This window comes from Solanum verrucosum, unplaced genomic scaffold (assembly GCF_900185275.1).
Source record: "Solanum verrucosum unplaced genomic scaffold, falcon-dt-bn FXZP01000203.1, whole genome shotgun sequence".
In the NCBI taxonomy this organism is placed as follows: domain Eukaryota; kingdom Viridiplantae; phylum Streptophyta; class Magnoliopsida; order Solanales; family Solanaceae; genus Solanum; species Solanum verrucosum.
Window position 1 is genome coordinate 998,513 of NW_026020815.1, and position 72,089 is coordinate 1,070,601.

Below are 72,089 nucleotides of genomic sequence, written 5' to 3' on the forward strand. Positions count from 1 at the left end.
GATCTGTATCGCTCTAACTTTGATGCTGATCCCTGTTACGTGCTAGGATCGATAGATCATTTCCAATACAATATCCCAAAATATTATTGGAAATCAGAAGAAAGTCTAGTTCCTGTTACTACGCCTCTGACCCACGTACATATGCTGGCATACATAGACAATGTTGTACAGCGTTTCAAGGACCTGCTGATTGTTCGCCTTGTCGAGTTGCCTGATGTACAGTCTCAAGTGGAATTGTTCGTAAAGGAGTTGAGAGCACTGAAGAAGTTTATCTTCTTTCTGGGAGAAATATGCATTTCAACAGAACAAATTAACTGCTGGCAAACTTTCTGGCTTCATGTTAGATCTGTGACTACCCGTGCAGCAATTTTCTTATACTTGCCTTGTTACGACAGATTTTCTCATGTGATGAAGGAAAACTCGATGTGTAGCCAGATAGTCCGCGATGACGAGATCCTGAAATATACTTTAAAGTTATCGTCATTCAGTAGCACTCATGTCAACTTGTACCTCAATAAAGCCGCGGATGAATTCATGGATTTTCTTCTGCACGTACACATGCAGTTAGGAGCGGATTCATGGACTACAGATCAAAAGTATACTTTTCCTGAACAGATCAACTGTTTGAGAGTTTTGCTCAAAGAGTTACCATTGATTAACGACATTCAGGATGAGATGAGGATCCATTTCTTCAAGAGACTAGTGACGCTGGTCATTCATGCTGGACTTACTGTCTACTCGTGGGGTAATTGGAATGAAAAATTGCTTCTTCTCTGTGGCATGATTGAGTCAGTCAAAACAGAGGTTAACCACAAGATCCGAGAGTGGGTAACGTCTCATTTGCCTAAGAATGATAAGTTGGGCTTCTCCAATTGCCTTCTTGCTAGCTTGAATGAGTTCCTGTCTGGTCATTCTGCTTCACTTGCTTCTGTGAAGGATCAAATCGAAGTAGTCCATGAGGAGCTTAACTTTTTCAAGCCTTTCATCATGCGTGTAGCTGAACAAGGCAATAACAAGCATCACGAACTCCAAAATCTTGTTGGAAGAGTCATTGATAAGGCTTATGAGGTCGAGTACATACTTGATTCTTTTGCAATTAGTGATGTACCTCTTACTTTTCTTAGGACGTGGCTCTTGGAAATCATAAGGGAGATTGAGCTCATTAAGACTGAGTTGACCAAACCCCAGGAAAAAAATATGACAAGTGCCTCCCAAGCTACCGACGGAGAACTGGTTGGTTTTACAGATGTCTGTAAAACTATAAGATATCAACTAGTTGGAGGATCACGAGAACTGGATGTTGTTTCCATTGTGGGTATGGCTGGATCAGGCAAAACAACCCTTGCTCGAAGTTTCATCAATGATGACATAATTGTTTCTCATTTTGATTTCTGTGCAGAGTGTCGTGTTTCACAAGAATACACACGTGAAGACTTGCTGTTTTCCATTTTGAGTTCTGCTAATTCTGGTCTCACTGATATTAGTAAAAGAGGTGCTGATATATTAGCTGATAGACTAAGAAAAACTCTATTGCCAAAGCGGTACCTCTTAATCATTGATGATGTGTGGGCAGTACAAGCATGGGACGATTTGAGATTATGCTTTCCTGATGCCAAAAAAGGTAGCAGAATAATTCTGACGACCAGACTTAAAGAAGTTGCTACGTATGCTAAATGTGTCACTGAACCCATACACTTGCGTAGTATGAAAGATTCAGAAAGTTGGTTGTTATTACAAAAAAAGGTATTTGGGGAAGAAATGTGCCCCGAAGAGCTAAACCACGTTGGGCAAAACATTGCATTCAAGTGTAATGGGCTGCCACTTTCCATTGTTTTAGTGGCTGGTCTTCTCGCAAAGATTGACAAGACAGAAAGATGCTGGACGCAGATGAAATTAAGTTTTGGGGAAAGAGTGCAGGATGGCGCAAAGGATTTAGTAAAATTAAGTTATGAAGATTTACCTAACAAACTGAAATCATGCTTTTTATATTTCGGTACATTTCTAGAGGACAGGGAAATTTTAGTGTCAAAATTAACAAGCTTATGGATTGCTGAGGCATTCATAAAAAACAATGAGGACAAGTGTTTGGAGGATACGGCAGAAGATTACTTGAAGGATCTTATCGGAAGAAACCTCATTATGGTAACTAAGAGGAGATCAACCGGGAAGATCAAAGCACTTCGTGTGCATGATCTAATGCTCGATTTCTGCAAGGAGAAAGCTAAGGAAGATAATTTCCTTTTGTGGCTGAAAAGGTATTACCTCTTTATATGTTTCTATAAGTTTTGATTAATTTGGATCTTTTCTCTTATTCCTTATCCTACTTATATTCTTGATTCCAGGGATTGTGATTCCCATCCTCTGCGTTTTTATTCTGAAAGGCCTATGCACCGCCGTTTATCCTTCTGTTCTAATCGGGATGATCTTTCTGAGTGGAGGCCATCATGCTCACATGCTCGTTCTATCTTATTCAGGGAGCTTAGTGATAATACATGTTCATCAATGAGACATGCTTCTTCCATCTTTGGCAACTTCAAATTTCTCAGGGTGTTAGACTTAGAGGTCGTTGTTGTAGATTCTTTTCCCACTGAACTTAATCAGCTAAGGTACCTTGCTGTTCAAACTACTAAGAGTTCTATTCCATCATCGATAGAAAATCTTTGGAATCTTCAAACGTTGATAGTCAAAAGAAATGGAGGACAAGTATGGTTGCCAGATACTTTTTGGAAGCTGAGTAAGTTGAGATATGTTAGCATTAGTGATGGCGCTTTGATTGCTTCGCGTGATGCACAGGAATCCTGTGATGGAAATTCCTTAAAGCTGGACAATTTGAAAACGTTTTCCTCAATATATGTCTCCAGGGTGAACAATACGGACAGGATGTTAAGAAGAACACCCAATCTTCGGAAGTTAAGATGTGTATTTGCTGATTTAGGGCGTTGGGGAAAGAATGAAAATCGGTTTCCTGTATTAGACTCATTATCTCAACTTGAAACGCTAAAAGTGGTCTTTGTTGGTATCTCGGAGGTAGGTCCTTCAAGATTAAACTTTCCAGAGAATCTCAAGAAACTGACATTATGCAAATTTCCTTTGCTACCTGAGGAAATTTCAACCATTGCCAAACTTGTCAACCTTGAGGTACTTAAACTGCGACAAGTTGCCTTTGAAATGGGTGAATGGGAAGTGAGAGATCAGGAGTTTTCTCAGCTCAAACTCTTGGAACTAGAAAATCTCAAACTCTCAAAATGGGAAGTGTCTGAGAATGCCTTCGATCGCCTTGAGAAATTGGTTTTGCATGGATGTTTACATCTCGAAGTTATCCCTGATAGTTTTCAGGACCTAAATTGTTTGCGATACATTGAGGTAAAATCATGCAGTGAAGATGTTGCTGACTCAGCTAGGATTATCAAAGAAACAAGAGAGGATAACGGCCAAAAATGTGACGTTAAAATCTTTTCTTAGCACTGAAAGATTAAGGCTGCAACCTTTAGTTCATTTCCAATCTGATTGCAGGTACAATCTTAAGCAAGTACTGATGGTGTTTTATCACTCATTTATGTTCCCTTGAATATATTTTCTTGTTGACATGCTCATACATATTCTGTTTAAAACTGTGTTGTACTTTTTTTGTTATTGCAGCTATTGTTTGTTGTTGCTGGTTAACGGTAGAGGTAAGGTTTGTCGTACATTCTACCCTCTCCAAACCTCACTTGTGGGATTATATCGGGTTTGTTGTTTGTTTGTTGCTGGTTGTAGCAGAGAGCTGTTTCATGTTATTTGGTTACTTGTTGCACCTAGTAGTCTTATGAACTTTTCTGAATAAGTTATTATGACTATTTCCTTTTTATGTCTATGGATTGGTATATGGATTTTGTTAGTTGAGTTTTTATAAATGATATAATACGTAAATGTTCCTTTTAACTTGGTTTCAGCCGACATCTATATTCTTCAATTTTGAGTGTGCACAAGTAGATATTCAAATTTAAACAAAGTTGAACAAGAAGATACACACGTCCAACATGTCATGATACACGCATGATGTAAGACGCGTGTGTCTACTTGTTTAATTGTATATAAGGTTAAGTATCTATTTCTGCATATCCTGCTTTGCCCCGCGCCATTTACACCTGTTTAATGAAGTTGGTTTGCATCATCCAACTATTCTAGCACTAAATCTTGGTCCTTTATCGTACATGCTATCATACATAATTGCAGATAGGTACTATAAGATATTATATCAAGAAATTATGGGATTATTATTAAGCAATTAATATTTTGAAACACAAAATCTAATAAGTTTAAATTCTTGAGAGAATGTTGGTAATCAAGTCCAAGAGCTGCTTAATTATGTCTCAGATTTGGGGACACATTAACACCAATTTTGCCGACAGATCACATACAATTACTGAAAAATAATAATTCACTTCTTTGATTTAACCAAGATTTGTTACTTGGAAATTTGTGTTGTGACAAAAATTAGGTAAATATTTATCGGTATTTATGTCAATTCAATAAATATGAAAAAAGCGAGAGCAATATTTTTACTTAACTATAGTTAATTAGTAATTCATCTGTTCATTTTTACTTGATCAATATTACTTTGACACACTTTTTATGAAGAAATAAATAAAATAAGTATTTTACTCTTCAATATAATATATTTAATGCTTTTGAAATGAATTGAAAAATAACTACAGTTAATAGTAATAGAGGCAAACTAGAATTAAGTAATAAATTATCTCTTGATTTTATAAATTATCGTCAACCAACTACGATTACCTTGGTTACAATCCAAGTTTCTATACGCACCTAAGTAATGATTCTCGAATGTTCAAACAAATCTTTTTTTCCTTTTTACTGGTGTTGATTAGTTCAATAGTTGATTATGATCTTTTTCTATATTTATCACATATTCAATTAAATAATCTTCACTTTTGACATATTTTTATCAATACAATTTTTTTATTTCTGTTTACGTGACACATTTTTCTTTTCAATTTCTAAGTTTAAACATAAGTCACTCTAAGTCTCTAACAAAACTATAGTGTAGTACTTAACCAGCTGTAAATAAACATAATTGTCTGTATTTGTGGGAAAAAGGCTATATATACTCAACTCTATGATGGTGCAAGTTGCCTTATTGGCTGCTCTATCAAAATTTATTGTCCATCGTCGTTAATGGACGTAGTGCACTGGATGAGCTGTTCTTCCTTTAATTATATATCTCGAATCTAAACTTTAAGTATGAAAATATATTTGATAGGTAGCATTTTTCTTTGAATAGAATAACGTGAATCCTAAATAATCAAACTTTAATGCAATTACCAAAATTACTGTCCATCACTGGACTACTTCAAGTAAGTACTGCTGCACCTCTACCCAAAACATACGAGAATTTACAGCAATGTCCCGTCATTACACCTTGGAGCCGCAACATTTAATAGTTGTCATTATAACTAATCGACTCCGTTTATTTTTACTTATTTATATTTAACTTGGTATATTAATTAATAGTATAAGATATAAAAATCTCATATAATTGAGTGTTAATTACATTATATTTTGAAAAAAAATTCAATTATAAAATTTTAAATTTTTCATTGCTTTCGGATATATTCCTTGAATATCCAATACATGGTAAAATGCAAACAATACATTACTTAATAGGAGGGATGTATTCGAGAGGGAATAGGAATGTATCCGAGAGGAAATTTTGTAATTCTTTTAAATAGTAAGAAATTATGATATTTTAAATTATATATTTATGTAATTTTTCCTAATTAAAAAGCAATAAATAAAAGAGTAAAATGCATCGAGGAAATGACTATTATAATTTAATAAGAGTAAATTATGACCTAAGTGACTTGATTTTTTAAACTGGACTAATAAAAGTGAACATTTATTTATATGACGGTGAAAATCGTTTTCATCCCCCCAAACATTACTTTTAAAATCAAACTCCCCTATCAACTTTATACAATAATTAAATTCCCTCCATTATCCTTAATTAAATCCTTAAAATGCCTATTACCCTTCCATTGTCTAACTTTTTCTTCTTCTTTTTTTAACTTTTTTAAAAGTCATGATATTTTTGTTTTAAACCTTATTTTATTTACACTTAATACATGTCTTAATTTTAATCATTCAAATTTCAATCATTAAATACATTTATTTTTAAATATGAATGTCATTTATACAGATGTTATCATTAAAGTGTTTTTTTAAAAAAAATATTACAATCACTTATTATATTTCATTAAATTTTAATAATTAAAATATATAACAAAGTTTTAAATTATTAAAATATATATAAATAAATCTATAGCTAAATTAGGCCGAATTAAATTATGATCGCTAAATATACCTTTTTATTTTTCAGATCCTTTTTCATTAGTTGCAAATTGATAGCCCAACATTGATTTTTAAGTTACTTTGACATGACCAAAAACAATCAATTACGTAGTAAAGTTATTGTGAAAATTACTTTTGTCTCCACTTTTAATTCTAAACAAATATCCACACTTTTGCCATTCTAAATTAAGATAAAGTGATCCTTATATTAAAAATAAATGTTTTTTTAATTGTTATTTTAACAATTAAAGATATTTAGTATTATTTTTCTAATATTACATTTATTATAAGTAATTATATATAACAATAATAGACAACCTTAATTTTTGAAAATATAAATAATTTATAAAACAAACTCCTAATTTCTTGCGAGTTGTTTGGCGTGAGGAATAAAATATAATAATCTCAGAAATAAAATACAGTAGTATTTTATCCTAAGTTTAGTTGGAGATATTCTGAGTTGTCCCATATAAATGATGAAATCACTTATCCCAAAATAGCTTATCTCGGAATAATTGATCTCTAGATAATAGTATTTGTCAACAAGGGCCAACAAGAGTACATTTTTTTCATGATAAACATTTAATCATTTACCTTTGATTAAATTTCATAATTGACCATCAAAAAAGTAGTTTGATGCATAAAATATTCATGTGTATATAGAGTTCAGAAAAAATCACCCCACTAATAAATTACCTATCACGATATAAACACAAAAAATTATTTTCACGATTCAAATTCGTAACATTGTACATCACACGATGAACTTACACTATTGAAAAGTAGAGAACAAAAAAATAATTGATAGCTAAAACTGCTATCAATGGTTTCCCATTATATAAGGAAAAAAGTGAAAAAAGGAAACAGTAACATATCCAATCGTTTCTACTTTTCTGCAAAAAGCAAATCAATCATTCAACCAAAAATAATAAAGTCCTATCCAACTCAAATTAGTTGAACTATAATACAGATATAAAATGTTAGATGAAAATAATAAAGTTCTATACTACACAAATCTAAATTAATTAAATTCTAATACAGATATCAAACACCAGATGAAAAATATAAAAACTCATTCAAACAATAGATAGGAAATAAAACATTTTTTTTTATTATTATTATTATCTTTAACAAATGAAAATTGAAAAGTGTAAGTGATGCATGCCTGGCAGCATTTAATAAACCTTACAAATTAATATAAGATTAATTAGCAAAAAACTAAGATTAATTCCCCAATTTCTAGCTTAGCTGCCTCGTATGCATCTCTTACATCTTCTCATGTTACATTATACTATACTATATAAGATTAATTAGCAAAAATAAAAAAAAAACATAACAATACAACGAAATCAAACGATTCGTTACAACATGTTATATGGTCTCAACGTTCTTACAAGACAGTAATAGTAGATGGAGAGTCAAAAAAAAAATAAAGACCTAAAACTAGGTTAAATTAAATAAAACTTAGGTAAACTCGGACCGTTACCCTCAATTCCCCACAATGCATAGTGTCGATCTCTCAATTCTGCTAAAAAAAATATTTAGCTAGAAACTTAAGAGATCGAAATTGCATTGTTTTGTTTTTTTTGTTTCGTTAACATTCTTCGAGTTATTTACATAACTTTTTCCTCCTCCTCCTCCGTCTCCGCGTATATAACCAACTTGTTCCTCCATAGACACCAAAAATCCATAAGCATTCATCAAGAAGTAACTCCATAAAAGGTGAAAAAATGAACAAAGAAAAGAAAGAATATGTGGACAGTATTATTTTAAGTTAAGGTAAGAAGAAAGTGAGAGTAATGAAGAGGAAGAGGGACATAATGGGTAGTATATAAAGGCAAAAGATTATAGCTTTTCATTGAAATTGATTACAATTTTATTTCCATGACTTTAAGTTTTATATACTAAAAAAATATTAAACAAATCAATTGGTATGTTAACTAAAGTAGTAATATAGTTGCTCTGTCCCTTATTTATGTGATGCATTTTTCTTTCTGGTTAATTTAAGGAAATGACGTATTTTTATATTTTATAACAATTTAATTTTAAAAGACTCATTTTATTCCGAGATAATTTATAGCCGCAAAAATATCTATGACTTGTTTTAAATCACAAGTATCAAATGTCTTTCTTGTTTTCTCAAACTTTATATCAAGTCAAATAATATCATATAAATTGAGACAGATGAAGTAACTTGATAGTTCAAAAAATCTTTACACTATTGGAGATATATCTTAAGTCAAATTAGTAGGATTATATTACTATATATCTGTCTCAACTTATGTGATTTTTTTATTTTATTTTTGCTTTTCAATATTCAAATTATGTGAATTTCAATTAACATTCTGAAGTATATTTTTTCTTCATATTGACATGAAAAGAAATATATTTTAGCAGTACTTTTAACTTAATTTTAAAAATTAATCAAATTAATTCTAAAATTTAAATATGTCACATAAATTAAGACGGAGAAAGTACTGATTACTAGAAGTTTACTATTTGAGAAAAGTAGTGCAAACTACTAGTGGTCATGGTCTAAGAAGGAGGTTAGGGCATGTTTGTGGGGAAGGTAAAAGAAAAAACTCCACTATCTCGATTTCCAAAGCTCTTGGGAGAATTAATTAATTAATTTTTGTGTTTTGTTTTGTTTTCAAATATAAGAGAAAATAACTGCAAAAAATAAAGTTGGCCACATTGGTGGGGTTAGGGTCTGTCTTCCTTCAACTTTTGAGTCTATACACGTTGTTGGCTTTTGATACTAACATATTACACTCAACTCAAGACCAAAGTCCTCATGACCAACTTTTTAGTTTAATTACCTTATTATTGAAACATGGTGTGAATTACTTTTGTGTATTGTAGCTCACACCATTCTATGATAGGAATTAGATCAAGAAGTGTGACTCTTTTTCCTCCCTTCTACTATTTTTTATGTGTGAAAGGGATCACCATATGTTAGGGAAATTGGTTTTTACTATCGCGAGTAGATGTGTTATGTTTGCGATGAAGGTCATATTGAACTATTATTTGCGTTCATAAAGTGTCTTTTTGAGTTTACAATGAAGAGTTGCTTGACAATGTTTAAATGACAGTTCTAGAATTTCGAGTTAGTTGTCACACCCTGAGCCTACATCCTGGCGTGACTGACACTCGAGAACCATTGCTGGCCCCAAACGAACCCTTGGCCTGGCTTACTTACTCAGCGGAAGACTTTAAGCATTAAGAAAAGAACTCAAATGCAAGATAACTCAACTGTCTCAAACTAAACTCATAATGTTTTAGAAATAAACATTTAACTTAGCCAAAGTGGCAACTCAAAACTAAACATAAGTCAATAACAAGATAAAGACAAATGAACTAACTGACTGTCTATCTATGAAGCCTCTAATAACTGAAATGGATGTCGGGACAACACCCACGGTATCCTAATGAACTAAATACTGAAAAGCAATAAAAAGGGATCTCCGGAAGCACGGAGGCTCACCAACAAACTCTGAAGCTCAACTAGAATCAACGATGCACTGAATGTTGATCCTGGTTACTTGTATCTGCATCATAATAAGATGCAGGCCAAATGACATCAGTACATTGAATATACAAGTATGCGAGGGAAATTCTAAAACAAGACAGAAATGAGCTGAAGAACTTACCTGGCTCAACTCAACTGAACTCTTTTCAATATAAAGCAATAACATAAATGCAATATAAAGAAAAGCTTTTAAAACATGGATATCAACTCTGTGTATTTAAAAATACAATAGTAACTCTGATGTGTATGCAAGGATACGATATAACTCTGAAATATATATAAAAATACAAAATAATACTTATGTGGGAGTTTCTCTAACCGACAACCACTACTATGCCGTCATATATAATGCCTTAACTAAGTGGATCCACTAGTCTATGCTCAAAAGCACTTAAGGAAGGAATCATCTAAAAAGTATGATTATTTACTTTTACTACCCATGATGGCTACATGGTTTTTGGAGACTTGAGTTATTATGAACTCGCGTCCCCATATCGGTGCTCAATACTACTCCCAAAATGTACTTCGCTCATGTGTTTGTAAAAACAAAACTCTTTCTTTGATTTGAGATAATTACTCAAAGCTTAGCTTAAAAGCTTTCTTGGAAATCAGTGTTTCCCTATCTTGTTCAAATGTGAAAACATTTTAAACTCTTGGGAATACTTAGTTTCGGTATAATCTTTGAAGAAATGAACTCAACTCTTTACTCTTTGCTTAACTTAAAACATAAGTCTTAAAACAAAGTTAAAACGTTTGTAAAAGACTTTTGAAAAACTTTATGAACTTCTCTTAACTTGACTCTTAACTTTACTTGAATTGAATTATGAATTCAAGGATTGTGATTTGTGATAGGAATGATCTCGTGATGTTTATGAGTGTTTTTAGATAGTTAAACATGAGAAAAGATCAAGAAATCACTGTCTGGAAACTAGTCCGCGACGCGGAGATATATTTAAATTTTTGGTCGCGAAAATAATTTTTGAGGCAGAACGGTCCATGACCGCTTCGCGACGCGAGGGAGGATTTTCCAAATCTGAGGAACAGGTCTGTGACGCGGACCTGGTACCAGATTTGCCTGACTTGTTCCTTCTTCGTTTTCCAGCCCCAATTCGCCTAAACTCGGTTCTTTTCCCCAAATTCTCTTTAGATTCAGATACCCAACAAATGTATCTAAGAACCTAACTCAAAACAACTCTATAATTCGACGTAAATATCTCAGAAACTTCTCAATATCAGCCCAATTCAAGAACGACATCAAATTCAAGAATACATATCAAGAACATCAAACTTTCAACCTTTTCAGAACGAATTTCGTTGAACTAAACATGTATGACGCGTGGGTGAACGAACCCAACGCTATGAAAGTCTCACATACCTCATAGGGATCACCCCTTGACGAAATCCACAAGCGATTCTTGAAGATCTTGACGATTCTTGCTCCTTCTCCTTTTCTTTTTCTCTTCTCTAAAACCCTAGCTCAATATGGTATAAGCGTAAACTGAATCCTATCAGTTTAGACCCCAATTAATTATCAAAATCAAAATTAAGTCACGGGGTATGGAAAAGACCATAATACCTTTCAAAACCCCGGATTAGACTTTCCTTAATTGAACAACCCAACTTTCAATGGGCATAACTAACTCATACGAACTCGGAATCGCGCAAACTTGGCAGCGTTGGAAAGATTATTCCAAGATCTTTCCTACCGTATCTGGAAGCACACCGAACTCGTCCTTAGCTAGGAGTTTTTGTCGTTTGAAGTTGACTAAAACCCAAACTTAACATAACTTAACAAATTTCCAGATTTTTCATTCTTTCCAAAAACAACTCTTTCTAGTTCTTTCAAAAAGCGAGGTGTTACATTAGTTCATCAATTTTGAGTATTGGGAGCTCGGATTAGATCGATTCAAAAGGAAAAATTAATCACGAAATTCTAAATAAGGAATTTTAACGTGGTTTTGATTAATTCTAGTATAATTACCAATCAATTTACAGCCTAATTTAGGAATGCGGAAGTAGAAATTGGTAGTGCTAAAGTTTAAGAGAGTGAAAATTAAGGATTTGGGGATCAATTTGTTATCAAATTTTGAAAACTAATGATAGATTTGGACTCTTAGGGTTGTAAATAATTCGAAAATATAATCAATTTTGGATTTTGACCATGGAGCTCAGGTTTGACTTATTTGTTGACCTCGCCTTAGTTAAACATTACAATACGGTATCCGTGCATTCTTTCGGTGTTTTCAAAAATGTTTTTGGGGCGAGTTCTGGGGTGAGTCTCGGGGCGGGGCGTAGAAAAAACGCTTCGGAGTGTAAATACGTAGATCTATGAGGCGCAAGTCCTAAAATTTGGGGTGTAAGTCATGAGTGTAAAAATGTATGCCCCGAGCGTTAATTTTTTTTTTGTTTGTTGTGAGTCATATTTTTTATTATTAGTGTAATGATATTTCTCAAATAGTAATTATAATAATTTTTTCTTCATTATTGATTATTAATACCTATCTCAAATAAAAATCATAATATTTTTCTATAGAAGATTAAAGATTATTTATTAAAATTTATTTGTAAAATCATTGAAAGTTTTAATTTTGCTTATTTTCTTAGCAATAAAATTAGAAAATTGAATATACATGAAACTACGTCTCGTAGTCCATGAGACTTACTCCTCCGTAGTAAAATTAATTTCAAGAGTATAAATTTATAAATTTGTAGAATACGTTTCAATGCTTGAATACGTCTTCCATAATATAATTTAGGTACTTTGCCAAGTTCCAATCATGCCCCTTCCCTCGCGTGGGTCCATCCTTAATTAATTAAGCAACTTAACTTTTTTTTTTGTTTGGTTTCCCACCCGGTGTCCGAAGTCTACATTGGAGCTCCGACTAAATTCGGACCGCGCACTGTAGGGCTCATTCGGAGGGTGGCGCTCTCAACAAGATTTTCTCCATACCCAGGGCTCAAACCCAAGACCTTTGATTAAGGGTGAAACACTCCCACCAGTGCACCACAACCCATGTTGGTAAGCAACTTAACTTTGTTAAGTCCCTAACTAGCATTTCAAGTTCCTTACATTAAAAAAAATGATAATAACATATTTAGTAAAATTTTATAAGTGGGGTCTGATGAGGATATAGTATACACATGCCTTATCATCGGCTCAAGTTCAACAATTTCAGACGAAAACATAACAATTAATAAGAGAACCAGTGTAAAGCTTACAACAACTTAATAAATAGGTTAATCTAAAAGATAGAGTAAAATCTATGATAAGGTTACCAACAAACGTTATGGTATAGTGGTAAGTACTCTTTCATCCTTAACCTGAGGTCTTGAGTTCGAGTCGTCCTGGATAGGAAGTCGACTTTATTAAGAAACATTTTACCCCAATGTGGGACTTTTCGGCGCGAGTTCAAATCTAGTAGGGCTTCAATGTAGAATATTGCTAACAAAAAAAATCTATTATAAATAGCACTCCCACCATCAATAATGTATATATGACATAAATCCAAATATAAAAGGAATAGTAGCTAACTTGATTGCCGGTGTTAAATTAAATGACTTTAGCTAACTTGATTGAACAAGAATAGTAGCACTATGAATAGTAGTCAAACAAAGTAATTGATTTCTTCATTGAAAGTTAGTTTGAAAAATGTTTACAACTACTTTTTTCAAGAATTATTGCAATCTTTTACTACTTTCAAGTCTCTTTATGGCATTGCTTAAGATAAGAGGAGGAAAAATTAAAGATGTTTGTGACAGGAAAACACACTTTTTCTGGATTTGATGTCAAAGAAAGCAACAAATCAAAATGGCATGCTAAGAAAATGGGGTTGTTAAATCACTTTTACATTGTGGATTTTATATACAGTCACACTTCTTTATTAACAAACGTCATATTCTATAATAACATTTCACTATAACATTCAAATTTTCTTTGAAATCCATATGTTATGTTATATCATGTGCTATAACAATATCTCATTATATCTGATCAAACGATGATGTTACATAAAACAGTAACAACAATAACATATTTAGTGAAATTCCACAAGTAGATTTATAAAGGTGGTATATACGTAGTCTTATCTTATCTTATAAATATAGAGATATTTTTTCTGACAGACCCTCGACTCGAGTAAAAGGTGAGAGCCTTCCTCCTAATAAGTCAGCCATAAGATTCTTGTATTCTCTTTTTCCTGTTTTTTCAATACTTTTTTACTTGCTCATGACAGCCAAAAAGTTGTCACTAATTGATTTTAATTAAACCTCGTAAGAGAATCCTAAGCTTCTAGGATAGCTACAACCACTTGGAAAGTTTGACTTAATTAATTAATTATTAGTGGTATAATGAGTGAAAATTCTTGGTAAAAGATTTTTCTTAGATGCCATTCCAAATTCTTGTGTATATATATTTTTTTCAATTTTTTTTCTGAATTTGGAGCATTTCAAAAACTTTAAGATTCAACTACAAAAAGACAGAAAATATGATATTACATTGTTTTGGTATCTTTCTTCGGGCGCATTTCAAATTGTTTGTTAACAATAGACAAAGTCAGAGAAAGTCTCTAAAATTATTTCAATATTGAACCTTAAACATTTAAGAATTTCAAAGGCTCCGATCCACAATATGTTGGAGGGTATTTTAGATCCCGCCTTATTCTAAATTAAAACACTAATACTCTTTTTTATTTGAACATAAATCCGAATTTCCACTCAGAATGATTACTCAAATTAAGTAATTTAATCATAAATTAAGTCTTAGAATTGATAGGTTTAATCACTTTTCAACATTACGTTGTAGGAATGTCGAAGTTTTGCAAGATTTGTCTAATTTTTGACTTGGGAAAAAAGAGCAAAGTGATTAAATAAAATTATAAAAAGAGAATAAAATCGTAGCATGCGCCCATTTTTTTGGAATTTTTGAGTTTGAAATGTCAATAACTGTTTCTTTACGTACTACATTTTTTGAAAGATATTTGATAGGGGCTTAATCTGATGTATAAAATATTTCGTTAATATATAGTCTGAGAAAAAACAATATCTCTAGAAAAGATATATATATATATATATATATATATATATATATATATATATATACTCCGTCTGTCCACTTTTAATTGTCATGTTGCACTTTTCGAAAGTCAATTTGACTAATTTTCAAAGTTAAATTAAATTACATTAATTCAATATTTTAAACAAAAAAATTATACATTCAAAAACTATACAAAAAATACTATAAATTGCAATTTTTCGCATATCAATATAATGAAAAAATGCATCATAAAATGTTAGTCAAAGTTCTTATAGTTTGACTCTGAAAAAGGAAACTATGATAATTAAAAGTGAATGAAAAAATTAATTCATTGTGATGAGGAGCTAAATTTTGATTCATAATTATCGATAGGAAAAATCCCTTTGGCCAGAAAATTTGGCCATAATGATATTTTCTCTTTTTAAATATTTTTATAACTTTAATACATTTTAATTAAAAAATAGAAAAAAGATCAATTTATTTTAAAATAAAAAAAAAATCATAAACTTTTTAAATTTCTGACCAAATTTTCAGGTCATTTAGCATTATCCTTATCCAAAATTAAATCATCCCTAATGATGCAAAAGGCAAATAGATTTAGCCTCAAATGATGGAATTATGATGAGCTATATTTTGATTCTTTTTATACTTAAAATGACTTTGGAATGTGGAAATTAATGGGAACTATTTGATTCCATGATAAAGTAATGACAAAAAACATTTGGCCCCATTACTTTAAAACTTGAAAAAAAAGCCTAAGAGGTCTATTTTTGAATTTGTATAATGTAAACATATCACTATTATTTATTTTTCAACATTATTATACGTTTAGTGCTCCACTTCATTATATGAAATTTGACCCTAGGCCATATAGCCACCTACTCCTACTACATTTTTCACCATCTTTTCTACATCATTATTGCGACCATTGTGCATCATAAAAGTTTTATGATCCTAAAATTATACCTCAATTTCAAATAAGTTAAAAAGTCGATTATATAAATAATTTCTTGTAACATATTTTTTTTTATCTAAGGCATTTTATGAATATGAATGAGAGTTTACTTTTACTAACAAATATACTCGTTTGATTGGCGAACAAGTTATCTCGGAATTAATTATTCTTGGATTAGTTATTTTAGAATTATTATCCACCCTCAATGTAGAATAAAAATAGCACTCCAATCTTGATAAGATATTTAATTCTGCAATAAGTTATTCAACGATTTAATCTTAAGATTAGTTGTTCCTTATCTCTCGTCCTACTACAGGAAAACTGTGAATTACATGGGGATTTTCCTAGGGATTAGTATGAAAATCCGTAGGAAACTTATTTTCCTGCAAATTTTCATACTAATCCCCAAGAAAATCCTCATGTAATTCATCCTTTTCTTGTAGTGGATCCCAAGCAATCCCGGAGTTTTTTTTTTTTTTTATAAAAAAAAGTCATTTTTTGGCTATAGAGAAATTTATTGTAATGGAAAAAGATGTTGAGAAAAGCTTTTAACTATAATAAAGTGAGTGAATAATAATAGAGCAATGATAACATAATAGGAAGAGCTAGAATTAGTAGTCATTAAAAGTTGCCAACAGAAAGAAGACAAAACTAGACTATTGTATTGATGGTTCAACATTATGGCAAAAAGTTTAATTTATGGGTAAAGTTAACATATCAAAAATGAATTTTTCAATAATAGAAAAGTGAAAATGTTGAATATTCAAAATTCAAATGAATGCATTTTAATTGTCAAAATTTTTAGTGAAAGAGGGAGATATTACACAAAAGAGTCATACAATTAAAGATGATCAATTTCATAAAAAGATAAAATTGATAAAAATAATAATTCGTTAAAATTTTATCTTTACGAGATCGTCAATATTATAACAAGGCCATCTTTAGAGTAGTTTATTATTGTCCCATGCAAACTTTAGAGTAGTTTATTCTTGTCCCATCCAGGGGCAGAGTTATGGTGGTGTCAAGGGGTCCAGTTGGACATTCTTCGTCAAAAAATTAAAGTATATATAAGTTAAATCTTACTTTTTATTAATGTATATATTGTTTTGAACACCCTTAGAACTAATGGAGATCCTTAGCACAGTGATAATAGATTGCACGAAACTTACATGGAACCCAAATATGAATCTGTGCATATGCTTTTTATTGTATGGCCTGCTTAAAATCTATAATATATTAATAAATAAAAACACACAACTTTGATGTGAAGTGAGCAGCAGCTCGATCAATGACAATTAGGTGTGGTCTACTTAAAATCTGTAAAATATTTAAAAATAATATAATTTGGATGTGAAGTGAGCAGTAGCTCGATGACAATTGAGTGACTATATATATACAACAGAATATGTCAGGTCGAATTTCTGGCTGCGCCACTAATTTCATGTGCTATATTTTGTGAAAACTATAAAATGAGTCACCTCACATTTCTAATTTTTCTTCTGGTAATTGTTTATAAAGAAAAAAATATATCAATGATTAGATAATCAAGAGCCAAATCTTAGAAAAAAAATACAAAAATCATATCCAAATTAAAGAATGAAAAAAAGAAAAAAAAGTGCAAAATCCAAAATTTAACCAAGTGTCTAGAGATAAGTAGACACATAGCGGCGCATGAGGCCTCGAGGCCCTCCATTTCTATAAATTCCGCCGTTTCAAGCATCTGTCCACTCCTATAATTCCCACAAAATCTTTGAACTCCGTAACATGGCCTGGTCTAGTCTAACTCGTAATTTATTAAAGTTATGTTAAGTTTTAAAAGTTTTGTTAAAACAAAAAGCAGTTTGATCCGAATAAGTTCATTGATCCGTGAGACTTGAGAAAGGCTGAATTGAAACGGCTTGTGGCCAAATAATAAGAATAGTTCAAACTCAAAGTCGACTATTTTATTGTGAGATTGAAATAAAGTTAGGCCTATATTTCTGGTTAGCTAGTTGTATTGTATTAATTGATTAGTACTTTTTGTTAATATATTTATCTGATCTGAATGATATCGATTATTAATTATACGTTAGTGATGTCAAAAGTCATTATATTTTGTAGAAATTTATGTCTAACAAAAATATTTTCTTCTAGGTTGTACACAAGATATTTTTTATAGAACGATAGAGATTCAGATTGAAACTATCAATCAAATCTCTACTTGAAGTCAAAACTTGAATTAAAAGACATCAAATTTGTATTAAGAAGACATCATATACAACTTAAATTGTATTAAAACCACCAAACAGTTCATATGTAATGGGCATCATTAGTGATCTAAAGTTTTGGAGAATTAGTACTTAAGTAATATTAGGATTATTTTATTTGTGAATTTGAGACTTGATTAGCAAGTAGCAACACTATGTAATATTATTTTGTAAATATTTTTATATTAGAATTTAAATTTTAAAAACAAGAAAAAAATATTATTTTTCAAAAAGTGGATTGACCCAACCCGCAACCCATGTTGAGTTGGATTGGGCTGCCTATTTTAGGCCCATCATATAAGTTTTGCTTTACTAGGTTCATCTGAACTCAATACTTTCGATGCAAAACACAAATTTATATGTAAAGTTCGGTTAAATAGCTATAAATAGTAGATATGAACCCATAACTTTAAAGTATAATGAGTTCAACGTTAAGAACAATAGAGATTGAACTCATAAAGAGTTTAAATCATAGATATGCCTCTAATTTCAGTTTGGCTCATTAATCTACTGAGAGAATAGGTTATAGAAAGGAACAAACATTTTTGGTACAACCTAGAAAAACAACTTTTCCTTTTGTTTCCATTGTGTTGCTTCTTATAAAGATATGCATTGGGCTCCCGGTCCACGCTCCAGTTAACCCTGGGCTTGACAAGGGTGTTATTAGTAGGTAAGAGTCCCACATTGGTTGGGGAATGGACGGTCGATCTGCTTATAATTTGAGCATAAGAGAAAGAATGGCAAATGACATAAAAATGTCTTGAAGAGAATGATAACAACAGTCCACAAACATAAAAAAAAAAGCCAGGATGAAACCTATCATCCCATTTTCTGTGAGAATACAAAATTAGGCATTACACAATGTAAAGAAGAAAGAGTTAACAGGAGAGACATACACCAGATGTTTGTAACGATATTCTTGAGTTACTGAGTGATGCTTAATGGTATGTACACAAGTCTCACACATTCAACCATCGCGACTTTTAAAAGCTTCGTGACATATTAAGTTCATCTGATTCATAGCAATGTGCCTTCAGGACCTGCCCTCTTATCGGCTGCTTTTTTAAGTTAGTCCTAGCTCTTCGAGGTGTATTCCGAGCTTGTTTCTCATACCTGAATACAGAACTAAAACACGCGATAACAGAGCTCTCAAACAACAAATGGACAATGACTAAATCATTTGTGGACTAATATAACACCAAGAAAGAGACTTGTACTTACAGCCTAGCCTTCTTTTTTTCTTTCTGCATTGCTAATAGATTCTCTTTACTGTCCATCTGTGAGTTACATGAAACCTCCTGATCGTTGGCAGCAGGTGAATCCACGTACTCGTTACCACTGCTTTCACTGCTCAGCCTTGATGCTGAGAAGGACAAGGAGGAAAAGTTTGTTCTTATAGGCGGAGGACAGTCCTTGATCGTGGGAATGTGCTCACCGTGGCCTTGGCCAAAGTGAGTTGAATGTCTTGAACGGACCGATGAAGCTGTTGATATGTCCTGTCATCAGTAAAAGAAACTTCTAATAACATGACTAAGTAAAACATATGTTGTAAGGCAGGCAAAACTATGAAGACCTCAACCTTCTTAACATAGCTGTAATCTGATCTATCGATCGATGAATCATTCTCCATAGATGAACATGTCGTATCCTCCTCGAGAAGAGTGTTGTTCAGATCCTGCTCCTCACCGAAGAGTTCTTCAAAGTTTTGGAAGGTCAAATCAACATCAGGCATATTGGAATTATCGAAACATTCTAGTTCAGCATAAGCTCCTAGATCTTGCAGATTTTGAAGCCAAAGCTGCAGAATTCATATAATGATCAAGCTCATACTTCATTAATCAACGCGGAGAATGCCAGTACAACAGTATTCCTTACATCTATTCGGTCAAATTGCCAACATAAACTAAACAGACGGAAAAAGATAAAGAAGCGCGAGAGGATTAACTACAGACAGGGATCATGCAGCAAAAACTTTGCTGGCAACTATATAACAGGTAGGACTTTAACATTCAAGGAAAGAAATGATATCTTCAGCTTGATACCGAAAGAAGATGAATTATAGTCTAGTTACATGATCAAAAGGGTGAAAACACGTTACGTATATGGGAATCAACTATACCTTACTTTCAGATTTGCATGTGCATTTCATGTTCCTGTCAACTTTGACAACCTAAGGCTACAATCTTCCCGGAGACAAAATACTATCTTTTGTATAGGTTCAATCCTAGGGAAGCATGGGATCTGGGGAGCTGTACGCAGGTCTTACCTCTACCTCGTAGAGATAGAGAGGTTGTTTCTGATAGACCCTCCTCGGCTTAAATAAAGCATTCCAAACAGTTTGAAAAAGGGGATACAGATATAGGAGCAATAACAACAACGAAATAATGTGAAATGGAGAGCATAACAGAATAGACAGAAGAAAGAACAGCAACAACAACCACGAAATAATGCAATAACCGGGACACAAAAAACACAGGTGATAGCCGAAATTGAAGAACTAGTTATATGGCAATGCTTTCTTGGGAAGAAGCTTTTAAATATTCGCGTTAATGCTCCAATTTGAGCCATGAATGTTTCATGGAGTATGCAAATGAAACGTTAAACGTGTGAAGTAGGATAACAGAGAGAATGACAGAGAGTAGCAGCAGACCTGACTACTCTGAACCGGACTTTTACATTCCCAGAACGAATCACCATCTGGCAACGGTAATGGAAACGATTCAGCAACTGGACTTTCATGAGTACTGCCCCAATCCTGAAGTTCAGTGCCAAGATCAAGTGAACTCTGCAAGCAATCAAATTTGTTATGCATATTCCATGATGTACAATTTTTCAATGAAGAAACATTATTTCGACTTTCTCCACTTGTTAAATTGTTACTGCCCTCAGTAAGCTGAAGTCTTTCCAAGTCAAGAATCTGCTGTAGAATAAGAGAAGTATTCTCCCTCCGTTTACGCAAGCTTAACACCTAAACCAATGAAGCAAGTAACCGTAGAGGTAAGTATATCATACATGACTTGGAAAGAACATAATAAAGAACCTGATACAGTAAGTTATACGGTAAGTTCACTTGTTGTTACAATCTACAGTATATACAAGGATTTATCCCTCAGGAGAGCCTGCATCGCGTAGCCATTACTAATAAGATTAATTAACTGCGTTAAAATCATTCGTTCTATCATCAAACTACGATAACATAGACGTCCTTATTAATCAAACTCAAATCCATCTCAACAGTATCTGCATGACTGAGACAAGATATACTAGTATTCAGAATCATTCCGGGAAGCACTTCATCCAAAATCATCAACGTTTTATGAGATATCACAGATAAAAAGATCAAAAAGAACGATGAATTCTGCAACATTTCAAGTCAAGATTTCAGGAAAAAGCTATATAACAATAGGCATTTGGTTACTACTATCTAACCTTAGTGTAGTAACTAGTTGATCCCACTTCTGATTCTGGAGAAACAACAAGACCTGTGAAGTCAAGTTCAGAAGCTAAGGAAGACCCCCCGGTGACGAGTGAGACCGTTTAAATTTTTTTGGAGTGACCTTAGCTCCATTCGCTTTACCATTCGATGTTGAGATGAACTGATCTGGTGGAGTGACATTTTCCAAATCTTTCAAGCCAAATCCCCATAATGCTGCCAAATCCTTAGCAGAAGGAGACCCCATGTAACTGGTGATCACTTTTCTCTGGTGCTGAGAAGAGAGATCATGATGGCATCGGTCACAGTCACGACACATGAACGATTGATGATCAGAACATCGAATATAAGCAGGGTTGTGTCCACAGCCCTCGCAGACAAGAGTACGAGGATGCCGATTAGAGAGGGCATTAGCTGAATGAACCTTAGCATCACAAGATAAACAAAGGTGTGCTGCATCAGCTTCACAATACACCACTGGCATCAATAACATGCAAAATTCACATGCTTTCTCCATTTCCATCTTTACAAATTCGAACGACCCTCGAAACAGTTCTGCACATCTAAGCCATAATGTAGTTATAGGAAGTAAAATGAATAAATTTCAGTTCATAGTAAGGCTAAATCGGCTACGAGTTCATTTGAACTCATAACTTTTGACACGGTGTACAGATAACAACAACAACAACAACAAACCCAGTGTAATCACACAAGTGGAGTCTGAGGAGGATAGGATGTACGCAAGCCTTACCTCCACCTTCTCGAATGTAGAGAGGTTGTTTCCGAAAGACCCTTGACTGAACAAACAGTGAAAAAGAGGCAATAACACCAAACAAACACCACAACAAGATAATCAAATATAACAAGAAGTAGTGATAGAAATCTAAAAACAAGGGAAAGAAACCAATAATACTAAACTCTAAGAAAAGGGAAAACCTACAAAAATATCAAGAAATATAAGATTTGAACCCATAATTTAAATCCTGGATCCACCTCTGTACTAGATCTTTATCACAAAATTTCTCAGAATCACTAAACTCAAACAACAATTGAAATAGTTTTCTATTCTTACCAACTAAAATTCTCAGTGATAAATGTAAATCCCTAATATCTACTTGTACCAAACTTCTAGGGATTTGTGCCTAATTCACTTGACCATTATCTAGTAGTGGAACACACATTATACCTAAATTAAGCAATTCACTTTTTCACAAAGCATAATCAAACTATTCACTCTCTGGTTATGTTGATCTGACTCTCCAAATATGTTGTTTCACCCGTTAATCGAGGAGTCGATATTCAAACAAGGGGATTCAACAATTTAAATATATATACAAAAAAAAAAGAATTACTCTATTTCCATAGTATAATATTTCAACTAAGATGGTTCAATTGGACCCCTTTGCACCCCCTCTGCCTCCCCCGTATCGAATTCTCTAAAAATGCACTACTTTTAGAGGATCCAACAATATTTCAAAGAGTCCGAGCAAGATTAGCTCTCCAATAGTAAAACTATCCTACTACACATTTCAAAAAATTCAAAAACTCCTCAAATGAAAATAACAAGAAACAAAATTCCATTATATGTTAACAAAACCAATACTTAGTAGCTATATTACTCAGACCCCGTGTCAGATCCTCCAAAAATAAATTACTTTTAGAGGATCCAACACGCACTCAGTCATATTTTTGAACAGTCCGAACAACATATAGCTTAGTAGTAACATCAATTTACTTGACAACAATTGTTGTCTAGACATCCAAAATTCTACTATAATCACATAACTAGTAAAAACAAAAGTATAGAAATTAATTTAAATTAAAGTAATGAACCTGTGATTAATGTCTTCCAAGAAGTCAACTTTCTTGAATCAACAAAAAAAAAAATTAGAAAATTTCTTGAGATAAAAAAAAAGTGATTTTTTGAGAGTCACAAGAATATATATCCTATCATATTATAAACACTTCTCTTGATGTACTTTTCATGAAGTTCTTCCTGTTATCTACTTTTCTAAAAAGACAAAAAATAATAAAATAAAAAGTGGCAAATGGCAATGAACTTTTTGGTATGACGTGGCATTTTATGTATGGGTTTAGCTGACGTGGAGGTGACACGTCAGCTAAAAGTGGGACCCAAAAGCGTTATCTAACTAGTTTGCATGTGAAGTGGAGTGATCCAATTGCTGGCAGATTAGAGCCAATACAAATTCGCCACGTTAGGTGTAACAGATTAGATATGACTGATATATTTTGGAGCACGAGACGGATTCAGAATTTAATCGGTACAAGTTCATTTTTATTATTGAACTCATCGTATTCTTTTGAGTTATAAGTTTCAATTGATAATTTATTATAGTTTTAATGAGTTTACTATGCATAAATTTATTAGTTTAAAAATACTGAATTCAGATAAATTTAGCATCGCCTTTATCAAGATTCCAGAATCATCCAATTTGGAAAGAAGTGACAAAAGAAAGTTCCTGGAAAAAGAGGATTTTTTAAAATAATAAATAGCTATTCGAAATTTCTTCATTTTAGGATCTTTTAATGTATGTAAATTATTTTCAAAATTCCTTTGAACAATCTTTATGAATTTTGTTATTTTGATTATTTGTACTATGATAATTGAATTTCGATAAAGCTTGAATAATTTTATAGGAATCTAATTTTATTCGAAAAGGTTGTATCATTGATCGAATGCATACAAGTTTTATTTTAATAATGATCTTATTAAAATCGTAATGTTATTGAACGACACGATTCATATTTCATACAATATTATATAGTGATAATGTAGGTATAAAGGTTTGTTTGAATTGTTATATATCACTATCGTCTATTAATAAATAAATAAAATCGTCCAGAAAATTAAAAAAAGATGAGTCATAGTTGATGAAGACAAGTTGCAATTTAATAAATAAAAGTGCTCTAATCCCCTAATTTTATACTCTCTTTATCCCAGTTCCTATGAATTACTTTTTTTTAGTTGGTTAAAAAAAGAATGACACATTTCTATATTACGTAACAACTTAACATTAAAAATGTTCATTTTATCCTTGATAAAGTGATTTATAGCTACACAAATATCTATTATTTATTTTAGATCACAAATTTCAAAAGTTTTTTTTTCTTAAATTTCATGTAAAATCAAAGTAACTCCTATAAAATGAGACGTCAATAGTAGTAAATAAAGTAATTTACATAAGTATAAACAAGTACGTAGTCAAGAGAGAGCTATCTTAGATGGAATGGACCAAATCTTCAATAGAAGGCCCATATCTGCTACTAATAGTTAGCCCATCGAAAATTTCTGGTTAATTTTTATTTTTGTAAAAATTACACAAATCTCATAGTCAATTAGTGTTAAGAACTAATTACATTTTATTCCTACTCTTTTTCAAATTACAAAAATCCCTTAAAATTTAAGGTGTTTTTTTTTTTTTTTTTTTTTTTTTTATGACAAGGGAAACCCGCAGCCGCTACCCTTTGGGTGCGCACAGGGTAAAACCCCCGCTCCTATGCAATATCTCGCAAATCACATAGGAGAGGTAATCCGCACTAGGCAAGCCCGGTGCGACGAGCTCGACCCAGAAGGCAAACCCCTTGCTTTCGCTGGCAAGGGGTTTCGAACTTGAGACCTCCAACATCGAAGTCCAAAGCCCAAACCACTGGGCCACTCCAAAGGGGCCCTTAAAATTTAAGGATTTTGTATACATCACTCAACGTTCCAATACATCGCGTCCCGAGACATTATGTTTATTGATACAAAGCACACATGACCCAATACATCATTCAGTGTTCCGATAATCAAATAGAAAGGTGATTTGAAGTCTATCGATAGCGTTTTTCAATACTTATCTCAACTTTAAAATGCAAATTAAACTTATCATCTGTTCTTGAACATCCAAATGGCAAAAACCAATCCACCTAAGAATACCTGTGCCAATTAAAGAGTTCTAATATTTAACTATCAAATGAAATTAGTTCAACTCCTCCAAGTAATAATATTTATTATTTTATACATGACCAAAAAGTCATTCCAACGATTATTCTATTATTATCTAACATAATGTTGAGTGGTTGCAGTTAAACATCAGTAACTCAAAGTTATACATGTATTAATAGTGCAAATATTAATTATAACGAAATTTTATATATTATTTTATAAAGAGTTTAGATTCATTTATTAGTTATTTCAACTTTTATCATAAATAACTAATATCAATATAACTCTAGTCAACTATGAAATGACCCTTTAGTAAGGTAGATAACTGGTTAGAGTTATGCAGGTATTAATAATGCATGAATTAGTTATGAGAAAATCTATATATTGATTACGTAGAATTTACTTGTTCCATATTTTGTTCTGCATAAAATAATACATATATTTCCTCATAATTTATTATACATGTAATAATTATGTGGTTTTTCTAAATTGCAAATCATATTCCATATTAATTTTATACAAGTATATAATTTACCTCCTAATCAACAACAAATATGATAGTACTTACACATAATTTATCATTAATAAGGAAAAGGCATATAATTCATCTCAAACTTGCCTCGAAAAATTGAATACACATTTAAATTATTTTAGTGACTTATTATACATCTAACCTTGTTCAAAGTGATTTTAATATCTTCTTCCCAAGACAATCCTCTTTTTCATAAAACTCACCTCCAAATTAAATTAGCAACCAAACTACCCCTAAATATGAAATGTTAAAACACAAGTTGGCTCTTTTATTCAATCTTGATAATTTATAAACACATGTTATGCATCTATTATCATATTATTGATATAAATGTGAATAAAAAATTATCTCAAATGCCCCCCCCCCTCCCCCTCCCCCCAATCATATAAACACATATTATGCATCTATTATTATAGTATTGATTTCAACGTCGATAAATCATGCTAATAAATATTATTCCAAATGTCGCCCCCAAATAAAAAATAAATGTAAATAAATGGTGTATATGCTGGATAGCAACTGGAAATTGGACAGACTGGAAACACAGAATCTGAATCTGGCCATTGGAAGTCCCATTTAGTTTACAATCTAACATACATTTCCATTTCAGACTAATATACTATATGTTCAAAATTATTGGATCTCCACTCTCCCTTGAGATGGTCGGTGAAACGAATAAGATTTTTTTATTCTTATTCAAATGTTTCGAATTAGTAGAAAATATTTTTCTTTTAAATGAATCTTATGCCCACGAATTTAGATTAATTGTGATCAGTAGCAAAGTCAGGAATTTCACACATGGTATCCAAAAATAGCACAACAGAAGCTTTTTTCAAAAAGTAGAACTACTGAGATTTGAACGCAAGCACTACCTCATTCCAAGCATCTGAAACCACTGGACTACAATAACTTGTTGTGTTAAGAATGTCCAAAATATGTTATTTAATAATTTTGTGTATCATTTTATTTATATATATATTTTTTTCGATAAAGGGTGTTCAATTAGACATCCTGACAACTATGTAGCTACACCACTGGTTGTGACCTTAAAACAAGTACCAAATATCGAATGAAGGAAAAAAATAAATCTTAGAATAAGAAAGCAAATAATTTTCCTTAAAAGGCTGATATTACATGATAAAATGTTTCCTAAAAGAGAGTTGAGTCCCCCTAGAAATGGTGAATTTATGTTCCCTAAAGTATAGAGTAAAATAATACTTAGTACATTCCATTTATGGACTATATTATCTTCCTCGTATTAACAAAAATCTTACTTTGTTACTTGGTATCCGGACAAGATGACTTATTTTACTGAAAAATGTTTTTTTTAATTGAAGAGTAAAATAATTCTTGAACAAATACTTACAAAAAATTGCTAATAACATTATTAAGTAGGAAAGTATCATCTTGAAATAATGTGTTAAGCGTTGGTTAACACACACACATAAACACACAAAGGAGAATGGACGGGCGTAGGTTTAATAGTGAATGCAGACAGCAAAATAAGTTTATTGGCATGAACCGACTATAATCAAAGTTGGGGTTACCGCAATTGCAAAAAGGACGACCCCCTATTCAAATTAAAAGAAATACCTCATCTCACTTACGAAGTGGTTGTTGGAGCTTGGGCTCCATAGAAAATTAAAGAAAAGGGACAAGAAGGGTTTGGACAAAAATTATATTATATACACAAGATTAAATTATTATATTTTGTATATATAGTATATATTGAAATTCCTTAACTTCTTTGTGTATTTCTTTTTATTATATTCTTAAACTCTTTAAACAAAAATTCTGAATTCATATCACTAATTAACATTATTTTCAAAAATATCTTGTTGCTTCTCCCCTCTATCATGAGACCAAAGTAGAACATCCCACTACATGATTTATTTATCCCTACGTGGGATAGTGTTAGTTGATCAACCACAAACATCATCAAATTTGTAGAAACAAACATGAACATCCTCTTGTTGCTTTCATTTGATAATATTAATATTAGTTGACAAACTTGTATGGGTTCACATGCATGCCCTCCCCCATAGCCAATCACATCTTTCACCAAAAAAAAAAACTTTTCTTTATCCTATTATATTTAGACCAAAACATGATTAGGAAATTTGATTAATTAGGTGAGGAGTAAGTCCAAATTGTGATTCAAAATAAATAATTATATTAAATTAGGATGATAATACGTTCATGTGTCGTTTACTTAGCCAGCGTTTGGCCAATGACCATAAATTTAGTTGAAACTTAAAAAAAAAAAAAAAAAAACTCAACATTGTTGAAATATACTTTTGAAATTTGAAATGTATTTGGACATGCAAAAAAAATTTAAAGACATATTTTTAAAAACTATCAAATTTCATGAACAAACAATGTTTTATTTTTTCTTTTTAAAAATGTAACCCCAAAATCTATAGTCAAACAAGAGGTTACTAATGGATTCCGACCAATCTTTTTTGTCAATAATACCATATTTGAAGATATATACATTATCTTTTGTGATCACTTACAATTTTGGATTGCAAAAAAAAAAAAAAGATATTATTTTCATCTCTAGTATTATATTCAAATCTCTCATAGGTAAAAAACAAATTTGTAAAGAAATATGACCCTGCAGAGTTGAGAAAGAAATAATTTAAATCCACCTTATCCTTACGGTCTACAAAAATAATGAAAAAGTGAAACATAAATAATATAATTTGAATAGCTGATTAAGGCCTACCCTTTAATTAGTCACCTATTTCTCCCATAATATTCGAGGAGCCAAACACAAAATTGCAAAAGCATACAAAGCAAAATATGTCCATATCTATGTCTACATTCCCTAGTTGTCACAAAGAAAATGATTGTTTTTATCAAATAAAGGAATTTTTTTATGAGTTAATGAATCGATAGTTGAATATTGATTTACGTCTAGCTCATCTTTAGATCTCATTGTCTAAGAAATCCTCCGTATTTTATATGATTTTAAACTTTCTTGGAGAAATGATACTTGTAAGGGTGACTGAATTGATTGAGCATGTGATTTCTCAATTGAGGATCTCAAGTTTAAAGCACCCTCACATGTTTTCTTGGTCGAGTTCATCATACAAGACATGTTTAGTATAATTTACCTCTTCTATGTGATTTCTTTAAAAAAATTGTGTGCTGATATTAGTTTGTCCAATATTTTGGTGCCTAATTTTAGGTAATTAATACTCTATTGGATATCAAATAAACTAGTTATTTTTGACGAATTGAATTTGATACTTTTGTAACTATAACAAGTCATTTCTTACTCTCTTTTTTTGTGTATACACATATATATATTGCTTCAATTAGTTATAACTAGAGTGTTAATAATGTGAGTTATTTTAAAAAAATGATAAATAATAATTTATCAGACAAACACTTTTATAAACAAAAAAAAACAAATAATATGGATAGAAAATCAAATCATCAATATAATGAATACACAAGAACATGTTTTCACACGATATCTCAACCCTCTCGGATTAATTTGCCTTAATTTATCCAAGATTAATATTTGAAACTAAATCGACTAGCAGCACTTTCAGAATGTTATCTTGAAATATCAAAAAAATATCTTCAATTCTTTAAAAAATAATTCCACTCAAAAATCCCTTCAAGGGAAATTTAGCCTACCCTTCAAGTCCTACAATAAGAATACAAAAGTTAATCGTTTTCTTAAAGTAATAAAGCCCTAAAAAAACTTGAAATCGAAATTTAAAAAGAGTATTGATGAGAGTTATAAATCCACTTAAATTTTTTTTCGAAATTATTTCCCAATGACTTTTCAAAATATCCAAAAGCCAATGTTCTTGTTTATCCTTTTGGAATAAAATATGAGTGATACATGGTAGTTAGACAAACACATAATTATAAAATAGGTAATGCTCGTTATTATGGGTCCACTACAAAAATTACACACTCTTCGCCAAATTCCTAACTCCGTCACGTTTTTAATTTTGTAAGAAAAGTGTGTATTTTCTTAATTGTGTTAAGTTTATGCAAAATAAAATATACACTCATAATAACTAACATTTAACCCTTGCATGTCATATAATTTCTAGCGAAGAGCGTGTATCGGAGCACCCTCTTCACCGAAGGTGGCTCCGCCCATGGTTTGAGCCTTATTGGATAAGAAATCCATATATAGTGTTAGACTTTCTTATGCAAATTCAAATTTAGTTGGATTTTAATACATATACTGAATACAATATACCTATGAGGAAGCCAATATAAAGCTCAAATATCGATCAATCAATTAAGATTTGTGATGGAATGATAAGTAATCTTTCGTTCTTAATCAAAAAATTTTATTTTAATTTTGTTGGATATGGAGTCTACACTTTAATTATTAGAAAATATTTATTCCTAATATGAGACTTTGTTACGTGAATTCGACTTTGATTGAGTTTTAATATGAATGCTCGGACAAATACAAGAAAACCAAAAATAAAAAATCTACTCTCAATTAACACGATGATAATCATGATTATTTTATTCTAATTGGATGAGTTTCAAATTCCTTATCCTCCTTTATATGCATGTTTCACCAAATTACACAAACTTAACTTTTCAACCAAATTAATTATAGATTTCAATTTAAATCAAATACAAAATTTTGTATGCTTCTTTAAATTATTAAGAGTGATGAGTGATGCATCATGTGATTATCGTAAACATAATGAGTATTTTGCTTTACAATAAATTGATAATCAAAGTTTATTCGATTTCAAAAACATCTCAATTATTTTATATAACACATTACATATAGAGAAATATTCAAAAGAAAGTGCAAGCATACAATTCCTTTCGTTAATCAATCAACATAAAAGACAATTCAATCAAGATAGGACAGACATAGGCCTTTTATATACATGTAATTATATATTTACTATGTTTCAATTTGTTTAACCTACTTTTCTTTTTAGTCCGTTTACAAAAGAATTATTCTTTTTTAGCTATTCTTTAATTTCAAAGTTTCCAAATGACATGTTTAAGACATGATATTACAAAGGATATTTTGATACATTTGATATATCTTTAAATTTATATTAAAAACTTCTTAAGTCTTATTTACTTTCTTAAACTTATTATCAAATCAAAATAAATCAAATAAATTAAAACAAAAAAAACACACTTTATTATGACATTCGATATTTCTATATTTTTCTTATAAAATCTCAAAGAATATACCAAGTACTAAATTCTAAAATATATACTAAATACAATATCATATACTATAATATCATTCGATATTTACCATATCATGCCAACGCTTCAAATCAATATCCCCATGTGAGCAACCCCACTACCCCTATTTTCAGGTGAATTTTTGAAAGGTGATGATAATAAATGAGATCAGTACATTCTACTATCCCCCTATCCAGCTGTCAACACATGTCACCCCACCCCTCCACCTCACCAAAAAACAACCAAAATAAAGAAGAAAACCAAATCCAAGTCATATACTATATTTTTTTCGTTTGGTATTATTAGAGTCCGATTAAATTTAGATTTATGTCGAAAAATCTCATATTGAAAGATAAAGCGCTTTCTAACAAAGGTAATTTCATATTCAGATGAACTCAAATTCGAGATATCTGATTAATGATGAAGGAGTATTTAATACTTACCACTCCACTACAACCTTTATTGGCTATATGTTATCATTTTTTGGGTGCACTATTCCATTGACATCTTTTATATGGCTTTCTTCCTCTTAATTAGAGATCTCGAGTTTGAATTTTGGGTATAGAAAAACTCTTAATAAGGAATGCTATCCTTTGAATGAAAGCTTTATTCGATGCAAATTTTAAATAGTTGAACTCCTATGTAGATACAGAACATCAATGGATTTAATTTTTTTAAAAATATTTTAAGTCATATAAATATTTGTGGCTTATTCTAGATTGTAAATCTCAAAAAAAAAAAAATTATTTTAAAATTTTGTATTCAGTCAAATACTATCACATCAGTGAAATGGAAAATGAGAAGAGAGTATCTATTTTGAAATTGAATTATTTATCCAGATATTTGTGGGGAAAAATCATTTTTGAAGGTGAAATACTCATTATTAAAGGAAATTTTACATTTTTATAATTTAAATTTCTTTAATTAAGGATAAAAAATATTTATCATCTTTAATAATGGTAATTTATCAAAAAAGTTTTTTATTAATTGTTCAATACCGGAGGACCAGCACTTGGATTTCCACTAATACCTTTTTTTAGGACAAATCACGTGTTATAAGTTGAGCTAATCATGATGGACAGAGTACAACTTTGGAATATAATTTATGACTTATAAATTAAACTTCTTAAGTTAAAAATTGCAATTTACGATTTTTTAATTTAAAAATAAATATTTTAATATATTTTTATAAATTAATTTAAAAATACATAAAACAAGAAAATTTAATCAGACTTCTTAATTCGACAAATACGTTTGGTTTGCTGTATAATCTAAAGTAGTCATGTTAAAAAACTTTCACATTATTGTATGGGTAAATTTGATGGAAGGTCACTCAAGTATAATAAAGAAATATAAAAGTCACTTAATTATATTCATATTAACTTAAAAGTTATCTTCTTTTTTTTAGGCTTAATTATATATAAAGTTAGCCTTTTAAATTTGTTAGGAGGCATAATTTAGATGCTCCAATAAATTAATTATGTTTTAATTAAATACCTCAATTTTTAATAAAGTATTCTAATAAGATATTTTTAATTCATTTTTTTTAGGGGTGTGTTTTCATTTGTGTAGTATTAAATAATGAATGGAACTACATAAAATATGTCATTTCATTCAATTATACACATGTTCAAGTAGAAAATATCTAAGATTTTACGATTTTATTTAAATGAATATTATAGTTAAGAGAAACAACATATTTTATGTGATTAACTTAATTGTCTATAAACAAATAAGAACAGATGCAAGTTTTTTTTTTTTACTTCCAAATTTAGAACAAAAGGTTAATTGAAGCATTTTTTAAAAATAAAATAAAATTTGAGATGTTCAATTTAAATATGACTTGATTTAAGAATATGCATAAAATATCCTAAGTTCTCAAAAATAATTATGTATCAAAACTTCTTTTTTCAGTACATAAAAATCACTTAACTAAATTCATATTTATTTAGAAATTAATTTAACATAAAAATGCACAAATCACTTAACATGCAAGTGTGTTATTTGAGGGATCCCCTCAGCATGCATGATTTATACAAATTAACAAAACAATTACTCCCTCTGTCCCATTTTATGTGTTATTTTTCATTTTTTGAGAGTCAAACGGTTTATGTTTGATCAGAAATTTGCGCATGAAATTTTCAATTTTTTTGAAATGAAATTTACATAGTTGTAAACTACGTAAAAAGTACTATAAGTCACAATAATTGATAATTCAAAATGTTTAAAAAATCTATGAAAAACTTATGGTCAAAAATAGACTTGTTTGAATTTCAAAATCTGAAAAGTGTCACACAAAATGATACGGAAGAAATAATTTTTTAAATATATTATTAATTTCATTAGTATATTTTTTATTTTTAACCGCAAGGTTGAACAAGTAAATTCCCTTCCTTTCTAATCGAAATACGATCAATTAATGAAATTTGTTAGAATTTTGCTCTTTCATTGGTATGTGCATTCACTAAAGCAAAATAAATACCAAGGAAAGAACAATAGATTAGAACAATTTATAAAAATAAACAAATCCTCTAGACATTTGAAAATTTGTGGAACTCTATAAAATGTGTTCAATTCGAGTTGAGACTCCACAAGGTGTTGTACAATTGGTACTAAAATTCTCTCGAAAATTCCACTACAAATTCATGAAATATTCATAAAGAGATCAAATTCAAATCATCCTAATTACCCTCTCAAATCATGGATAAAGTAGAATCAAGGAGAAACAGATATATTTTCAAGTCACTTAAAAATTTATTGCAAACAATTCCCTTATAATATTAAATACATTATTTTTGGTCAAAATGTATACCAAAATTCTGCCTAGTTGGTAGAATATTTTATTTGATATATTTGATAGACTTATCTTGACGACAACATATGCTTTTAGCTTCAAGAAAATAATATTTTTGCATAATTGAGATCAAAATTTTGACGCTCTTTTGGATTTTGATTTGATATTACCCCCAACTAGGGTGGGTATAAGTATCGGAAAATCGAAGCGAATTATTAATTTGATTCTTCGATTTTTGATTCGTGTTGGTGTTATTTTCTTAAAAGTATGTTTCGGTATTCGGTGTAAGAGTTTCAGAACTTCGATGCATCGAAGCATTGAACTTTTATTAATTTAATTTAAAAAATAATATATATATATATATATGAGTATTCACTTAACTAAAAATAAAAATTAACTAACAATAAATGTACAATTCAATAGTTGACTTCAAATATTAATTTCTAAGAGGAACAAAAACATATTTTTATCAATGTACCGTTATGTAAAGGAACCCGTCTTCGTCCTTGTTTGTCTTGAGAAGTAGTTGGAGGCGCAATAATATTTACAAAGATAAATATGATCTTTCAGTTAACATAATAAGTATTCCATTTCCTCATTTTATTTTTCATTCACACTGAAAAATTGATTTAAAAACACTGAACTAAACCGAACCGAATTAATTTGATTTAATATACAATGCACACTTTTTTAAAATCGAAAATCGAATCAAAATTTGATAAAATCAAACCAAAGAATCGAGCGCCCACATGACCCTAACTTATCTTAATAACAAGTTATGATAATGGTACGTAATAACCTATTAGAAGCAATCTTTTTTCTTACGAGAACCTTTATTTGCTAATTATCTATTAAAATTTATTTATCTTATTTTAATTTAACATAAAAAAATTAAAAATTACTTTTGAATCATGCCATCATAAAGTAAAACATTTAAATATATCAAAATATTTTTTAATCTTATAATCTAATATATCATATAAAAAAAACTAAAATAAAAAAAACAGCTGGAAAACTATAAGACATTCTTCTCCGGCGAAGCATCCTTCAACTTTTCAGATTCACATGGAACCTCCACTTCTACCCATTTCCACCACCGTCACCACGGCGTTGTCGGTGGCCGTAACTATGTCACAACCACCACCACCGACGGCGTCACATATCAACTACTCCAACTCAGTTGATTCCTCCCCAAAAACACGGAAAACCAATTCCTGGGATGACCAGCAACAACAACCCCCAAACGCCGGCGGCGGTGGAGGAAGTAACGGGAAGATTCGTCTTATGTGTAGCTACGGCGGACATATCATCCCTCGACCTCATGATAAATCCCTCTGTTATATCGGTGGGGATACCCGAATCTTCGTTACCGACCGAAATACTTCTCTTTTTGACCTTTCATCACGGCTTTCGAAAACCCTTTTGGCTGGAGGGCCGTTTTGGTTGAAATATCAGCTTCCAAATGAAGACCTCGATTCGCTTATTTCTGTTACCACCGATGAAGACCTTGAGAATATGATCGAGGAATACGATCGTGTTACGAAAACTTCACGGATTCGTGTGTTTCTATTCACTAGTGAATTTGATTCGGTTTCTTCTTCTTCAATTGGGTCAATTTTACAAAGTTCTACCAAATCGGAGGATTGGTTTGTTCATGCTTTGAATGGGGCAACTTCTACTTCTACAACGAAGGTGTTTTCTGAGTCTTCGTCGGTGAATTGTCTTCTGGGTCTTGATGATGATGTTGGGAATTGTAATGTAAAGAGTGTGGATGGACAATTGGAGGGATCATTTGGTGCGAAGAATGTGAAAATTAGTGCTCATGATGTTCAGTCGGTGCCGGATTCTCCGATGGTAGAAACGACGTCGTCGTTTGGGTCGACTTCTTCCACACCGTCATTCACGAGTTTACCGCCGATTAAGGTTAATGTGGAGGAGAATCAAAGGCTTGGGATTGAGGAACAATTTTCACAGTTAGGGGTTGGAGGTAAAGTAGAGCAGAAGCAGGAAGAAGGGGGATTTATGGGTTTGACTTCACCACCTGCCCCAGCTGCTCCGGTGGTTGGAACTGTGTTTTCCGGTGTGTCGGTAGTTGTTGGTGGGGATTACGGTAATCGAATTTTTTCAGATGATGAGAGATCAGAACAAGGGGTTACTGTTGGTTGTAGAAATCCTGTTCAAACACAGGCCCAACAACAACAACAACAGCCTCCACAATTGCAGCCAAAGCTTGTTCTTCCTTCTGATTTGCCTTCCCCCAATTCAGTTTCAAGGTAAAAATATATAGCTAAAAAAGTTTTAGCTTTGTCAATTTTCAAATATATGCTCAAATTGGTCATTTTATTTGATGTAGTGAGAGCAGTGTGATGTCTGGGCAAAGACATTTCTTTTATCAAGAACCAGCAGGTCAAATTCATTCCGGGAACAATAGGGTTTCCGCTAATTCAGTTGATATGAAGCAGAGTGATCCGAATAATCGGGCTCAGGTACAACAACAGCAAGTCCAGGATGCTGGATATGCAATGCCAGTTCAGTATGATCAGCATCAACAAATGTATCAGCCCCAACAATATGTACATGCTAGTAAATATATCCATCATACACCTTCCGGACCTGTGCCAATGACATCTTATTATCCTATATACCCATCGCAGCAACAAACACATCCTCCGCACCCTGCTCTTGAGCACCAGTACCCTGTTTACCTTGTTCATTCTAGACAACTTTCGCAAGCTTACAATTTGCCTGTCCAGCAAGCAAATTATAGTGAGTCTGCTCAAGCAAATGTTCCTTCTAACCAACCTCAATCACCTCCTGCTCCTAGCATGGCGGCTCCTGCTACAGGTTACAACCATCCTGGAAATCCTCCTGCCTCCAAACCTGAAATGACTGCTGGTGCATATAGAACAGCAGCTGCGGGAACTCCACAATTGGTTCAGATCACTTCAGGCCAGAATCAACAGCAATATGTTGGCTACTCTCAGATTCACCATCCCTCTCAGCCAATTTCTCCTACATCACGTGCTACCGCCAATTATGCATATGAATTTTCTGATCCTACACATGCACAAATATACTATTCTCAGGCTCATGCTCCCCAGTTTGCTACTCAATACCAAACCATGACATCATCCCCGGCAGTTGGTTTACATAGTATTTCTTCGCAGCTTCCGACATAAAAAAATCAACCAACAAATTAGAACTTCACCAGCCATGAAAGGTGAGTTGCACATGAAGAAACAATTTTGTGGACATAGGTTTGGTTTATGTTTAAAGTTTCTGTTATAAATGCTTGAATTTTGTCATTATTATTGGTTTGTCAAATGTATTTGTTATAGGTATAAGACAATTGGGTGTTTTTTTCTTTTCTTGTGCAATCCATAAATTGATAGCGGTCTTGGATCATACTGTAAACGCTCAAACTCATATGATATTGTTCCCTGTTATATATATGAATTACAGAATAAATGTAATATAGTGATTGAGGCTTTTACTTCAGTTGTCTTTATATATTTCCCCCCCTTATTTGTTGTTTTATTGAGCTTTGTGGCAATGTATCTGTACCACCATGACATATTAATCGAGAGGATACATGGAAACAAGCATACATGATCTTTGACTTGTTGAATAGAGCCCATGCCTTTTGATGCTAGGATAGTTTTAAATTCAGAATATTGTATGGATCAGCCCAAAATTTATGTGTTACTTGGTGTATTAAGAAATGGTTTGGTTAAATCAAGCTGCTTCTTAGATTCAGAAAAAACTCCATTCTTAATTTTACGGTTATTTCTGGGACATTTTTAGATGTTTCGTGTCACCAACTAGCAATTTTACCAATCCTTAATTTAAAGCTAGAGGCAGTCATATAAGGGGGATAACGGTTTGGTTAGATCCTGTTGCTTCTTATATCCAGAAAGAACTTCATTCCTAATTTTACAATTATTTCTGGGATTTTTTCTATTTTTTTGCGTCTCTAACTAGCAATTTCACTGATCCTTTAAAATAAAGTTAGAGAAAGTCATATATGAGGGGGGATAACTCTTATTTTTTTTTAAGGAACGAGGGGACAACGCCGTTGTTCTTAATGGTATATATTTCTTCTTTTTGGCAATTAGCAGACAGTTGTATTAATCACCAGTATGAATACTTACATAGCCAGAGCCAATCAAGCCTGAGTGTTCATCTAACAGTAGCAAAAAATTCCTACATGCACTATCAACACTAACTAAGCTTGAAGGTCATAATATGAGTAAACAGGTTCACATTTCTCCTAATTCGTATACATATTGTCTTCAAATCATGTGTCAATGCTTCCTTACTTCTGTTCTTCATGTTGAAGATTCTGGACTTTCTTTCTCCCCTGCCCCCATAATCCATGTACCCACAACTGCAAAACTTGCCTTGAGCAAAGCCCCTCACGGTGTTCTTGATCTGCAAGTTTGTTGGATTCAGTGGCATTCCTGTTCCCACATCAGTATGGTCCTTTGCCAGTGTAACCAGTGTAGCATGTCTTTCCAAAGTTCATTGGTGTAAACAACAATCGTTTCTGGAGCCAATTCATGGCATAGTTTTATCAGTACAGCCGTAGTCCTTATTAAATGAAAAGAATTTTGTACAAACATTCTTAAGTTACAGAACTATAAACCATGCCTACTAATAATCTGTTTAGCTGGTACAGTTATCATTCTTTTTGAGTTTGAATTTGTGAACCATGCTAAGGATCCTGGCAAAGTGGTAGTACTAAATTCCCTCTCATTTTCTATTAGTGAGTTTTTATCAAACTTTTATTTATAAAGATTTAGTTCATGGACGTTGTGTTTCTCTTTGTTAGAATGATAATGAGAACCTGATATTTTCATCTAGTTACACGTTTTCAGGTGTTTATTGCGGTCAAGTGTCTATCTCTCCGTCCCTCTCTTTCTCTGTATATGTTAACAGAATCCTTGCTGGTGATCCACACAATATTCCTCATTAATTGTTGGTTTCTTAATGCACACTTATTTTTCTTTACTTCGGTTGGCAGAAGAGATGATATGCTTTACACTTACTCTATTTGGTACCATGTTAACTTGTTGGCCTAGTTTGTGTTACAAGTACATGTTTGCTTTACTCCACAACTCTAATCAGCATTCGTACTAAGGTGATGACGAACTATTGGGTGCTTTGTTATGAAGTTTGCTGTAACACCTAGTACTATTTTACTTCGGTTGGAATAGAAATCGATCAAAGACAATATATAACTTCTGTTTTGGGGCCAATTAAGGTATAAATAGAAATGTAGACACACCATGTAATAAAGAGTTTCTGTGAAACTGCAGTTACAGTTACAGTAAGTGCATTTTAATTAGAACCTTCATTCTCTCTGGGATTGATGTGTGAAATGGGTCATGCATATGTTATTTAACCACAATTTGGCTGCATTTCTTGTGTTCCTTTAGACTTTTCTAATTGCTATTATCACATTATGTAAATGCATTTCCAGTAAAGCTTATAAATACGTGCTAGATTCTCATCGGAGGTTTGGAGATAGACTCTAGAGTTTAAAGGTTCAGGTTAGGCAGAACTAAGGTAAAATATTTAGAGTGCAGGTTTCAGATGTGGAAGTGAGTATTGAAACACGAGTCATCCCCAAGAATCTGGGGTCACTAATCCAAGAAAATGGGGAGATTGACAATAATGGGGCGGAGTGTTGGCCGCCAAGAACTTGATGTCCAGAATATGAGAGTAGGATGTTGAGATGGATATGGGGGCATACGAGCGATAAGATTAGAAACAAAGCTACTTGGGACAAGGTGTGAGTAATTTCTGTGGTGGACAAGATGAGGAAGGAGAGATTGAGATGATTCCAACATGTACAGAGAAGACACACAAATGCCCTAGTAAGAAGGAATGAGAGGTTGACTATAGTGAATGTAAGTAGAGGTATCGGTAGATTGAAAAGTCGTGGGAAAAAAGTGATTAGATAGGATACAATGCGCTTGCAACTTACCAAGGACATGACTCTAAATAAGAAGATATGGAGGTCAAGGAGTAGGGTAAAAGGTTGGTAGGTCGAGCGTCGTCTAGTTTCATTTTTGGTATTGTTATCATTACTTTCTTACTATCTTACTTCAATTTTTTATTTTTTTTCTTTATAAAAATAAAATAAAATCTTACTTCAATTTTTAGTATTAAATGTTATTTCATTTGCTTCCGTTAACATACTTTTTTGGCATTGTTTCTATTCGCCTGTTCATTATTTTCGATATGATTTCTTTGGTATTATATTAGCATACTTGTTTTTATATGTTTTACTTGATTCAATGGTCTATCGAAAACAACCTCTTTACCTTCATAAAATAGTGGGTCACAAGATAGTGGTAAAGTTGTTGCTTTCTCAGACTTCATTTATAAAATTACATTGAGTATGTTGTTATTGTTGTTCTCGCCCTGCTGTTATTTTTTTTTGTGTTCTTTTCTCATGTTATTATCTTGATTGACACTCAATTTTGGCTGTATGTTAAAATTGTAGTTAGCTTATGTAAATTAGTTGAGGTTGGAAACAATTAGGTGAGTAGATAATTAATTTTCCAAGTCATATTGTCTTCTTGTTACAGCAAGCAGAATATTCTGTTGTTACTTCAAATTATCATACTCTATTAAAAAAAAGTACTAGTTGATTCCTTATTGTTTTAATGTCTTATTAAACTCCTGCAATTATTGTAAATCTGGCTCTTAAAACATAATTAAAATGGCTAATTATGAAGTGTCATATGTTAATCCATCATCATTGTCTTGCAGATGAAGGTGGACTTACCGATCATCATGTATTATGGTCCACGTGAACCTTAGTAGTTTTTGCTCAAACAATATGTACTCATATATATATATATATATATATAAACTTAATATTTTATATTAATTAATCGATTTGAAGGTGAAATTTCTCCAAAAATCTGATGTGGACAAGTTTTTGAAGAAAAATTCTCAAAAGTTGATGCAAACTATATGGCCAAGTGCTCCTAAGTTATTTGTTTGGAAGAAAGGATCATAGTTGCCCCTTTATTATTGAAAAATGTATGATGTTACCTTTGTTGTTCTATCAATCTGTATATTAGTTATTTAAGGATTAGTTAATGCGTTGGAATAAAAGAGAGTTTTTGGTACTCCTCCAAAGTGAATAATAAAGACTCAATGTATTGATTTTTGTCATCGATTGAATGAATACCCTGATGCTATATTGTCGGTCTTAATATATAAGTAAAGTCATGAAAAGGAAAAATATATTTATACATATTGTTACTTTTAAAAATCATAAAGTGTTATGATAATTTTACTATATATTACAAAAATTAAATCTATTATATTATATATCACAAAAATCAAAAATTAAATTTACATTATATTCCAAAAATAAAAGTAAAAGTTCAAAAAAAAAAAAAAAAGCATGGCATTACGTGTTCCTTTTATCTCAACATCCCATTTTGCCAAACTGTTCCAACTCAAAATCAAATTATTAAAATAAAAAAAAAAAAGTTTACGTCTCAAACCTTCAAAAGTCAAAAGAGTAAAAGATTTATCAAACCAATTTTCTTTATCCAAATTGTCACGAATCCCAAAAAATATGGTTTATCCAATTCAATCCGATATTCGATCGGCGATTCAAATCGCTGCCGTCTTCCGCCACCACAACCATTACCACCACCTCACAAATCACCGCCGGCGACTTCCTCCCTCCGTCATTTCATACCGGAACTCTCCGAACTGCTGCTTCACGGTGAACTCCGCCTTTAAACTCAGAGCTTTCACCACCAATGATGGCGATACTACAGCCCAGAAGGTTTGTAATAAGCCATCGTTATGCACTGCCGATGAACTCCACTACGTATCTGTTAATAATTCCGATTGGAAACTTGCTCTCTGGCGCTACATTCCTCCTCCTCAGGTTCAATTTTTTTATGTTTTTTAATTTGAACTGTTACTCTTAACTGTATGACAATTTGAAAAAAATAATATATTTGACACTTTCATTTCTATATAAGTTCAAATTTTAAATTTTGTGATCAATTAAATGTGGTCATATAGAATACAACCCGTAATCTCACAGGTGAGGTCCGGGGAGGGTGGAGCAAATGCAACCATATTCGTACCTTGTGAAGGTAGATAGACTGTTTGTGATAGATACTCGGCTTAAAGTAAATGTGGTCATATAGAATTGGTCCCAATATATAAGACATGAAGGCATTAAGAATATTTGACGCCATTTTATCTAATTCAACTATTGAATATTTTAAATTTTGTGTTCTATCAAATACTGTTATATAAAATGAAACACAGGGAGTGATACTATGAAGGATTTACAGTTCTGTTGCATGATTTTTTTGTTCAAGGATTTAAGCTTTGCATTAAGGGTGTGTGATTTTTGATGATGATAGGCTCCAAAGAGAAATCATCCCCTGCTTCTGTTGTCTGGTGTGGGGACTAATGCTATTGGATATGATCTTGCTCCTGGGGTATGATACTCGTCTGCCTTCTCTCCGTTCTTTGTGCATTCTTCTGTTTTGTTGTATGTGCAGTATTGCGTGAAAGAGTAGTCGGGGACACTCTAATTTGCAAATTCATGCCTGTATAGGTGAACAGAACTAGGGGATCTTCATGGATCGTTCATTGATAGCCACATTTAATAGATCATAATGACAGATGTCAAATGTGTATATTATCAGTGCTTAGTGGATATGTCAGGTTCCATTAAAGTTTCACTCTTTATTTCGTGGAGTGGTTCTTGTTTCTGAATCTGGTAGAATTCTATGGCATGCTCAAATTTTTTAGAGTTAACCCTGGTTTTGATGTTGTACTATCCTTGCTACTTTTTTTTTTTTTGATCAAAAGGATACTTATATTATATTATATAATTAGGGATCAAGAGCATTAGTAGTTTCCCCACCTGTGTCAACGGGTGGGTCATTGTAAGTAGTTGTGTCACATCCCGACCCTGGATAATACAAAATGGATTGTTTACGGTCCTAGGGTAATTAGTTCCTAGTGCATCTGCATCTACTTCCTTCTGCACACATGTTGGTGCGGTGATCAAAATGGTGGGTCGGTTAAAAACTTCGTCCTTTTCTCATACTTTATGCATTTCAAGCGTATAAAAGTTTACTTGTGTGATTTTTTTATTACTGGTTTGTTATCTATTTCATCTTCCTTTTTTGTATATGGCTTTATGGCTGCATGCCTGCATCAATCAGGTGTTGATGGTAGTCATGTGGCTAGCACTCTCTGTGATTGTACATTTCTGAAATATGAATTGTGATGACGATTTTTTGCTTAGTTGCTAGTGATGATTTCTATCCTTTTTTTTTTTAGTGAGATAAATCTAAATGTCTGCTGGTTAATGCAATAACTAGTGTCAACTTGATTTCACTTGGATTATTTCTTGTCTATTTTTTGTTTAAAGTTCTGTTGATGCATCTTCTTATCTGTTTAAGTTCATTTTTATCACTTGAGGCAAGTATGTGCACCCTACTCTTCAGTGGAGGTTTAGAATTCTTTATCACTTCAGGCAACCATGTCCATCCTGCTTATCAAAGAAATCTTACATAGTATGGCTGGTTTTTTTAAATTCTTTCTAAAAGTTATTTAATCACGGTTTTTACTTTTAAAAATAATTATGCAGACATCTTTCGCCCGGTACATGTCTGGTGAAGGATTTGACACTTGGGTTCTTGAACTTCGTGGAGCTGGGTTGAGTGTGCAGGAGTCAGATTCCACAAACATTGAGAAGACTGCAATTGCAGTCTCAGAACAGATGGAAGCTGCCGCTGATAATGCTACTGACAAAGTTCTTTCTGCAGCACAGCAGTCAACAGATGCCCAGAGTACCTTAGAAGAGTCTGACACAGCTGTGGTCAAAGAAGAATCCACAGCTATTGCAACAATGTGGGATGAGTCAAGAGTAGTAAACGAGCTTACGGAAATATTTATGCGTTTGTCAGAAAGAGTCTCTGGCTTCCTCAATGAAAGCCAATCAAGGATTATGTCTGCTAAACTATTTGATCAAATATCAAAATTATTAGAGGATTCCTTTCTTTATGAACGCTTTAACGAGACAAGGGGGAAGTTGTTAAGTCTGCTGGAGACAGGGCAAAACTCTGCCGTTGTTGACCAAGTAAAGGATCTTAGCCAAAAGCTAGTTAATATCATTGAAGAAGGCCAACGTTCTGTTTCTCCATTAGTTGATCTGCATGAACGTCTAACCACTACCATAGAAGATTTCCAGAAACAGCTTGACTTGATTGTCAAGTATGATTGGGACTTTGATCATTACCTGGAAGAGGATGTTCCTGCTGCGGTGAGGTGACAGATTCCCATGTTGTAGAATATAAAGATATTATTGTCCTTGAGATTACAAACCAAATGAAATTCAGAATTTGTTGATTTTTCACTCTTATTTATTATTCTGACTAGTCTAATTATTTTATTTTCATTCTAGATGGAATACATTAAGGCCCAAACTGCACCAAAAGATGGTAAACTTCTTGCCATTGGACATTCTATGGGAGGAATATTACTGTATGCTTGGCTATCACAGTGTGGTAAGATTCATTCGTTGTTTATATGGAATTAACGTTGTTACACTTACGTGATCTGGCGGGTCTACTTATGAGCCACTTAAGATACTAGTAAATTAATGTGCAAGAGTTTTGAAAAAGTAACAAAGAATCCTTTCTGTAGTTGCAGTTGATAAGAAAACAGTAATATTTAAACATTTTATTTAAATAAAGAAGGCAGTATAATTTCAGAAATTTATTCCATGAACCTGCTGGAGTATCATACGATTTAGTCTTGGGATTAAATTCCAAAGGCTACCACTTCACTTGGTGCAACTTTGAGTTAACCTGGTCCCCTCTTGACTTAATGTTCTTTTAATTCCTAATATTCATGGAGCAAAATCTTCAGACTCAACTTCAACAAGCTTTTTGCTGAAAAATAAGAAAGATGCTATAGTTCACAACAACTTTGGGAGTATAGTTGTAATAGCCACCAAGTGCAGTACTCCTATTAACTTAAAAATTCCATGATAGGGTGCACCAAGGTAAACAGGATCTGGTTAACAGTGTGACTTATCTGCTTACTAGCGTCTTTCATACAGAGCTGAAAATGAGCCATCTTTTGACCTTATTGAGATTATAGGGAGCTAGGCAAGATTTTATACTTTATCCATACGTTTTAACAGTGTGTAAGGGACAATTTGATTTGGAAGGAATTTGACCTGGTTTTAGATGTAAAAAGGTTTCACAACTAACAGATAAGTCACTTGGAGCATTGTCTGATTCCTTGTTAATGTGCAGTGGGCACAGTCTCAAAAAAATATTTTCAGACTGACTACATCCGGGAATCATACAGATATGAGATAATTTTAATATGTTTCTGGTTTTATCTTGGAAAGGATTGCAAGGAAGAGAGTCTGGATTAACTGCTATTGTAACTTTGGCTTCATCACTGGATTACACATCTTCGAAGTCTGCACTCAGACTGCTCCTACCCCTTGTAAGCTAAAAATAAATGTCTTTCAACTCTCGTTGTGCAGCAAAAAGCCCTTTCAGCATATTCTTATATTTATTTACCTTGGCTGCAGGCTGATCCTGCCCAAGCTCTCAATGTACCTGTTGTCCCTTTAGGAGCATTACTCGCAGCAGCTTATCCTCTTTCTTCTCGCCCTCCTTATGTGTTGTCTTGGCTTAATGATTTAATATCAGCTGCAGACATGATGCATCCAGAGTTGCTGAAAAAGCTCGTATTAAATAACTTCTGTAAGTGCTTAAATGGGCAATAAGCAGTATTTTCTTAGTATTAATTGATTGTGAACTGTAAAAATTTATGGTCCTCTTGTTTTATAATTTATTTATATGGAGAGCAGGCAGGTTTCAAGTTGTATAGGTATAGATATTTAGTATGAGTTTTAGAGATAACAGTATGAGAAACTTACATGTTCTGAAGAATGATTCAATGACCATCTGGCTATGCCCCACATTCCTGTCTACAGTGTTTTTGCACCAATACATTCTTTTCCCCTCCACTTTCTGTCTGGATGATATGTTGAGTCTGAGTTGAACTAATATTCTACGTTTCAGATACATCCTCATGGGTATCAGTTAGGAAGGCAAATGTACTTATTAATTATGATTATTAGTATATCTCATCTTTCACAGTAGTCATGCAGCGTTATACAAGGAAGAACAGCCAAAGTTTGAAGTATGTCCTTTGGCAAGCCAAATTGAATTTTGATTTGTACTTGCTTATAACCAACCTATGAAGTATGAACAATGGTCTGTCTCATCTAGTTGGTCTCCTTCTTGGCCTCAAGAGGAGTCGGTACTAAAAACTAAAAAGGCCTTTCCTTATAGGCTTCTTAGCAATAAGGTAATCAGTGGAAACAAACTATGTGAGAGACTGAGAGTTGATTCTTAATTCTTATTTGTTCGCATAAAGAATGAGCGACGAAGAACTATTAACATCTTCAGATAGAAAAAGAAAATTATATCAAGTAAACATCCGCTGTATATTTATTTGCCAGCTAGATATTTTCTCTTCTGTCAAAGAGCTGCATATACCAATATATTTATTTGATTCTTTGTTTGATGAACTATTGACTCTTTGCTCCCACAAGTTTCACTCCTGTGTTGTTTTCTTGACACTGTGGAACGGTGTTGATAGATGATCTTCAATGGAAGAGTGTTTCCATCAAAGTAAGGATAGTTTATCATAACTGATTTATAAGGGCTGTAGTCTGACGGTGATCCAGAAAGTTCACTTTCTTTTGTTAAAAAATTCCTTAGGGGATCACGCCCTTTCTATGTTCTCTTGAGATTTCACATGTACCTTTTACTTAGATTTTCTAATAGATCTTCCGGCAGGTACTATTCCTGCTAAACTTATTTTGCAGTTGACTACAGCTTTTCGAGAAGGGGGACTCCGTGACAGAAGTGGTAAAATATTCTACAAGGATAATCTTCACAAAACCAATGTACCCGTGTTGGCTGTTGCTGGAGATAAAGACATAATCTGCCCACCAGAAGCAGTGTGCGGTATGTGTCATAGTACTTCCGCTCATTTTTCTGTCAGAGGATGATAAGTTTTCTAACAATTCTTTTCTTGCAACACATTGGTTCAAGCAGAAACGGCAAAGCTTATCCCCGAGCACTTGGTCACCTACAAAGTATTGGGGGATGATAATGGTCAGCATTATGCTCATTATGACTTGGTGGGAGCACGCATGGTATGTAAACTTTAACAATTTCTAGCTTCTTTTGGAATACATGAAGGAGAACAGAATACAATGGAAACAAAGGAGCTATATGAGTGACATTAACTGATTGGATTTAGACTAGTTATTCATTTGGGAATAAATGTGAATTTTAGAGGAATTTTAATTTGCTTGCTTTGAAAGACATATTATTTAGTATTAGAACGAGATTAACCTGAATTGTCCGGACTGGATTTGGAGAATTCATAAAACCAAACCCTACCGATATAGGAGGATTTGAGGTCTAGTTGATTGATTGATTGATTAGCAGACAGAGTATAGAAAAGGATGATAAAGAATAGAAAGATGCTGGAGAGGTGCCTAGTCACATTGGAATTGCCTTTCAATGTTTTTTTTGTTTCCTAATGTAAACCTGAGAGTTAAATATACCTAGATTAGGAAATATGATACGTTATTTACTTTCACAACTCCGTGAATCCGTGAAATAGGCATCTTTTGCATGTGCATTGTTATTATTTTTCCGTTTCTATTATTGCATAACAACTTATACTCTTCCTGGTGCCTGCAGGCCGCAGAACATGTATATCCTTGTATAATCCAATTCTTAAGCCGTTATGATGATACTAGCTAGGGCCTGTACTCTAGTTTTGACCATTCTTTGGGTAGCGAGCTCCATATTCTTGGCGCCAAAATACGCTTGTGATGGTCTCATTCATCACTCGTATCCATAGATGCTAGTTAACAAGTGAGACCAAACTTATCTGAAATTGTGTTCTTTCCTCTGTTTTCTACCCTTAATTGTAATCAAGTACCTTGTTTATATTGTAGGGAGTGAATATAAATGTCCCTGAACCCGAGGAAGGTTCATGTCAAGGAAGGAATTTGCAGATTCTTTAACCATACCTCATATGTAATGTGTATTTGGATTCTCATTATGTAACCTATTTATGGTTTGTTTCTTTCTCTTTTGCCTACTGCCCATATATTGTCCAGTTATTATTTGGTCCTTTGTGTTTCCTGTCTAAATGTAAGAAAGGCAGGAAAGTACATGTTGCAGTTAGTCATACTGGAAATAGTACAGTATTCTATCACATGAGGCTGAAGCACTCAATGAGATATCAAAGATAGAATCCTAAATCATAATAGTTACAAATTACAATAAACTAAAGATCAATGTTGAGCTTGATTGAATAGCAAAACTTATAACTTGTCTAGAAACGATTATTTCTTCTTCTGTAATTCCTTTGACTTCGTTGCTTCTTTCTCATTCGCATGATGAATTTGTGTTCCAGTTGTTCGATGATTCTTGCTAGCCATCTTGGATTTCCCGTGGAGATCATGAAATATATAATGGACATTCCGATACATAGTCCACTGCCATAGCCCATCAGAGCAGCTTTCCAAAAGTCATTGAGAAATTCAGAGTTGCTTTCTTGATCTTCTAGAGAAGATACGGTGTAATTTGTTTCAGATACACGATCATTGCCACAACCATCTGAAATTGGGAATCCATGTAATCCAACATTACCTTCATATGAGTTGTTCTGGAATGTAGAGAATTGTGGTCCTTGAGGGATGCATCCTTGGAGATAATTATAGGAGAGATTTAAGAATTCAAGAGACGTAAGAGAAGCAAGTTGTTGTGGTATCTCTCCTGAAAAATGGTTAAACGAAAGGTCCAATGATTCAAGTACAGATAAATTTCCAAGTGATGGTGGTATATGATCTTGCAATCGATTATGAGACAAATTCAACACCCGAAGTGCAATGAGTTCTCCCATAATACTTGGAATATTCCCTACAAATCTGTTACTTGAAAGATCAATGGTGGTGTAAGTTGTCAAAATTCTAACAAGTTCAAGCTCTCGTCCCTTGGTTGCAACTGTCATAGAATCATGGCAATAACTGTACACTCCAAGATATATTGGTGCCTTCATTGTTTGATCAACTCTCATCATGGCTTTTAGTTGTTGAAACATACTCGTAGGTAAGTTTCCCGAGAAGGCATTATAAGATAGATCTATGATTCGAAGCTCGGGAAACATGTTCTCAATCCTTGACGTTCTAATGAGTCCATGAAATTTGTTTGATCTCAAGCTTAAAACTTTCAGCTCTGACAGATTTCCCAACCACACTGGGAATATGTCGTTGAAGTGATTATCTCCTAAATCAACGACTTGCAACCTTTGACAATTGGCCAAAAATCGAGGAATTCCGCCCTCGAGTTCATTGCCATGAAAGTTGATGCTTCTAAGTGAACATCCAATCCCAAAAGTAGTTGGAAGATCCCCAACAAACTTGTTGTGGTGCATATCCAAAACCTCAAGATGGTCACTCATGTTGCCAAAACATTGCAGAATTTCTCCCTTAAAATTGTTTTCCCCCAAATCTAAAGTTCGTAATGATGTTAAATTGCAAATAGATGAAGGAATATCCCCACTGAGATTATTATATGAAATCATTAATACCTGGAGTTTAGTCATATGATCCAAACATTGTGGAATTGCTCCCCTCAAGTTGTTTCTTGATAAATCTAGATACAACAAGTTTTGCAAGTTTCCAATCTGATAAGGAATGGAACCAGTAAGGTAATTGTTTTGAAGCTGCAAAGCTATCAACTCAGTCCAATTGGTAATGAGATCTGATGAGACCTCACCAGAAAGAAAATTATCGGACAACGCCAACTGAGATAACTTGATCAAAGAGGACAAAGATATAGGCAATGTTCCTTGCAGAGAATTCTCTGCTAGAGCCAAATGAGTGAGGTTTGTACAAAGGCCTAACTCAGAAGGAATGGTTGAGTTTAAACGATTCTTTCGAAGATCAAGTGTTTGAAGATTTCTAAGTTTGCCTATTGAAGATGGAATCTTCCCTTGAAATGAATTGTTGAAAAGTACAACAACTTCAAGACTAGAGGCATTGCCAATATTTGATGGTATCGATCCACTAAAGTTGTTGCCATTGAGAATGAAACTCGTGAGACGCGGAAATGAAGTGAAGTTAAGGTGATCAAGAGAGCCTGAGAGTGTTGCATTTGAAAGATTGATCTCTGAAATTGTTCCATCAGCATTGCAGGCAATGAATGTCCAATTACACAAGTTTTCGAGATTGGAAATGGACCATGAATCCAATAAGGAAGTAGAAGATAAGTTAGTACTCTTCCATTTGATAAGGGCTTCAGCTTCAGTTCTTGCTGATGATGTGATTATTCTTAATGGAAGTGAAAAAAGAAGTAGAAGAATGTAAATGAATGTACTATGAGAAGTTGTCATGTCTAATGTAGTATTTGGTTTCAATAACAATACAATTTTTATGAGCTTTTAAATGAAAGAGGGATAAAAAATCATTCATATCTAAGTTGTATATATAAAGAACAAAAAAGGAAGGGTTGTGTTAAGTGGTAAGTACTCCTTCATCCTTAACTAGAGGTTTTGGCTTCGATACGGAATCGCCTTTGTTAGGGAACACTTCACCTCTCAATATAAAGAATTATAAAAAAGGTTGGGGTGGAGTAGTAAGTACTCTTAATCCTTAACCAAAGTCTCGGCTTCGATACAAAATTACCTTTGTTAGTGAGCGTTTTACCTCCCAATATAAAGAATAGAAAAGAAAGGGTTATGGTAAACAAAAAAAGAAAGGGTTGTGGTGGAGTAGTAAGTACTCCTTAATCCTTAACCAAAGGTCTTGGCTTCGATACAGAATCACCTTCGTTAGGGAGCGCTTTATCACCCAATAGAAAGAGCAGAAAAGAAAGGGTTGTGATGAACAGAAAAAGAAATGGTTGGGTGGAGTGGTAAGTATTCCTTTATCCTTAACCAAAGGTCTCGACTTCAATACGAAATCGCCTTTGTTAGGGAGCACTTTACTTCCCAATATAAAGAACACAAAAGAAAGGGTTGTGGTGGAGTGGTAAGTAATTCTTCGGGAGCGGAGCTACCCTAGGACAAGGGGTGTCAAGCGACACCCCCTTTGTCGGAAAATTACATTGTATGTATAAGTCAAAATTTGATTTAATGAATATATGTACAAGTATTGACACATCTTGACATAAATTGAAGGTTTAGTGTAGTGGTTAAGGGGTTTCAAAAGTTGTTTGAGGTTGTGTTCTATTGTTGATAGCCTTAATAAAAATTCTGATTCCGCCATTGTACTCCTTCATCTTTTAACCAAAAGTCTCGATTTTGATACGTGCTAGTTCAACAACAATTTTTGGATTCACGGAATGGAAATTTTGTTGTTTGTATTGACTAGTCTTGCCATAAAATTTCAAAAGAAAGCTACAAAACACATGGTGCTAGTATACCATTTAAGTCTTTTCATGAGGACCACAGAGTGACGATAGAATAAAAGAGGGATTGATTTTGTAAAAATATAATATAATATTGTACATAATTTACATTAAAGACCAAAGAGAAATTGAGGAAATAAGATCTATGGACAATTTGAATAGAAGAAAATGACATTTTTTATCTCTTCTATGTAAATCAAAGGTCTCTTATATTAAACAATTTTTTTATTAATAAAACATGTATTCGATAAAAATTAATAAATGAAGATCTCTTATATTAAACATTTTTTTATTAATAAAACATCGATTCGATAAAAAAAATAAAAATCTCTCGTAAAAGTGTCATAATTTTTTTTTAAAGGACTAGAAAATTATTTTTCCCGAAGAAACGTGTTTTCTCTATATGTTGTGGTGCCCCTCTTTAAGTGCAAATTCGACTGCTCGTTTTAATTCACGCTTCAACCATTTTTTTGTTTGTTTGTATTTTATTAGAGAAAATTGTCATTCTCAAGTCAATTTTGGATTGTTATATTTTTGTCTTTTTTTTAAGGCTTAGTATATCGATGACCTCTTAAAATTGGCACAAAGTTTCATTTAGATTTCTTAAATGAGCGATGTTTATTTTAAATACTTCATGTAGAGTCCTATTGTATCATTTTGACATTTTTCGCTGACATCAAAGTCAGCGTGTGAAGGGCTTTTTTTTCAGGCCAAAAATTACTTTTTAAAAAATGGTTCATCTTCTTCCATCTTTTTTTGTGATTATTATCTCATCCACCGCACACCATCAACCCACCATCGCTGCATCATTGCCATTAATCTTATTACAATCGAAGTAATTTTTAATTTTTTTCAAATCTGAAAATCACCACAACCATCATCACCTTCTCATTTTGTTTCTTTAGATCCGACAATTAAATTTCAGCGCCACAAAATAATTACTTTATTTCTTGTTCACGTATTTGAATCTTCTGCACATACGAGAAATGCAAAAAAAATTAATTCTTCCATTGTTAGTTATAATTGATGCTTTTAGAAGTAAAGAAGAGAAAAAATCGTGCTATTGTAAATTATTATTTCCAATGTAATTAAATTCTTTTGAAAGTGTTTCTTGAAAAGACGATAGGAGTGGAAAAAGGGTTGAGGTTGGGGTGGGGGGGGGGGGTAAAGAGGACGATCTGGTGGGGCGGAGAAGATGCCTGGGTTGGGTGGGGTGAAGAAGTCGAGGGTGAGTTTCTTGAAAATTAGAAGTGGTGAATTTCTTTTTAAAATATAATTATTATTTGAGTTTAAAATGCCACATATCATCAAGTCAATGGTCATTTTTCTTTCTACTTAAAAGTCATTAGTTGAGAATTATTTTTTAAAATATATGACATGTGTCTTTGTTTAATTCGTCACTTTGACACGTTATCGGCGAGTGTATTATACACATTTTGAATTTTTGGATGATTGTTAAAAAGTGTCAAAATAACACAGTGAAACCCTACATAAGGCGTCTAAAATGAACAAAACTCAGTTAAAATGTCTAAATAAAATTTGATGCCAACTTTAAAGGATCATCGATGAGTTAGACTTTTTTTAAAATTATTTTTATTCATGTGTTCCACATCTATATATTTTGTTTTTTGTAAAGGGTTAGAACATCATTTCTCCAAAGAAACATGTTTGCTCCATATGTTGTGGCGCCCCTCTTAATTGCAAATTCGATTTAACCCTCTCATTCACACCTAAACTATTTATAATTTGTCTGTTCATATTTTATCAGAGAAAATTGTCATTCTCAAGTTAAATTTAGGTTATGTTTTTTTCTTTTTTATCTCTTCTTATTTTATCCATGTGTTACACATTTACATTTTCTTTTTTAAGTAAACAAACTATCATAAAATCCTTGAAAAAGAAAACAAGCTTAAAAAGGCGTAGATAATGATACTCTAATAATTCAGGGACGAAATTAATATTTGCGTCAAGATTTCTTCTCTCATTATAAAATGACAAACCACATATCATAGTTGATATGCTGAATTTTTTATACAAAGAAACTAGAAAGTTACCACATATGATATTTACCTACACTAATTTAATACATGAATAACTCCCTTAACCAGAAGCCAAATAACACCTAATTTTTTTTAAAATTTTTTTTACAAATTTTATTTGAATGTAATAAGTTAAAAGTTGTCAATGGTTGAGAATTTTGGGAGAAGCTCCTTCATAAAATATTCAGAAATTTGGTAATAAGCTGATTCAGTTGGATGAATACTATCAAAGAAAACATATTGTGAAGTATGTGAACACACTTGAGATTTTTTTGTACACAAGGGTCCTGTTTCTAATAATCCACTTCCACAACAACCTCTTTTTGTTTCTTCAAATCCTGTCATAATTATGTAAATAAAGATAGATATAAAAATAAAAAGAAATTTAATTTAGATTAATAAGATCAAAAAAAAAGTAATTTTAGGGAGGCTTATAAAGTACTTTACCATTCATTTTGATAAAAAATATATTTTCAATTTTACTCGTTTCATTTTTGTTTCACTCTATATATTAACTATTTATCCCAAATTATATTTCAAGGATATTTTGAAATGGTAATAGTCATGAGTATGATTTTGATAAAGAATGTTCAACAAACCACGGTTCATGACTTTGTGTGGCCACTCTACTAATGAGTGAAATTACCTAATATATATATATATTAATAAAACAATAAATACTCAATGAAACAGATAAAATATGTGTAAATTGATCTGAACATTATTTTCATTGAAATGAGCCTTGGTTGAAATTGTAATATGATAGTTCCCACATTTGTCAAAAAGGATTGTTTGTTTGGTATTTAAGACAAAACTATGTATTTAAAAATAATCATTGTATCATACTTTTTCTAAATAAAAAAAAAACATTATTAACTAGATTGATAACATAAATCAAAGATAGTATAAACTAGATTGATGATGTACTCACACAAAGATTTTCTAATTAATACAAGAATCAAGTCAAGCATAATATGAAAAATGCACAGAAGTCGCTCTTACTTTCCAAAAATAATATTATATTTATACCAAATTTTCTAAAGAAAATATAATTTATGAGAAAATTGATACATATTCAGTAATATTTTTGAAGAACTCGAAGCTTACCATATTCATGTGGACTATTGATGAGATGTGATAAAGGAGTGTATATATCAGAATAAAGTATTTTGCTTCCTCTAAGTTGTGCTTGTAAATGTGGCAATAATTCTTCAAGTTTTTTATTATAAGATTGAGAATCTGAATTCTCTTTTTCAATGCAAGTTCTATGCAGTGGAGATTTTGCTGTCATTTGAATTGGAAGACAACCAATTGGAGGTAGCCCACTCACTATAATATTACGACATCCAAGTTCATAAAGTTCCTAATAAAATAAGATACAAAAAATATACAAGTTTCATGTACTAAAAAATAAATAAAAAAATAACACAATTATATCAATTATAAGGTAATTATGGGGATATATATATTCTATATATAAACATCAACCATAGAGAGTGATTTTGACACTATTAGATCGTATATAAGATTTGACTATCATAAAAAAAGTAAGATATATAGTCTAGAAAATAAGATAAGTTATCTGCTATAATACATATATAAATGTGATGTAATGGTGTAAATTATTCACAAAAAATTGTTTAGAAAGAAGTGATAAGAAGATAGAGATGTCAATGCTATTCAAGTGATTTCTTTTCGTCGATCTAAAAATCTAAGATTTTCAAAATAAAGTTATTATGACATTTGTATTGGTGGCAAGAAATAAGTATATGATGAAATAATCGAAATATGTACTAGTACAGTAACACCCTAGAAAAATTAAACACGAAAAAAGATATTGAATATATAAAGTGTGCAAGCCTTAGACACCAATGGCATCTTTTAAAGTCGTGAAATCTTGGTCTGAAGTGAATAATATTACTAACGGTATTACATGCTATAACAATCTAACTCGAATAACATAGTTATAAAATATTGCAGCTTGATGTACAAAACTTTTCACATTTACACAGGATCCGACTAAAAGTCTCACCCTAAGAACATGTAATATATGCAGCCTGTAATGATACAAGTATCGATGATTGATTTCATGACTCGATTTGTTATTAATTTATTACATGAAGATAACTTTACAATTATTTCGAGACTGCCCATCTAAAACATTTTAAAAAGAAATATAGATGTGATAGAGAATTAACCTTGACAAAACATTGCACTTTGTCTAGAAGAAACTCTTGATACTCCTCCATACTAAACTCAAGCCTTCTTGTTGGAACATCATAGAAATTAAAAATAAAATCATTACTCCCTGAACTAACCATAACCAAAGCACCTTTCACAATTCTTATTTTTTCTTTTTCTCCAAAATAATCTTTCAATTTCTTCAAATACTCTTTAAAATATTCTAATTGTTTTCTCATTGAAATTACCCCTGAAATTAAACTTGTTAAATCATCATATCCTGATCCAGCTGATCCAAAAGAAACTCCACTTCTATAATCATTTTCCAATAAATTTGGATTTAAATATGGTGGCACACCATATTTTTTTAATTTTAATAAATTTGCCAATATGTCTGGTACAATTTTTCCATTTGAAAATCTACCTGTTGATACATGGTTAAAATAGTCTTTTCCATAAGGTATATGATTGCCTTTGAATAAAGTAAATATATAATTGTTATTTCCAGTGTCAACTGTTGAATCACCAAAAACAAGAATTGATGTAAATTTGGGCATGGACTGAGTTTTAATTGTGTTGAACAAAAAAAGGGCAAAAAATAAGAAGAAAAACAAGAGGGGAAAAACTTTAGGTGCCATGGCTTAAAATTAAGAATTGAACCAAAAAAATTGTAGTTTTTATGTTAACTCCAAGAAGAAAAATTAATATTCATGGGCTTTTGATGGTTTAAAGATATGTTGTTATGTACACAATTATTATATATTTATAGGAGATTGTTTTCTTGATGAAATTATAGTAGCAATTTTCTAAGGAAAGGAACAAATTTTGTAATGACTTTATGAAAATGATATATATTTTTGGTAAACTTAATAATATATAAGGTTCGGTCAAACTTATTTACCAATATGATCAAAATATACACTGACTATTTATATTATCGGTATAGGTATGCATATTATATGTATATTATACTTGAATATATAAAATTTATACAATAGTTGAATACGTATTTTATAAACTAGATCACTCAAAGACATTGGACTGTGATTATTCATTTTTTTATCTTTAATTTTCTTATTCATTTTTTTTAACAAGCCAAACAAGAACACACAATTTTTCTTCTTTACCTTAATCCCTTTACAAGTTATTATTATAAACAATGGGAAGAGTGGAAAAGCTTGTTGTATATTTGAATGCTTCTTTGATGGAGAATTTAAAAGTATTGTTTTAATTACCTTCTAACATAAGTATTTTTTTTTTCTTTATATGATTATGAAATTGGTTCAGAATTAAGCTGCTTTAGAATATGGAAACATTCATGTGTCAAATTTTCACATAATATAGTAATCTTAAAGGATTTTGGATTACCATTGTGTTTACTTGCTTTTAAAGGCAAACTTTTTAGAAGTGACCCTCTTAATCTATATAACCAAAATGTTTCATATTGTACTCCCTCTGTTCACAATTGTTTGGCAGATATACTAAAAATAGATGTCCAAGATTAATTGTCAATTTAAACAATCAAGAAATAATTAGTCACTTTTTTCCAATTCTGCCCTTAATGATTGTGTAGTTCAATTGAAAAGTTATGTGGACTTTTGGTATTCTTGATATAGTAGGGTTATATTAGTCAAATTACACCTTGTATTAAATTTTCTTGAGGGATGTGCATGACCTTACCCTGACAAACAATTGTGGACGGAGGGAGTACATTATATGATTCTTCGAGTGTGTATCCAAATCCGAGAAACCCCTAAATACTCCCCTGGCTGGAGCAGAGAATCATGGTCTTGTTATTATTAGTTACTTTTTAGACCGTCCTAAATATAGTAGCATAAATGTATATGTTATGTTTATCAAGAATAAATATACATATAATATACTTATTGCATACATAAATAATCAATGTATATTGATTTGCAGGACCATTTTGATAACAAGAAGATACATGCAAGAAATTTCATTAAGAACGTTCAGCATATATACATGAATACGTAATATTTAATCTATATACACAATATGATTTTTCAAAAAAGGATACACACTTGAATCTATGTAGCTCAAATCGCTGCATGCCTATTTATACTAAGACACTTGATTTGCACATTTCTCTAATACTATTCTAAACCTTATAACTGAAAATGACAAATGAATTTCGAACATCATACTGTAGATTTCCTTTTCAACTAATCACGTTTTTCTGGTGGAGCAACGGATGCAGAGCCTCGCGTAAATGCTTCCATTATAGGCACGGGATGCAGTAAGTTATTGGCGTCGGAGAGGGGTAAAAATGGAAATTGACCTCCTGTTGACAACATTGGGGAAAAATTGGAGCAACACATATTGCTATAAGTAAAAGATTTTCCAAAACCAAAAAAATAGCCAATTGCTCCAATCCTTGGCATTATAGGCATGTAAGGATTAAAATACAGAGTACTCTGCATTATTTGGTTTCTCTCTGCAGCTACTAGGGTCGATGCACGGATTCTATCCATTGACATCACCTAGCAAGCAAGCAGTAGCAGAGTCAGAAATTTTAACAAGAGGAGGATTCAGAAGATGCAAAAAAAAAACTAAATTATAATAAGAGGCCTTAATTACAGATATTCAACTGAGTCTTTTTCTGGACTACTAGTAACGAGGAGGGAGTTACCTGGACTTGGTGTTGTAAGGCTTGAATGTGTTGTATGGCTTGATCAAGTACTGAGGCTCTATTTGACTGTCAAAAGAGCAAATATTTAGTCCAAATTTCTATTTCAAATCAAATGAAATCGAGTTTGTCATGAAGGAATTGGAACAAGCTAATTAAACGCGTATAATATTATGAAATAAATTGATAGCTTTCTGTCATTTCGAGACGAGTGCTGATTTTAGGTCACATATTCTTCCGATTTAACTAACAATCTTTGATCCTTCACCTTAATTATTTCGATAGGTGAAGAACAACGACTTATTTAGGAACAATTATCGAATGTACTATAGGAAAAACATAATAATTAAGATGAATTAGGGAAGACCTTGTTACAATTAGGGATTAATTCCTCCAGTACCTTCATCTTTTTTGCAATCCTGTATCTACGTCTCTGCGCGATGAGGAAATTGAGACGTTCAAAATTAAATAGCTTGTAAATTTCAATAGTATGTCGTTATTTTTTCAAACAGACTAAAATGAAATGTGTGTTATGTAATTTGAAATAGAGGGTGCACCTTGCTTAAATTGGTTATGAGGAACTTTTACAACTCTACAACTTAGATAAAGTGATTAATTAAGAGAACAAATTAAACAAGGTAATTAATTTCTAAGAATACTAACCCTCTCATTCATTTTATGCATTTCTATACAACTTGTTTTTGAATATTGGTGGAAACCATCTTCATTTCTTCTTGACGTAATCCCACTTCCATTATTAGTCTGATAATAAATAGGATTAGTACTATAATCACAAATCAAATCATAATAAAGTGAAAACTAATTAAACCACAAGCACAATGCATTTAGATATGTTTTGAGTTACTTATATTCTGTTTGATCAAGCTTCTAAAATATTAAAAGTGAATATTTTATTTATAAAAAAATGCTTATTTCAGAAAATTGAGGTGTTTGACTAATTAGTGTTTTTGAATTATAATTCTTCAGAAGCTAAAAAGACTTCAACAGAGTGAGGTAATCAAGCCAGTGTGTGTCTACAAACACTTATTTAAACCTTAAATAACTCAAAAAATCGATGTACACATAAAGATAGTTTTTTCTCCAAACACCCTTTTGAAATATTGGTCAAGTATATAGAACTATTGTAATATTGACAAAAAAAAACATTTATTTTAATTAAATAACCAAACACAAATTGCTATCCACATAATTTTTCAAACAAGAAATAAATTTTAAAAGCTTGATCAAACAGACTATAAGACAACTGACTTGTCGTTACACCATAAGAGGGAGTTTAAAAACTCACATCAAATTCATACACTAAATCTTCACCACATTTTCTCTTTTTCCCTCTTGACTCTTTATGTAGATTCTTTTCAAGAGAGGGATTTGATGAGTAATTAGACACATGATTTTCCACCCCAGGGACACCTAAGGTTAGTAGAGTTTGTGGTGATATTGGATGGTCCCAAATCTTTTTTTGATGGACATCATCACTAACTAATTCACATGATGAAGAATCAAAACTTAATTTCCACTTAGACATTTGGTGGTCAATAAACTTTAGAGAGATAAAATAGATGAAAAAAAAAACTTGGTTGGAATAAATGAAACAAGAGATATGGCCAAGTGAAGATAAATATATAGGCAAATGGTGGGGAGAGTGGGGTGGTGATGGTGGGGGGTACCAACCCTCTTAGGAAGTAATTTGACATGTGTAAGGTGTATGATATTACGAAAAAGGTTAAAAATGTCTTTTAACGTATTGAAAGTGACTCAAAAATATTCTTTCACCCATTGAATTAAAACTGTCAGTCAATCTACTTATTGTGAACCGACAAACGCTAATATGATATAAATTATTTTTTAATTAAACCATAGTATAATTTTTATTGATTCGTATGTAATTAAATCTGAATTCATTCACAATCATATTCATTAACTTAAATCTAATTCTAAAAGACCTAACACTCCTTCATTTTATTCCTTAAATTGATTTCTTTAAAATTGAAATGGATCATCCTATATCTATTAAGTTGTTCTTTTTTTTCCTTTTTTTTTTTCTTTATGTTTCAAAATTAGTGGATTTCCAGTATTTTCCTTCATACTTTTTCCTTTCAACGATTATTATAAAAATAATAATAAAATAACTAGATTTACAAAGAAATAGTAGAAGAACAAATTTTTAGAAGAAAAAAAATTAAGGCAGGGAGAATAATCGAGAAACTAGGGTAAGATTATTTGAATTTAGGAGTATGCATAAATATGAGGGTTGGATCTTTTTTAAAAATAGATCTGGATTAACATTGTAAATAAATTTGGATTTATTATATGTGGATCAAGAAAAATAATTTCATATATTTAATTAAAAAATCATTTGTCATAAGCTTTTGTTAAAAGGAAGGATAATTTTACGCTTAAATTTAACATTCAGGGCATTTTTGGTTTAAATAGGTGAATTAAAGGGCATTTTTTATCCAATAAATGTAAAAGGGCATTTTAGACACTTTTTCATTATAAATCTCTTTTGATTTAATTTTATGCTTTAAAAATATTAGATGTTCTTGTATCATATTAATTCAATATGATTTGATATTTTTAAGTTTGATCAATAAAGTGTGGTACGAATTATTACTTCCACATTTTAAGAAAGGTCTAATCCATATCATATTAACACCCAACTCATACTCAAATATTCAATAAAAACAAAATAATTCCTTTAATTAATTAATTTTCATAGAGTCACTTCATTAATCTTTGCTTTAATTGCATTTATTTTGAGTATTCTATCCGAAACAATTTGTAAATATGACTATTCTGATAAAATATTTATATTAATTATTATTTCTTAAAAAACGTGTAAAGTCCAAAATAAATAAATAAAAGTGAACACTTAAAAATATTATGGTGAAAAAAACTAAAATCATGGTAAAGTAAAAACTTAAAAAATTCATGGTGAAAAAACCTAAAATCATGGTTACATCAAAACTTAAAAATATTATGGTGGAAAAAAAAACAAAAAAATCATGGCTACACAAAACCTTAAAATATTATGTGAAAAAAAAAACCTAAAATCATGGTTACGTAAAAACTTAAAAATTTTATGGTGAAAAAACAAAATATCATGATTATGTAAATACATAAAAATATTATGGTGAAAAAACTAGTTAAGAATATTAAAACTTTAAAGCATAATTACTTATTACAAGTCATGCAAAAATATAACCTTTGGTTTGTTTTTAACTTGAAAAAAAGTCTTGCGGCATTTAATTAACGGTCATGAAAAAAACTATTCTAATGAAATTATATAGGTAGAATCGAGTACTGCAACATAATAAAACTTTGTAAACATAACAAAAAAATCAATTCCAAGCATAAATATTTCAAAATAATTAAAATTAAACCTCAATTTCCGCAACGTAACATCCTCCAAATCTTGCAAGCAAGTACACTTCTCCTTTCAACATCTACAATACCAAAATCAAGAAAAAATTATCGCAAACGTTATGAATTCTGAATAATTGTACTCTAAATTCAATAATATATATATATAAATATATATATGAAAAACATTTTGATATAAATATTCTATTTAACTTAACGTTATTGAATTCAATCAAGGACTTATAATCGATCTTCTAGCTCCGACCCAAAATACAAACGACCTTTGGGGATTCAAAAAGACTTGATTCATCTTGACGACTAACTCTACCCTTTTTAGCATTTTTGTCTATGACTAAAAAAGGATGTGGTAAACATCATGGTTTTATGTGCCTCAAGACACAACATAATTGTGGACAAAATATTTATAGCCAAAAATAATATTTTTTTCTTCTTTATATATAATAATGGGAAGTTTGAGATTTGTGTCAATATCTTTTTAAAAATAAAAAAGAAGCCAAAATATCCTGACACATGTTAGCTTTATCCTTTTATGTTTATTTGAAATCTAGCAAGTTCTTTAATCTGCCATTTTCTAGCTTTTTCTAGAGGATAAATAAATAAATTCTGGTATTTGGTCCTAATATCTATTTTGGCATTATTGGATTTTTAAAAAGATATGAATAAAAAATAATTTTTTTTTATCAAATTGATTCATCTTAATGTTCAATTTTGACTATGAAAATATACTTAATTTCAGCTTTTAATAATCAAAACTCTAAATCACGATTTTTTTTTTCCTATAAGAATAATTGTTTTTATTTATTAAATAACTCTATACTTTAAAATAATTAAATAATTCTCTTTGATTACTTTTTCTGCTCGCTCTTTCACCGACCTTTTTATCTTCTCCCTTTGTTGTTCGGTGATGATTAATTATATATACGTATATTTTGATATTATATATATGTATTTATGTATTGATATATTGATAAATGTATCAATATATATTTTTGACATTAGCTACATATAATTTTAATATCAGATACATATATTTGTACATAAATATTTGATACCAAATATATTGATAAAATTGATATTATATATACGACATCAAACATACTAAATAAATTAATTTTGATACATAACTACATAAAATTGATTATTTGTGAAACCGAGACAAATTTTATACTTAATACATAGGCAAAGAGTCAAGCTTAAGAGTCAGTGTATCCTAAATATATCAATTACGTTTGAATATGATATTTAGAATAAAGTACACCTAATTTAACTGCTATAAATATAGATTATTATAACTATTAGTCTATTACTTCCTCTGTTTTAATTAGTCTCATTTATTTTGACTTGACACAAAATTTAAGAAAATAATTTTGAATCTTATAATCTTAAATTAAAGATATGTCAAATTGGATAATTGATTGGGTCTTGTATTTTAATTTTGGATATGAAAAAAATTATGATAGGAAGATTGAGTCTTACGAGATACAAATTCAAGAGTTGAGAGTTTAATGGATCGTGAACATCAAGTGAAAAATAAAAGAAAATATATATATAAATATTTACTTTTAAGTTGAAACATTGCAAGCAAACAACAAATAAAATTACACAAAAAATTATAAAATTTGAATGATCACTTCTATATGAGTTTCTTTTAAATTAAATTAAATTATGAAATGTAAATATGAAAATTATAAAAATAATGGATCAAGTTAGATTATGAACATGGTATAATTACCAGTCTTTGAATCAAATTAAACAATAACTCATTTATACTTCAGCATATTTTAATTCGTTCAAATTAACTTGTTATGTGATAGATCTTCATTTTTTTTAATGTAGTTATGAAATAGTACATATTTAGAAGTTTTATAACAAAATCTTTTGATTTATTTTAATTTATTTGTCATATTTTGTTTGTAATTTGTTTCAATAAAATAATATTTTTTTATTGTAATTTTAATTTTTTGCTTAGATATGTTGAGCATTATAATTACAATACCGAAGAATATCTTAATACATTCTACATATTTTTATTTAAAATCATAAATTTATTTTAAAAAAATTACTTTCTTAAATTTTATATCACATTAAGATAGAACGAACAAATTAAAATAAAGTGAATAGTAATTAATAAATATAAAAATATACTTTAAATTAAATAATTTTTATGTTAAAATAAGTCAAAAACTATAATCTGAATGGTCCAATTCCAACTGTAGATTAATATTACGGCACCGTATTTTTGTAAAAAAATATTAAAATATAGTGTTTTGATAATAATTTAAACATGAAAGCGTGAAGGGGTGTGGGTAACACGTGCTAGTTAGCACTTTATTCCTTGTCATACCCATGCTTGCCCTCATGGATTCACGTGTTCCTCTCGGAGGCTCGATTAATTCATATTCATTTCGAAATTTTAATTTTGAACATAAAATATTCTTTAAAATAATTAAAAAAAAATCGTATTCGTTAAAGTTCGAACGAGCTTCAAAATCTCTGATACATACCATCTGGTCGTAAGTTTTACGGAAACATACACAATTGTTTCTAGATCAAAGACGAAGTTAGAATTTTTATTTTATGAATTTTAAATTTCATAATGACGATTTTAAGTGATACTTCCTTTGTCCCTAATTATTTGTTCATTTTTGAATTGGCACACCTATTAAGAAAACAATAATTGACATAGTGAGTTCACCATTTTACCACTATTAATTATGAAGTAGATGAATTAAAAATTTAATATTTTCAAAAAGTTTTATTTTTTTAAAAGTAATTAATTGAGGGTATAATAGGTAAACAAAATTGTCCTTTCTTGATTTGTTAAAATGGACAAATAATTAGGAACAACTAAAAAAGGAAAAATGAACAAGTAATTAGGAAGAGAGTAATAGTTAAGTTCTAAATTTAATATATATACATATTTTTAACATAAATATATTATTTAAATAAAATTTACTGAATTTAATCGAACTCACATACAAATTATTAGCTCCGTCCCTATATTTACGATAATCTATTTTGCATGAATAGACCAAATGTATCTAGACAATATAATGTCGGCACTCGAAACGGCAAAGACCCTATTTGGAAACATATACTCCCTTTTCTTGAAATTTATTATTCCCTCCGTCCATTTTTAATTGTCATAATTTTCTTTTGTAGAGTCAAATTATAAAATATTTAATGAAAATTTTATGATGTGTTTTTTCATCATATTGACATGCAAGAAATTGCAATTTATAGTACTTTTCGTATAGTTTTTGAATATTTAAATTTTTTATTTAAAATATTAAATTAATGTAATCAAATTTAATTGACTTTCGAAAAACGCAATATGACAAATAAAAGTGGGTCAATATAATACTATATATGAAATATCAATTAGGTAAAAAAAATGATTTTTGTTATATATTACTCCCTCCGTCCACAATTGTTTGGCAGGTATACTAAAAATAGATGTCCAAGATTAACTGTCAATTTAAACAATCAAGAAATAATTAGTCACTTTTTTCCAATTCTGCCCTTAATGATTGTGTAGTTCAATTGAAAAGTTATGTGGACTTTTGGTATTCTTGATATAGTAGGGTTATATTAGTCAAATTACACCTTGTATTAAATTTTCCTTGAGGGATGTGCATGACCTTATCCTTACAAACAATTGTGGACAGAGGGAGTATAAATTACGGAATTTCATAAAATAGATAAGGTTCTAGTGTAGTGATAAAAGAGATTGCAAAAAATAATTTGGGTCACATGTTCGAATTCTAGATATATAATAATTTATAATATTTTGTTAATTTCTTTTGGTCGATCTAAAAATCTAAGTTATCCTAAATAAAGTTATTATGACATTTGTATTGGTGGCAAAAAAATAAGTGTATGATGAAATAATAGAAATATGTACAAGTACAACAACACCCTAGAAAAATTAAAAACGGAAAAAGATATTGAATGTATAAAGTGTGCAAGACTTAGACACTAGTGATATCTTTTTAAAGTCATGAAATCTTGGTTTGAAGTAAATAATACCACTAATGGTATTACATGCTATAACAATCTAACTCGAATAACATAGTTATAAAATATTGTAGCCTGATGCACAAAATTTTTCACATATACACAGAATTCAACTAAAAATCTCACCCTAAGAACATGTAATGTAGGCAGTCTGACATGATGCAAGTATCGATGATTGATTTCATGACCCGACTTTTACATGAAGACAACTTTACAATTATTTTGAGACTGCCCATCTAAAACATTTTTTTAAAAAAGAAATATAGATGTGATAGAGAATTTACCGACAAAACATTGCACCTTGTCTAGAAGAAAATCTTGATACTCCTCCAAACTAAACTCATGCCTTCTTGTTGGAACATCATAGAAATTAAAAATAAAATCATTACTCCCTGAACTAACCATAACCAAAGCCCCTTTCACAATTCTTTTTTTTTCTTTTTCTTCAAATACTCTTCAAAATATTTTAATTGTTTTCTCATTGAAATTACACACGAAGTTAAACTTGTTAAATCATCATATCCTGACCCAAAAGAACTCCACTTCTATAATCATTTTCCAATAAATTTGGATTTAAATATGGTGGCACACCATATTTTTTAAATTTTAATAAATTTGCCAATATGTTGTTAGGATATACTATTAACCATGCGTTTTGATATAGTATTATTATTGAATAATTGTTTATTCATTTATTCAATTCAATAAAGTGTTTTTATTCAATTCAATAAAGTGTTACATTATATAGATCAATTTGTCATATATGTGTCCTTAACTTATATAGTAGATGATTTGGTGTATAAAGTTTAAGCTTATACACAGAAGATTAAATCATCGGTTCTTATAAGTTAAAGTTATAGTTCACAATCATAGATGGAATTTTGGACAAAACCATCAGAAAGATTGTAGCACGAGATTAAATGTAATTTATCTTGATTATGAGAATGGTATAGTTCTAACTTCTCGTGCTAGTGCATTTTGTATGTATTGAACGGGACCGAGCAGAGATAGATGTTTTAGACTGACTGATAAAAACATATTCTCTAAACTGTTAAATGTACTTATATTCTTAATCTTTAATCTTGATATAACGATTATGATCTGTATATATTATTATCATTTTGATTTATTAAAAGGTAAGATTCTGAGATGGGTCAGTATGCCTGGTAGATTGGATGATGATAATATATACTGGTGAAATAATTAGTTAGTTGATGGAATCCATGTCTCAATATAGAGATTGATGATACACCTTTTTATGAGAAACTTATAAGTTTTCATGTGTAAATCCGGCCGGTAGATTTATGAATCTGGCACATGAAATAAGTTAAGTATTGCTCTAAAGGAAATTAATCATTGAATTAAATTCGTCAGTAATTTAATTTATTGATTAGTATCTGTAATCTTAACATGGAGAATTACATAAGTGTTTAATGATGAATTTCGAAATATAAATAGAGGAGTGCAATTTCAAATTTTTAGTGGAATGATTTGTAATTTATTATGGTAAGAATAATTTCAAATTAATTATTTGAAATTATTTTCATAATAGGAAGCCTGAGTAATAAATTATGTGGTCCCTCCAGTGCCCAATTATACTAGAACTCATAATCCTATTTTCTAGTAGAAGAAGGAAAAGTAACGTGCATTTTTTCTTCAAGGAAAGAAACGTATGCTTTGGGTTTTCTTGAAGAAAAAGGATTTATACTTTCTTCTCCTCTTTGGACTAGAAAGACATCTCTATAAGTAGGGATTCTTCTAACCTAGAAAGACAATCCAGTATTCTATAAATACTTGCCCACCCAAGTATTGAGAGAGTTCAATTGTTAATTGGGATCATTGTAGAAGTCCGTAGAGCTGAAGTCAGATTTACTTCACTTCAAGAGGTAATCCTGAGTTAATTTTCAGCATACTTTGTATGTGATACGTGTTTATGATTGTTATCTATATTCGTGCAAGATGTATGATTCTGGAATGCTTCCGCTGTGTATGCTATTATCTAACATATGTCTGGTACTCCCTCCGTCCACAATTGTTTGGCAGGTATACTAAAAATAGATGTCCAAGATTAATTGTCAATTTAAACAATCAAGAAATAATTAGTCACTTTTTTCCAATTCTGCCCTTAATGATTGTGTAGTTCAATTGAAAAGTTATGTGGACTTTTGGTATTCTTGATATAGTAGGGTTATATTAGTCAAATTACACCTTGTATTAAATTTTCCTTGAGGGATGTGCATGACCTTACCCTGACAAACAATTGTGGACAGAGGGAGTACAATTTTTCCATTTGAAAATCTACCTATTGATACATGGTTAAAATAGTCTTTTCCATAAGGTATATGATTGCCTTTGAATAAAGTAAATATATAATTGTTATTTCCAGTGTCAACTGTTGAATCACCAAAAACAAGAATTGATGTAAATTTGAACATGGATTGACTTTTAATTGTGTTAAACAAAAAAGGGCAAAAAATAAGAAGAAGAAGAAGAAGAAGAAGAAGAAGAAGAACAAGAGGGAAAAAACTTTAGGTGTCATGGCTTAAAATTAAGAATTGAACCAAAAAAATTGTAGTTTTTATGTTCACTCCAAGAAGAAAAATTAATATTCATGGGCTTTTGATGGTTTGACTTCGACATTTCAAGAAAAGTGTAAACTCTATCATATTAACACCTTGCTCATACACAAATATTCAATAAAAACAAAACAATTCCTTTCATTAATTAATTTTCATAGTCATTTCATGAATCTTGCTTTAATTGCATTTATTTTGAGTATTCTATCCGAAACATTCCATTTGTAAATATGACTATTATGATAAAATATTTATATTAATTATTATTTCTTTAAAACATGCAAAGACCAAAATAAATGAAAATATAATGGTGAAAAAACCTAAAATAATGGTTACACAAATCCTTAAAATATTATGTTCAAAATACCTAAAATCATGGTTACATCAAAACTTAAAAATATTATGGTGAAAAAAAAACATAAAATCATGGCTACACAAAACCTTAAAATATTATGTGAAAATTAAACCTAAATCATGATTACGTGAAAAATACTATGGTGAAAAAACAAAATCATGATTACGTAAAAAATATTATGGTGAAAAAACCAAATCATGATTACGCAACGTAACATACTCCAACATAATAATAAAACTTTGTAAACATAACAAAAAATCAATTCCAAGCATAAATATTTCAAAATAATTAAAATTAAACCTCAATTTCCGCAACGTAACATACTCCAAATCTTGCAAGGAACTATACTTCTCATTTCAACATCTACAATACCAAAATCAAGAAAAAATTGATCAAAATTTCAACATTATGAATTCTGAATAATTGTACTCTAAATTCAATATTCATATATATTTGAAAAAACGTTTTGATATAAATATTCTATTTAACTTAACGTTACTGAATTCAATCATCAAAAACTCATACTCGACCTTCTAACTCCAACCCGAATACAAACGACCTTTGGGGAAGACTTCATTCATCTCGACGACTAGCATTTTTGTCTCTATGACTAACATCATGGTTTTATGTGCCTCAAGACAAGCCTTTTTCTAGAGGATAAATAAATTCTGGTATTTGGTCTTAATTTCTATTTTGACATTATTGGATTTTAAAAAGATATGAATAAAAAATAAAATAAATTTTTTATCAAATAGATTCATCTTAATGTTCAATTTTGACCTATGAAAATATACATAATTTCAGCTTTTAATATTCAAATCTAAATTAAGATTTTTGCATAAAAATAATTATTTTATTTATTAAATCCCTTTATATTTTAAAAATTAAATAAATAATATCTCTTTGATTCCTTTTTCTGATTGTTCTTTCCCCGATCTTTTTATCTCCTCCCTCTGTTGTTCGATAATGATTTATATACGTGTATATTTTGATATTAGATATATGTATTTATGTATTAATATATTGAGGGCAATATGATCAACAAACATGTCAGCTTAGGGTGTTTAAAAATAATTTTGAGGGCAATATGGTCATTCTTTGTTACTTTTTGTGCATTGTTTTGCTTGGGAAGGGGCTTCTTTGTTTTTTTGGAGCTTGAAATGACAAAACTATCCTGAACTTCTACTCAATGTCACATAACTCCCACCTTTTGCAATATGTTCCCTAAAAGGCAATTTGGTAAATTTGCTAAAAATATTGTTGGCCAAAAACTGATCTCATCGTACTTTCTCTATAATCATTTTGCACAGTTGGACCAATTTGCCCATATCATTATGTATTCTAACCATTTCCAACTGAAAAAAATACTTAACAATGTTAGCTTAACTGTTTCAATTTATACTACTCATTTTTCTTTTTAGTCGGTCTTTATAAGATTGTTATATTTCTATATTTGGTAATAATTTGATTTTAAAATGCCCATTTTCTTCATAATGAAATGATTTATAGTCACATAAATATTTATAACTTATTTTAGACTATAAATTTCATAAATTTTTATTTTTATTTAAACTTCGTATCAAATCAAACTACATTACATAAATTGGGGTTAGAAGCAGACACCCCTTCTCGACATATTTGCTTCTAGCTGAGCGTTTTTATGAAATTTATGTGTTTTCTTCATTTTAATTTGTATGCTTTACTTTTCTTTTTAGTTTGCTATATATTTGAAAATTACGTAAAAAAATACTATAATTAACAACTTAAAATATTTTAAAGATATATATAAAAAAAAGATTGACTCTCAAAATTCTATTGATACAACATAAATTGGAATGGAGGAAATAACATATATAGTATTTTAAGATATTGTAAAAAGTAATACTATAAATCACAATAATTAACAATTTTAAATATTAAAAAACATTTTTTAAAAAAAAAGTAGTTATCTCTTAAAATTCAATCAGAAAGTAACATATATTATTTACAAATTAACTTCTTTTTGGATGACGGTATCTAACAAAAAAAAGACTTCTTTTCACGGTGTTAGATGAAGTGAGTGAGTCATAGGGAAAATAATAGTATTAAAAACACTTAACACTTACCTCACAAAGTTAAAAATAATTTTAAAAATTAGTAATTTTATAGTAATAAATACAAGATATAATCAACATATCTATTAGCCATTCAAATTTAAATAATTACGTCTCAAATTTTTAATTAATTTTACTACAGTTTATATATATATTAGTTATGGAAAACTACGCAGATAAGCAAACATATACTAGTTAATTAGCTAATATAGTTATAGTTTGAATTAATTACAACTCACAGCTTAATTTTAGATGTAATTATGTCGCCTCTCTCCTCTTTATACATATACATATACAAATATATGACACATATACAAATACATTTAGTCTCTCTCCACTCTCTGTCCTCTCTCCTTGCTCTCCTACTCTCACTCGTCTCTCTCCTCCCTCTCCCGATCTCGCTCGCCACATATACAAATACATATGTATATCAGTTACATATATAATTATCTAACAAATATACATATACAACTCGCTTCTCTCCACTCTCTTCCCTCTCTAACTCGCCTCTCTCCTCCATCTCCCAATATCGCTCGCCTCTCTCCTACCTCTCTCAATCTCGTTCGCCAGATATACAAATATACATATACAATTCGTCTCTCTCTACTCTCTTCCCTCTCTCGATCACCTCTCTCCTCCCTCTCTCAATCTTGCTCACCTCTCTCCTCCTTTTCCAAATCTCGCTCACCAGATATACAAATACATATGTATACCATTTACATATATACAATTATTTGACAGATATACATGTACAGTTCGATCGATATACATTTACAATTCGCCTCTCTCTACTCTCTACCCTCTCTCACTCGCCTATCTCCTCCCTCTCCCAATCTGGCTCGCCTCTCACCTCCCTCTAACATGTAGCTATGAATCGTAATTAGCAAACTATAGCTATGGAGCATAATTAAGTTATCTTTAAGTGACTTATGCGAAAATCCCGTATTAGTTATATTAATTTATGTTAATTAATATTGTATAATTTGTATTTACACTTATTCTTAAGAAGATTAAGAAACATCTTTTTTTTTTTAAAAATAATCTTAACAAAATTTAACCTTTTATGGGCACATATAATGAAATTTCTCATTATCTATGACTAAGACCATATTTTTAAACCACATATATTCGGATTAATTCACACACTAATTCATATATTTTGTTTATCTTCTATTAGGTACTAGATAATTTTTGTCCTTGGGCCCAATGTTTACCT

At 31.2% G+C, this 72,089-nt stretch overlaps 6 protein-coding genes across 6 annotated transcripts in view; 3 read left to right on the forward strand and 3 right to left on the reverse strand.

Moving 5' to 3' along the window:
• The window catches only part of LOC125813424 (putative late blight resistance protein homolog R1A-3), a 3,823-nt gene extending 207 nt beyond the window's left edge, over positions 1-3,616 (forward strand). The window contains exons 1-2 of the mRNA XM_049492929.1: positions 1-2,255; positions 2,343-3,616. The exon at positions 1-2,255 is cut by the window's left edge and continues 207 nt beyond it. Of these exons, the coding sequence (XP_049348886.1) occupies positions 1-2,255; positions 2,343-3,462 (3,375 nt within the window). The 3' untranslated portion in view covers positions 3,463-3,616. The remainder of the gene's footprint in view (positions 2,256-2,342) is intronic.
• Positions 3,617-19,049: 15,433 nt separating this feature from the next.
• Positions 19,050-22,095, reverse strand: LOC125813369 (putative zinc finger protein At1g68190). Its single transcript, XM_049492868.1, is given in 6 exon segments — positions 19,050-19,226; positions 19,335-19,609; positions 19,693-19,911; positions 20,764-21,081; positions 21,543-21,625; positions 21,628-22,095. Coding segments are annotated over 6 exon segments (1,467 nt in total). The 5' UTR covers positions 22,070-22,095; the 3' UTR covers positions 19,050-19,096.
• Positions 22,096-35,070: 12,975 nt separating this feature from the next.
• On the forward strand, positions 35,071-37,516 carry LOC125813364 (uncharacterized). Its single transcript, XM_049492861.1, has 2 exons — positions 35,071-36,296; positions 36,377-37,516. The coding sequence occupies exons 1-2, from the start codon at positions 35,089-35,091 to the stop codon at positions 37,200-37,202; spliced, it is 2,034 nt and encodes a 677-aa protein (XP_049348818.1). The 5' UTR covers positions 35,071-35,088; the 3' UTR covers positions 37,203-37,516.
• Positions 37,517-41,582: 4,066 nt separating this feature from the next.
• LOC125813366 (uncharacterized) lies at positions 41,583-48,013 on the forward strand. The gene is made up of 9 exons (XM_049492863.1): positions 41,583-41,947; positions 42,438-42,515; positions 43,679-44,353; positions 44,495-44,597; positions 45,452-45,552; positions 45,641-45,815; positions 46,920-47,090; positions 47,181-47,281; positions 47,838-48,013. The coding sequence occupies exons 1-9, from the start codon at positions 41,627-41,629 to the stop codon at positions 47,898-47,900; spliced, it is 1,788 nt and encodes a 595-aa protein (XP_049348820.1). The 5' UTR covers positions 41,583-41,626; the 3' UTR covers positions 47,901-48,013.
• Positions 48,014-48,414: 401 nt separating this feature from the next.
• LOC125813425 (receptor-like protein 9DC3) lies at positions 48,415-50,541 on the reverse strand. Its single transcript, XM_049492930.1, has one exon. It carries the CDS (start codon positions 50,539-50,541, stop codon positions 48,481-48,483), a length of 2,061 nt encoding a protein of 686 aa, XP_049348887.1. The 3' UTR covers positions 48,415-48,480.
• A 3,187-nt stretch (positions 50,542-53,728) lies between these two features.
• On the reverse strand, positions 53,729-56,415 carry LOC125813376 (GDSL esterase/lipase At1g58430-like). The gene is made up of 3 exons (XM_049492878.1): positions 55,795-56,415; positions 54,704-54,959; positions 53,729-53,934 (listed from the first exon to the last, which is right to left on the reverse strand). Exons 1-3 carry the CDS (start codon positions 56,413-56,415, stop codon positions 53,729-53,731), a joined length of 1,083 nt encoding a protein of 360 aa, XP_049348835.1.
• Between the last annotated feature and the right edge of the window lie 15,674 nt (positions 56,416-72,089).

What these genes read in the sequence shown, in the direction of transcription:
- LOC125813364 (XM_049492861.1), top strand. Translation starts at nt 35,089, where the DNA reads ATGGAACCTCCACTTCTACCCATTTCCACCACCGTCACCACGGCGTTG. An exon ending in TCCCCCAATTCAGTTTCAAG is followed by an intron (nt 36,297 to 36,376) that starts GTAAAAATATAT and finishes TATTTGATGTAG; the next exon opens with TGAGAGCAGTGTGATGTCTG.
- LOC125813366 (XM_049492863.1), top strand. Translation starts at nt 41,627, where the DNA reads ATGGTTTATCCAATTCAATCCGATATTCGATCGGCGATTCAAATCGCT. An exon ending in TCAGACTGCTCCTACCCCTT is followed by an intron (nt 45,553 to 45,640) that starts GTAAGCTAAAAA and finishes CCTTGGCTGCAG; the next exon opens with GCTGATCCTGCCCAAGCTCT. An exon ending in CCCACCAGAAGCAGTGTGCG is followed by an intron (nt 47,091 to 47,180) that starts GTATGTGTCATA and finishes TGGTTCAAGCAG; the next exon opens with AAACGGCAAAGCTTATCCCC.
- LOC125813425 (XM_049492930.1), bottom strand. Translation starts at nt 50,541, where the DNA reads ATGACAACTTCTCATAGTACATTCATTTACATTCTTCTACTTCTTTTT.
- LOC125813376 (XM_049492878.1), bottom strand. Translation starts at nt 56,415, where the DNA reads ATGGCACCTAAAGTTTTTCCCCTCTTGTTTTTCTTCTTATTTTTTGCC. An exon ending in AAGTGCAATGTTTTGTCAAG is followed by an intron (nt 54,960 to 55,794) that starts GTTAATTCTCTA and finishes TTATTTTATTAG; the next exon opens with GAACTTTATGAACTTGGATG. An exon ending in CAATAGTCCACATGAATATG is followed by an intron (nt 53,935 to 54,703) that starts GTAAGCTTCGAG and finishes TAATTATGACAG; the next exon opens with GATTTGAAGAAACAAAAAGA.